We start from the raw sequence: 72,089 nt of genomic DNA on the forward strand, positions 1-72,089 counted from the left end.
ATGTTAACCAGGTCATTAAGTTTGCTCTGCATATCTGTAAATTTATGAGACAGTAGACATATGTCGTCCGCATAATCTAAGTCTTCTAGATGTTGGTTGAAGTTCCAGACAATTCCTCTTTTCTGCTTGCTCAGTTTTATCATTATCTCGTCAAGAACGATGGCAAAAAGTAGCGGTGATAGTGGGCATCCTTGTTTTACACCGGCGTTGGTACGAAAAGGTTCGCTGATCATCCCATTGTGCCTCACATGCAAAGAAGCATTTTGGTACATCGCTCGTATTAAATTAACAATTTTTTGTGGAACGCCCTTCGAGTGCAATGCATTCCATATTGCTGTCCGCTTTATCGAGTCAAAAGCTTTTTTGAAGTCAACAAAAACGAGATAAAGCGGAGATCTCCATTCTACAGACTGTTCCATAATTATTCGGAGTGTGTTCGTTTGATCCAAGCAGCTTCTATGGGGCCTAAAACCTGCTTGTTCTTCTCTCAATGCTTCTTCAACACATTTCAATCTATCGTTTATGATGGTAGCCATTATTTTATATATGGTATTTAAGAGTGTTATACCCCTCCAGTTGTTGCAATCTGTGAGATCGTTCTTTTTGGGGAGTTTGATAATGGCTCCTTTTGTCCATGCATCTGGAAGGTTTTCATGCGTCCATGCATGTTGTATATATGGTGCGAGTATTTTCGCTGCTGCCAAGGAGTTTGTTTGGAGCAGTTCGGTTGGGATTCCGTCTTCTCCCGGAGCTTTATTTTTCTTTAACTTTGTTATGACGCTTTTTATTTCGTCGACGTCGGGGGTGGCCTCAGTGATGTTGTTGTTAATTTCTGGGCGAATTATTGCTTCGTAACGAGTAGAATCGTCGTCGTAACTTATAGTTTCAAAGTGTTGTTTCCACCTTCTTGTTTGTTCTTCTGTTGTTGTAAGCAGTTTGCCGTTGGTGTCTTTTATCAGTTGGTTTTTGTGCTTATTGCTAATTGATATATGACCGATTATTTGATGTAGTTCTCTCATGTTGTTGGCTCCGGCAACGGTTTCCGCTTGACTGGCTAGGTTCCTTAGATACGCTCGTTTATCATTTCTGGCCGATTTTTTAACTTTCTTTGCTACCTCTTTATATTTGCTTATAAAGTCCATGTTGTCGTTCTTTTGTATTTTTAATTGGTTCCGTTTCTCTATTAAGTTCCAAGTTTCATTTGATATCCAGGGTTTTCTGTTTCCTTTCTGTATATAGCCTATGTTGCTCTCTCCAATTTCATTTAGTAGTATACAGGTTTCTTCCCATGTTCGATTTTCTGATGGTACACATCTTTCTAACTTTTCTCCGACTTCGTCATTTTTCATAGTGTTACGCAAGATTGCTACATTGAGGCGTTTTTTGTATCCTTCTTTGTTCCTTCGAATAATCTTTTGTAGTTTTATTTTTATTGTGGCTACCACTAGTTCATGGTCGCTGTCCATTTCTGCTCCTCTTTTGGAACGTACGTCCTCTAAGCTCCTTCTCCATTTGCCGCTGATACATATGTGATCTATTTGGTTTTTAATACTTTCATTAGGCGATGTCCATGTGTATTTGTGTATATTTTTGTGAGGAAATATTGAGCCTCCTATTACAAGATCAAACGTTTGACATAGCTCAACAAACCTTTCCCCATTAGAGTTTATCGCACCAATTGCATGTGTTCCCATAATCTCACTCAATCCCGTGTTGTTGCTGCCTATTTTTGCATTGAAGTCTCCAGTGAGCATTATTATATCTCTTTTTGGGGTCTGGTGTAGGGTGGTTGTGAGCTGGTTATAAAATTCATTTTTAATTGCGTCCTCAGCCTCTTCCGTCGGAGCGTAGCATTGGATTATAGTAATGCATTTCTTTGCTTTGGTATAAAATCGAGCTGTAATGATACGGTCTGAGACAGGGTCCCAAGATTTGAGAGATTGGCCATGTTGCTTTGCTATCAAGAAACCCACTCCGCTTTCATGCTTCGAGTCTTTACCACTATACAACACGACATTACCATTTTTTGTCGTGATTTTGTCGCTCTTGAGCCATCTCATCTCACTTATTCCCAGAATAGCTATGTTGTATTTACTCAATTGTTTTTCAAGTTGCGCTAATCTTGATGTCTCTCTTAGCGTTCTTACGTTCCATTGTCCTATTCGTATCCTTTTCCGTGTGCCAATAGTCGTCATCGAGTTGTGTGGTTCATTTACGTTTATTTCTGTAGAAGTTTCTGTAATCGTTGTGAATTTCGGATTAGTGGGTGATTGGCCTGCTGAATCCTATGATGGTACTGGGGCTGCCAGATTAGAGATGCCATCCCACCTCAATCATTCACATTTATAAAGCGAACCGCTTGCTTCAAGACCGACGTCCGCATTCCGCTGTACGAGTGCCGCTTGCACGGGTTCCGTTACGCCACCCGCTAACCAAAGATAGCCATACCGGTCGCTGCGACTTCTGCCCATCGTTTGTACTAAGGGACCAGCTGCCGTCCCCTAGGCTAGATTTTGGTCACCCTCGGGTATTTTATTTCCCCGATATCCATCTTGCATTATCTGCAAGTAGAACGTCCCCAATTCGCCAATGGGAGGGTCCCGATGGGGGATCTAGCAAACCCCACACGAGTCATATCCAGTTATAACACTCTATCTTCAGTCCCTTATTTCAAAAAGTTTTGAATTGAACAAATCTTCAACATTTCACCATTATTACCATCTTATAAACCGTTTAATGGTATATGGTACACAGTAATCCGACATTGTATTTTATTTACTCAGTATTTTTCTCTCTGTAAATGCGAGAAGAGAAAAACAACCTATCGATTCAGTTGAGGATTCAATTTTAATTTTATTAAAATAAAATGAAACTTAAGAGCTACTTAAACTAATCTATCTTAGCCTACACGCAGACATACAATCTTTTTTATTATTTAGCCAGCACACAAGGAGGGTTGTTTTGTCCCTACATTGTGTGCCTTCTACCTACTGAGCGTATCGTTATCTTCGTGTGTGGACTTTATGACATTCTTTCTTATCAGTGCTCACACACATAGATTTATGATGGTTCGGAATTCATCCTACATATTCAAAATAGATTAATAATTGCCGTCTGCGCCAGCGCATAAGAGCGCTGCATGGAAAACATATGGTATTTTATGGCACTGGGAAATTGATAATATGCAATATTTATTTTTAATGGTTTGATTTTCCCAGTGCCCTAACCTCACCCAAAGATATGTACAAAGTTATTTGTACATTCTCCCGGGCGACAAAAAATACGAATGTGAAGTGGACTGTATATTTCAATGTATGAATTAATTAGTAAAATTAATACTATAATCATAATATTGTAATATAAAGGATAATGAATGAATGATAATGAATACAAATAATCTCTGTAGGTATTTCTTCGACTTCATATAGTTTTTGTTCTATATGAAATGTACCTTCCATACTCCGCATTTGTTTCACCAGGTCAGGATGCTCCTGTTTGGACTCTTCCTCAGGTATCAGTGCTTTCCCCGCCTTGTCGATGTTATCTCCAATTGTTTCCTCAGATTGAGGACTTGCCGGCGGGGACGCTTCCTGAGAACAACCAGCAGCTCTATATCTTTTATATAATTGAGATAATTGCAGCAATAGTTCCATTTGCCCATGCCTTGGCTCCATCATTATTCTCTGTCCTTCAAAAAATGCCTCCGTGCTAAGCCGCATCATCTCCAACATTGTGTTAATTTGTGCCTCCATGGTTTAGTTCTCTTTCTATACTTTATATATTTGTATATGGCGCTTTGTTCTCTTTTCCACTTTTTTGTTTTTGTTTGGGAATCTTGCAGTCCTCTTTTCAATTCTTTTATGTGGGACTATATGTCATCTTTTCTATATTTTCTTAGGTTTATTTTTTAAGTTGGGACCACCATATGTCCTCTTTTCCAATTTATTTTTTGTTTTATATTTGTTTTATTTTATGCTTTTGTTTAATTTTGTTTTTCTCTTCGAAGGATCACTGTAGTCCTTCTTTAATTATACCCTACACCACTATGTGGTAAGGGGTATTATGTGTTAGTGCATTTGTATGTAACATACAAAAGGAAGCGAGATAGACCCATAGTTCCTTCTAGGGATATACATAGAATCACTTTCTGAGTCGATTTATGCATGTCCGTCCGTCCGTCCGTCCGTCCGTCCGTCCGTTCGCAACGTACAGGTCGCATTTGTTGACCGATTTCGCTGAAAATTGGGGAATACCATTTTTTTAGCCGTCGGAAGATCAAGTTCGAAGATGGGTTATATCGGTCCACGTTTTGGTATAGCCCCCATATAACGGTACCCCCCGATTTACGGTATTTTGACGTTTTCAGCTACATTTTCAGACCGATTTGGCTATAATTTGACATTTAGGGTTCTTATGTATAAATAAACTTATATAACAAAAGTTGTGGACATAGGTCCCAGTTTTGGTATAGCCCCCATATAACGGTACCCCCCGATTTGCGGTATTTTGACGTTTTTAGCTACATTTTCAGACCGATTTAGATATAACTTGACATTTAGGGTTCTTATGTATCAATAAACTTATATAACAAAAGTTGTGGACATAGATCCACGTCTTGGTATAGCCCCCATATAACGGTACCCCCCAATTTACGGTATTTTGACGTTTTTAGCTACATTTTCAGACCGATGTAGGTATAATTTAACATTTAGGGTTCTTAAGTGTCAATAAACATATATAACAAAACTTGTGGACATAGGTCCACGTTTTAGTATAGCCCCCATATAACGGTACCCCCCGATTTGCGGTATTTTGACGTTTTTAGCTACATTTTCAGACCGATTTAGATAAAACTTGACATTTAGGGTTCTTATGTATCAATAAACTTATATAACAAAAGTTGTGGACATAGATCCACGTCTTGGTATAGCCCCCATATAACGGTACCCCCCGATTTACGGTATTTTGACGTTTTTAGCTACATTTTCAGACCGATGTAGGTATAATTTAACATTTAGGGTTCTTAAGTGTCAATAAACATATCTAACAAAACTTGTGGACATAGGTCCACGTTTTGGTATAGCCCCCATATAACGGTACCCCCCGATTTGCGGTATTTTGACGTTTTTAGCTACATTTTCAGACCGATTTAGATATAACTTGACATTTAGGGTTCTTATGTATCAATAAACTTATATAACAAAAGTTGTGGACATAGGTCCCAGTTTTGGTATAGCCCCCATATAACGGTGCCCCCCGATTTACGGTGTTTTGATATTTTTAGCTACATTTTCAGACCGATTTAGCTATAATTTGACATTTAGGGTTCCTAAGTGTCAATAAACATATATAACAAAAGTTGTGGACATAGGTCCACGTTTTGGTATAGCCCCCATATAACGGTACCCTCCGATTTGCGGTATTTTGACGTTTTTAGCTACATTTTCAGACCGATGTAGCTATAATTTGACATTTAGGGTTCTTAAATGTCAATAAACTTATATAACAAAAGTTGTGGACATAGGTCCACGTTTCGGTATAGCCCCCATATAACGGTACCCCCCCATTTACGGTATTTTGACAGTTTTAGCTACATTTTCAGAGCGATGTAGCTATAATTTGACATTTAGGGTTCTTAAATGTCAATAAACTTATATGACAAAACTTGTGGACATAGGTCCAAGTTTTGGTATAGCCCCCATATAACGGTTCATTTAAGTTCATATTTTCGTATAGCCCAGATACCTCCGAACTAGCTGTTAATGACATTTGAAGTTCCCACGTTATGTACCGATTTTCGATATTTTGAAGATTCTAGCTAAATTTTTTAACCGAATTAGGAGTTATTTGACATTAAAGGCTCCCATCAAAAACTGTCAATATAGGCCCATGTTTTGTTATAACCCCTATATAACAGTACCTCCCAATTTCTACCCACCAAAAATTGTCAACATACATATTTAGATATAGGCACCATAAAAAGGGCCTCCCGAATGAAGCATAAATGTACATAAACATTATCTGACATTTTAACGTACCCACTTAAAGTTGGGGACAGGAATGAAAAGTAATTATTCCATTTTAGTTCAGAATATTTTATGGTGGAGGGTATGAAAAGTTCGGCCCGGCCGAACTTAATGCTTTTTTACTTGTTTTTTTTTTATATTCATATGCCCTGTGGGTCTTTTTTGCGCTTAGTTCTTCTCTTTCTTTTTAGAGAAGAACCGCTTCTATTTTCCTTTTTTAATTGTATTCTTTTTTCCAATATTTTATTCTTTTTAATTTTGTTGCCACTGATTCTAATTTTCTCGAAGGACCGTGTTTATATTTTTTATTTATAATCCGGCTAGAAGGACCAAATGTAAAAGCGAGAAGAGAAAAGACAACCTATCAATTCGGTTGAGGATTCAATTCTAATTTTATTAAAATAAAATGAAACTTAAGAGCTACTTAAACTAATCTATCTTAGCCTACACGCAGTCATACAATCTTTTTTATTATTTAGCCAGCACACAAGGAGGGTTGTTTTGTCCCTACATTGTGTGCCTTCTACCTACTGAGCGTATCGTTATCTTCGTGTGTGGACTTTATGACATTCTTTCTTATCAGTGCTCACACACATAGATTTATGATGGTTCGGAATTCATCCTACATATTCAAAATAGATTAATAATTGCCGCCAGCGCATAAGAGCGCTGCATGGAAAACATATGGTATTCTATGGCACTGGGAAATTGATAATATGCAATATTTATTTTTAATGGTTTGATTTTACCAGTGCCCTAACCTCACCCAAAGATATGTACAAAGTTATTTGTACACTCTCTATAAACTACTTTTATAATATTTATCTGAATAGACCCTGTATGGTTTTGTTAATTCATGAGTACAACCTAAACGGCTTCTTTGAATTAGGTACCTCCAAAAATATGTATAATTCGAATTCGCGAATGCAGATTGGACTTGTATCGAATATTTCCAATTCAGCTATTGTGTCGATAAAATAAGAAAATAATACTCTTTTACGTCATCAAAATTCCAAGGCATTGCTATTTTACCAGAATTGACAGAGTCCGTGCAAGCCAACTAAAAAATCAGAAATTCACATTATGAAAATAGGAAAGTGTTTATGCAAGAAGTCGGGAGATACAGATAACGGTTCATAGACTCTGTATCCAAAATTTGGACATAAGCGGCTGATTCGTTCGAGAGTTATCATGCGCTCCAGCCATGACACCAAATTGTCTGAAACGAATTTCTCCTACTGTTTAACACAAATGGAGTGTTCCAGAACCTGCAAGAATCTACAATTTTTTGCTATGATAACAATTTTTTCTTTATGTTATCGGAAAAGATAGTAAAAATTCGTAGATTCTTTGCAATTCGGGAACAGACCAAAAATTTGACTAAAATAAGATTACAACATTTTGAAACAAATTTCTAATTAGGTTTCGAGATAAACTTTAAGAAAACCCATATATAGTATACTTTGTCCAATATATATTTCATTCCATGAACGTCCATTCACAAAATACTGTACGAGTAACTTTTTTGGGATTAAAGATGATTATAAAGCCTCGAGACCTCTATAAAGATCGAATATAGCTTTTTAAATATGGAGTATACATATTTCTCACGGAATTCCGCGTTCTTTTATTATTTGAAAATGAAATAAAATTACATAAAAGTAATTCAAATTTTACTAAGAGTACCTCAAAAAAAGTATTGAAGGAAAAAATTTGAAAATATTTCTTACAAAACTTCATTAACATTTTCGGTACAGAAACTTCAAAACAATAAAAGATTCTATGTGAAATTTTTAAAAAAGTAAAAAAAATAATTGTCCGAAAATGAGAAAAAGATAATAATTATTTAAAGTAGCTCAACAAATTTTACTCAACCAAATAATTTCAGCGTACGTCCGTGTCCCACTGCACTTAACTTCAATGTGATTAGCAACAATCAATTTTCCACTATAATTCTAATTCACCTAACACAACGATCTTGGAAATCCAAATTAAATAATAAGCTCATAAGATGGTGGACGAGATAAGTAAGAGAATCGCTATGCTCGCAAAAACAGCAGCAGCTGTCAGGGGCACAACGACGTATGTTTAGGAAGAAAACCACTCCCTGTACTTCCATGGAAGTTAGGAAAATGATAAGATATCCCGAAGAGAAGAACACTGCAAAAACACGGAAGAAGAAAACGAACTTCCCGCTTTCAAATGCTCGTAGTAAACCTCATCAAGGCTCATACAAAGGAGGTAATCCTTTGACAAAGAGTGACACAGTAAGCGCGGACATGAAGAAGGTGAACAGAGCTCTGAGCATTCTGTTGAGACTCGAGACTCTCAAAAAATCTCTTACCTTTCAAAAAAGAAAATGAACGCGGATGCAGGAGATAAACCATCTTCAATGGTGAAGTCATAAAAAGTTAATATAGGGACAAACCATGTTATGCTAGGATTGACAACCTACATAAAGGCCATCAGCAAGCCATTGAGTAAATAGACTCATAAAACACACACAATTAACTTTTGAATCCCATTCTACAAGAGCGTGACTACTTGAAATCAGCAGCGGGGGGATAAAAATGGGTTAATGTTAAACTTGAACCCGCGATCAAACTTTGCCGATCTCGGGAAGATAATAAAAGCTGAATGAAGTACCTCGCCCGACCAAAGTGGTACAACTTTGACAACCAAAATGAGACTTTGGGCAAAATAGATAGGAGGTCTTCTACGGGAAAGAGAAGGTGGGACTCGTGGATCTCTCCTTGGACATTCTGACAAAGACTAAGGGCATGGTAGGCAGAACAATAATCTGCGAAGGCCATGCTGCCAAACTCGAAAAGGGAGCCGTAACCATCAGCGACTGCATGAAGCCCGTTTACTGGAAGATCAATGCTTGAAGTCTTCCAGATAAACCTCCATCAGAGTGAAATATGCGAATGCAAAGAGATAAAATTGGATGTCTCAGAGGATGGACCATATTACCACTGTTGTGGATTACTATCATTAATAGTCAATTAAGAACCTTTACCGAAGAAGGACTTGGACCAGTCTGCTATGCATGCGACTTTATAATACTTCTGAGGGGAAAGCTTTGAAAATGATCTTTGCTGAAGTGCCGAGACGGCTCTAAACGGCTCGCTTACAAGAGGTCCAAACGATAACCGGGAAAACCTGAATTGTTATATGGGTACCCGGACATATAGAGGCACCCTGAAGTCCTAATGGGAAACCCATTAGTAGACAGGAGACAGGTATCCTTACAGGATACCATGAGTTAGTAGGATTTCTGCGCAAAATAGTTCTCATTGCTCAGCTTTCGAAAACAATCATGCTCTGGGATACAACACAATTCAGGAATTTACCAAATTCAGTATAAACATTTGCAAAAGTTATTAAAATATCCCTATTTTTCAATAGTTTGAATATCTTTCTTGCGGAAGTCTCTAACTCACGAGATTATGTCTGCATACCTCCAAGATTGTTTAGATTCTTCAATTCATAATTGTTCTTACCACTACTTCCCAACAACTTCCCACGGCTTTCATTAAACTTTTTCCCCAGAAAAAAGAAGAAAGTAAAAGTTTTGTCAGGATTCTCCAAATGATTATTCAAACCTTGAGCCATCTGTGGTGGTGGTCCTTTCAAAAACAGACAAAAATGGTATTATTTACAAAATATTTTTTTTTCAAGTGAATTTTGTTTGTGTCGAATATTAAAACGAAGAAAACTGAAGTAGCCCACAGCACTGAGTCAGGGGAAGAACGAACCAAAATAAAAGGCTTATGATAATTGTTAATGTTGTTGTCGCGTAGTTTTCTACAACTGTCAGTTACAAAGTGCTCAGCTATCAGTAATTCAGGTTTCTTCTGTCCTCGTTTGAATTTTCGTTTCTATAATTGTTGGTTTATTTTGATAAAAAGAAAATAGCAGCATATTAAAAAAAAATCTTGAATGAATTTACTTATTTGGTACTGTCTCTGCAGTAATCTAACTGGTGGTTGTCAACCAGCAGGCGGAAGTACTGCATCTAGTATCCTGTATCCTTCTAATAGACCATAAAATATCAAAACATTAACTCCCAGCAAAATGTTCGATGCCAAAGATGCTATTCAAGCATGGGTGTAAGTGAAATGGAATGTAATTTTTTAACATCTTCACTCATTATTTTTACAAAAGCGTGATCCAAAAAAGATGCAACTCATTTTCGGATCCCAAGCATGTCATCTTCACTAACATGGTGGAATGGCATCTTCACCAACTATTTGGCATGACATCTCTACCAACCCTTTGGAACGACATCTTTATCAACCCATTGTAGTAACATCTTCCCTAGAATAGCATTTTCATTAACCCCTTTGGCATGTCATTTTCACGTCTTGTTTGGAAAAAGAAAAATACTGTATTGAAATTGTACCTCAGATCTCAATGAACATCTTTCTAGAACATACAAACTCTGTATAGATAGGTTATTAAAGGTCAAAATAGCAAAGCAAATGGGATTTTTATGCTATTTTCTCTGGTTCTGGTCCACAGATACTAAACCGTTCAATATTCAAGAAAACAACCAACTACAATAATGCAGCAAAGACATCAATAAACAACTTTCTGGAACATGCAAATGTCTATAAACGGTTCTTAAAGGAAAATAAAAAAAAAAAATTGAAATTCCTCGTGGCATTCTCTCACTGTAACACCCGATGAAGAACTGCAACGAAATCATGCCATTGTCTTGATGTACTGGAAGAATCATGTGGATGGTCCACTGAAGACATGAAGAGCCACCCTCTTGCAGTTCGTAGGGCGGCATTCTGAGAGAATTGAATATTTCCATCGCGTTGGACATATATTCGCGAACCAAACTGGCGCCACATAGCTTACCATAGACCGACCTATCACGTTATATGTGGTCAACAAAGTTTCTTTATCCGCTAACCAAGTGCTGTCGGCTAGGGACATGACGACCTTGTTCCTACACCTCAGCTTGTCGTAGATAGCTGTGGTAGCGCGAACGACAATGTTTTACAGTCCAATGTGAAGTTTGGGGTACCTGGTGGTCTGGCTTCTGCTACCATCGACCATGACATTCAACTCTGTTCTCAACTCAGCCGGCCATGTGGTGAACAGGGTGGCCTTAGATTTAGAGACGGATCAGATCAACCAAGTAGGAGTTCAGCCTTTCACAAATGTCATAAGGGAAGGTACCAGACGCCAGATCGTACATTACGATCCCAATGCCTTATGGAGGGGTTGGAAATCAGGAGAGGTAGAGGTTAAACAGTTCCTGAGATATCATCCTGGACACCTCCCTGTTTCACACTACGAGTCTTAGACTTGTTCTTCCTGAATTCCAAGTACGACTGGCGTCCACACATTTAATTGATTATCAAACGTTTCAAACTTGACCGGAGTGTCGATGTCCTCAAACAGCGTAGAGTGCTTAACAATATCAAAAGCTTTTGATAAATCGAGCGCCACCATCGTTCCAACGCCAACATTCCATCACACGGCTTGCTCTGATTGAGTCCTCGACTAATACATATGGATATGGCGTGCAGCGCTGTTGGTGTGCTGCTTTCGAAACCCATCCCAGCAAAATTTGAAGGAAGGGGTTCTATGCGATGACGTGATTTCATGGCATCTTTTGCATTGATTCAAATGAAGTCGTGAAAGATCCGATCTTTTCATCAGCATTCGAACTTATTCCATCGATCCAACAGAGATGAATTTTTGTTTTTATTTAGACAATTTTTATACCCTATACCACAATGTGGAAAAGGGTATTATAAGTTTGTTTTGGTAAAAATTCATGTAACACCGCGAAATATTCGTCGGAGACCCCCAATGTGGTATACCAATCTTCATATCTCGACGAGATAAAGCGATTTTGAGATGTGTGTCCGTCCGTCCGTCTGTCCATTATAAATTGTAAACACGCTCCAGGCCGCAGTTATGGACCGATCGTCACGAAATTTTGTATGGAGGTCGGGTTCAGATCAGAATAGATCCATATTCTTATTGGTGATGATCGTGAAATATTTAGCGGGTGAAATGGACCAAAAACATAATATTTATCCAATTTTCTAGAGGCTCTGTAGGTCTCAATAATAGTCCGATCAACGGAGTAAGAGGTAAGAGTATACCACAAAGGAGAAGCTTGCAATTTGAAATGGCGATCGGATAATATTTAGAGGGTTAAATGGACCAAAACTTTTGTGTGAAAATTGTGAAAATTTTTAATATACAGCTTATATCTTAATTCCTGGTAGTGACATTCTGGACAAGTGAGATATATTTGAAAGTGTAACGCTTGACCTTTCAATTGATGCCAATTATATTGGTGTGCATTATCAGATAACAGAGTTACAGCCTAATATAATCCGATATTAGTTTGTAGTGTAATAATAAACTCGCTAGAAGTCGCAATTACACATCAATAGTCACGAAATTTTGCACCGCGTAAGAGTATAGATCGAAAAAGACGCATACAATTTTGAATGATGATCTGATAGTCTTTAGCGGGTGTATGAAAAATATAAAAAAATTATTTTTGGTCGATATTTTAATTCCTTGAGGACATATATATTTCGCAAAGTAGCCTACATATGGGAAAAATACTACTGACCTTTCCTCTGATGTAAATTGCAATAAAGTGTTTCCTAGATAACGGTCCTACTGCCAATATATAATGGGTTCTACATCTTTGTGTTTATTTCAGCTTTAGTCCATATTTTGTTGTATTAAAGTATTTGAATAACAACAAAATGTTTTACAGTGGATATGAAATTGATTAGTTGCGGGCGGAGGGTAGGGAATACTATAGTTTCAGTTGTCACCAAACAACTTCATCAGTTCCCTTTTCCGCCGACTCTGTATCGATAAACAGGTCAATAAGCCCATCCAGCAAATTAAACAAAATGAGAAATTTGCTACATGGCCCTAAAACTGATTACCCTACAATTTGAGTCGAACTAAAGAATTTTATATCCACCACTGTTTTTATGTCGTCTTTGCTTTGCAAAGAATACGAACATAGGAGTGTTGCTTCAATAAGCGGGGGTAAAACAACGAGAAAGTTGTTGTTTTTGCATTACGCATTGATCAACAAGGCCGTGCTGATGCCTATTATTGTTGTTGGCGTTTTTTATTGTTGGACTGCAGAATTTTACATCTTTGTGTTTATTTCAGCTTGTTGTATTCAAGTATTTGAATAACAACAAAATGTTTTACAGTGGATATGAAATTGATTAGTTGCGGGCGGAGGGTAGGGAATACTATAGTTTCAGTTGTCACCAAACCCAAATAATGGGTTCTGTGTAGAGAACCAGATTTTTATCCCATGCTACATATTGTCTCTCCAAAAGTTTATGTAACACCACAAAATATTCGTCCCAGACCCCTTATTTTGTATGCCAAAATTCATATCTCGACGAGATAAAGCGATTTAGCGATGTGTGTCCGTCCATTAAAAATTGTAAACAAGCTTAAGGCCGCAATTATGGACCGATTGTAACGAATTTTTAAGGAGGTTGGGTTTGGGCCAGAATAGAAATGATTAGTTTTTGCTGATGATCGTGAAATGTTCAGGGAATGAAATGGACCAAAAACAAAATTTTAACCAATTTTGTAGCGGCTGTGTAGTCAAAATAATAACCCGGAAAATTTTAAACAAAGTTTGAGTTTATGATGAAGAAGAAGCGTTCAAACCAACGTGAAGATCAGATAATGCTTAGCAGGTTAAATGGACTGAAACTTTTGTGTGAAATTGGTAAAAATTTCAATAACGTAGCGGTTAAACAACGGAAGTAGTAGTACTACATAAGTGGGTTTCATTACATTTTAGTTTGTGTGAACTAAATTTTCCTTTCGTGCTACAAAAATTTCTTTGTCATGCTAGATAACCTTTTGGTTTTGGTCATAAGTATTATACATTACATCCCTGATATTTGATAATTAAATTTTCACAATCATTGAAAAGAAGTTCCGTGGAGAGCGATTGTCCAGGGATAGTGGTATAGGGTATCCCATGGTCGGCTCCGTCCGACTATAGACTTTTCTTACTTGTTTTTAACTATATATGATTAATAATTATTTACAATAGACTTGATGTTGTCGGAGACACAAAATCAGAACCAACGTTATTAAAACTCTCGTCGTAATGAGAATGCCATTGCAAAGGTTTGGTGAAAATAACAAGCCAAAGCATTGGTGAAAATGGAATGTCAAAGCATTGGTGCAAATGACATGCTTTGGATCCAAAAATGAATATCATCTTTTCGGGTCCACGCTCATATAAAATTCATCGATGAAGATGCTAAAAATACAATTTGCAGATCGCTTGCACCCATGATTGAATGGCATCTTTGGCATCGAACACTTTGCTGGGATGCTAATGATCGGCAACTGGATAGGTACTTCTGACGCTGGGGAGGACTAAAGCCTCATGGGTCTTACTAAGGCAACACAAGTCAAATCGGTCTGTAAGACTCACCTTTGCTGGGATCCGTATCGGGACCACCCTTCCCATTTTTGCAGACTTCGGAACTGATGTATTTGGCAAGCGACAGATTAAGAATCTTGGTTATATACTCGACTACCGGCAACTTCCAGCTGTTGCCGTTTAATCAGCGCAACAGTGCTTACTTCCTCCGCAAATGATTTTGTTTCGTCTTACAACAGGTTTTTTTATATTATCTTCCCATCGCCAGTTCAGATTTCGACATGGATTCCAACTGCGCTCCATTAACAATTTATATTTCGTGAATTGCTTTCAGCTTGTAATTTTGTTATTTTATAAAAAAAAATGTTGGAAATGTATACTTTTTTTGGGAGGAAATGATTTAGGGATCTACGAACCGACTTATTTTTAGTGATCTCCAGAGAAAATATATGTATGTACATGCATCTAACATCCTAGAATAGTCAAGATAAAATTTATAATATCAAAGAGTATAGTCCGATTCTGTTTTTGGTTCGATGATTAGGGACTTCATATCCTATTGTAAATAATAAACCAATGCATCACCAGTGACATCGACATATTTGAATATGTTTTTTAAAAAATTTCATTATGTTGTTGGGGAAATTACAACAATAAAATTTTATTTCCAATATATTATTTCATATTCAATCAGATGGTAATAATCCTTACACACATAAATAAAAGAAAAAACAAACTTAATCTTTATTGGATCGATGATGAAAAGATGTTATCTTTCACGACTTCCTTTGAATGGGATTAAATGATGTTGAAAACATCGGATCCTTCACGACTTCATTTGAACCAATGAAATCATGACATCTCATGGAAACACTTTCATAAGATTTTGCTGGGATAAAATACCGTTGTTCTGATGACCTATTTCTATTCCTTTAAGACTTCCGTTTTGCCTGATAATATGCCCCTAGTCTGGCTGTATTACTTGTGTCTGGCAATTTTTGTGTTGTTTATCTGTTGTTCTGTGGTTTGCCTGCCCCTAGTCTGTTTTGGTTTCATATATTTTTTGTCTGTTTGTGAAATTTATTGTTTTTTTACTTTAGCAACTACTGCCACTTCAATGGCCTGTTGACCACTTGTTCAAAGGCCGAACAACAACAGCAACACTGCCTTTTTGTTTATGTTGAGAAACAGCCACTGACTTTAAGCTCAAAAGAGATACATAAAGTTTGGTTATGTTATTTAACAAGTAATTCATTTAGTTACAACTTGAAGAATTCTCTTTTATTTGTTGGGTAACACCACCTGACCAAAATTTTGAAAGTTCATGTTATGAACTTTACTTAGCGAAAATTTCTTATTTAGCAAAGATGTAAACCTTATTTTAGACTTATATTACTGATGAAATAATGTTCATTACTATATTTTAATTAAAATGACGTAAGACCTCTAGGCCAATGTCCCTTGTTTTTTTGACAATATATCAGAGTTAATATATGTTCAGAACAATGGATATATTAATAATCACATATATTTTAGGGTGCATCATTTATCAAATAACTCACAACTACAGTGAATGTTATGTAATTGAGTGATATCACTTTTTCTTTTTTGTCTTTTATCACGCTGCCGTGTCAGAATATGGTCAATTTTGGAAATCCAATCGTTATTATTGTCATAAAGAAACTAATTGTACTTATTTCCCTAAGTATTTTTTGGTGTCCAATCGTAGATCTTATCGCAAAGAATTTCTGAAGGCTGATAGTGGTTTTCTTGATAGAGAACTAATGCTGAGCAATAGTGAGTCTATCCAATGATGAAATTCTAGCACCCAATCGCGGAACAATGGTCGGACTTCTCTTATACAAATTCTGGTTTCCTATCGTGGATCTTCTCATAAGTTGATCAGGAACTAGAAAAACTCTGGCAACCAGTCCTTAATTCTTTTAAAATGAAATTCTAGCACCAATCCAGGTCTATACATGTATACATTCTTTTAGCAAAAATCCATAAAAATATAAAATTAATAAATTAATAAACAAAAAGACCTCTCGGGAAACGCTTTGCTTTTTTGCACCAAGCGTTCTCGGGTCCCCTATTACTACAGTACAAGTTCAGGTGCAAGTACATACTTCCAGAGAAAATGGACCGAGAGCTGTAAAAAACACTTACGGCAATCATGTGTAGTGGTTGGTGCGCACGACAACTTTCTAACCGGATACTGCGTTGGTCCAAACTTTTTTTATCGCGATATTTCTGCGAGCCATATATAATGTTCGAAGATGGTGATTTTCGGTCTGGTACTTTCCCTCAAATTTTAAGAATTTTAGCTAAACATGTATTTTTTGTTTGGCTTTAGGTCAGAATAATTAAAAAATAATGGGTTTTGTTTTTTACATAATTTTTATTTTCCAATATTTCGACTTTCTTTGAAAGTCCACATCAGGGATTTTTCATTTATTTTTCTTCTGCTAAACAACTATCGGACACATCCTCCTTGTCACTCGAGTATTTCCCAAGAGTGAGAAGGATTTAGTAATATTTTGTCCACACTTAGTTTTAGCTCGCAAATGAGCCACATTGGTGAAGAACTGAAATGCCTGGTGGGCGCAATAACTTTTAAAAGGAATGACCCCCAAAATAATATCTACTTCCAAAATAAACTATGTTGGTCCGGTCCATTTCTTCAGGTACCTTCTCCGCAACACTTGTGATCAATGAAAAAATCCATATTTTGTTGGCAAGTTCATCACGGTGCTCTTGAATCAAATTTAAATGGAAGGTGCTTACACCTGGAAAGTTTTTGCGGATTCTGAAACTACAATGCTAAAAATCAAAAATCAAAACAACAAAGGAGTTGAAATTGGGACAATTCAAATTCAATTCAATTCTGTATCGTCTCCTTATAAAACAATGTCATGACTGCAATTTCCCAACTTAAACTTATATATCTAAAAAATGGTACAAACTAGGAAAAATTACATAAGCCAGTCTTGTAGAGATTTTTCACAGCTATAAGATTTTTTCAGGTCCCATGCCGATAAGACTTGCCGTATTCAAGCAAAACCCTAACAAAAAACCCTACAAATGTAAACTGAGCTTCTTTATCTCAAAAATGGTACAGCCTGAGAATAAATCATTAACGTCAGCCTTGTAGAGAATTTTCACAGCTACAACATTTTCTTTAATTCTATTTCGATTGGACTTGCGGTTTCCAAGCAAAATCGTGAAACCCTAAAAACACCTAAAAATGTGAATTTTTACGGAGATTTATTTAAAAATCCCAACAACGATTTTTTCTTGTTTTTGGATTTTTCTCATCTATGAACATTGCTGTTTCAGAATTCATAAGAACTTCCTCTGTGCAAGCTCTTTTCTTTAAAAGTTAGTTAAGGCGCACCCTTCATGACATTGTTTTATAAGGGGGCGATACAGTCTGTGCATTGTCCCATTTTGAACTTTAATATCTCAAAAATGGTAAAACTTACGAAAATACCGTAAAGGTTAATCTTGTAGAGAATTTTCAAAGCTTCAACATTTTTTTCAGTCCCATTTTCATAGAACTTGCTGTTTCTAAGCAAAATCGTGCAAACCTAAACAACCCCTAAAAATGTCAACTTGAATAGCGATTTATTTAAAAAGCGCTCCGGCGATTTTTTTGTTTTTTAACTTTTAGCATCTATGAACATTGTAGTTTCAGACTCCGCAAAAACTTCCCAGGTGTAAGCACCTTCCATTTAAATTTGATTCAAGAGCACCGTGTCATACGTCCCCAAATGGCTACACAATTCTGAAAATCTCCTAATACATAGCTTTGGGTTAAGGGATTTTGGTTGTGTAGCCGTTGTTCGATCTGTCCATAGATAAACGTTTCAGTTCACACAGGCTCAGGTTATATTCCTGCCCGCAAAGCCGGCTGATACTTTTTGAGATTTTGACGAAGACCAGTTTTTTTTATATCGTTTGTCGTCACAAAGTCCTTTGTCGAAAAAGAAAAAAGGAACATTTCTAGAGATGTGTATCCATTGAAAGTACTTCCCAAAATGCAATTCAATGAGTAATCGTCAGAAAAATCCCTGAAGATAAAATTCAATGTAATTTCGAAATATTGGAAAAAATATGCAATAAATAAAATATAAACTTTAACCTCAATAATCTTTATTTTACTATCATTCGAAAGGTCGAAACATACATACAACAAAAAATACGACAGAAAAATCCTTTTTTTTTGTACAATAGACATTTACTAATTTGTAGCAAGAAACCAGTTTCAAATAATCTCAATGGGCGACACTGCGGTGGAACACAATTATATCATAATAAATGGTTTATATAGTTTTTTTTTGCAAATTTAAAACATAATAAAGAATTTGTAATTGTTATGATGTTCAAAATAGTTCATTACAAAACCTGTTAGAAACTATATACAAAAATTTAAAACCACAAGCATTTAGCAACGATTTTATCTTTTATTCTTAAATTGCTTTTATCAAAAATTTCAAATACAAAATATTGCAAGAATGTTTTTTCTAGATGTTGTTTATAAGCCAAAGTATTGTTCTGAACTAAGTAACACTTGCAGTCAACATCTTCAAATTTAACAACAACTATGCGGAAAATTGCTCAAAAAGTCTAACGTTTTCATTAGTTTTTATACTTTCAAATATGTTGGATAATAAATATACCAATGTAGTTAAATAATTCTCTGTAATACTTCCCCCAAATACTTTACATATTTCTTGAAAAATTTAAAACATTTTAAAATTTTATTCAAAAATTAAAAAAATGTGTAGCATAAGCTAATATCCTATGGGATCGAAAATCATGTCGGGGGGGGGGGCCCGGGCCCCCCGGCCCCCCCGGCCCCCCCTCCCCTGGCTACGTCGGTGGTACATAGTAACAAATGAAAATGAACCATATCGGACCACAATATAGTCCCCATACAAGAAAGTCCGACGGCTTTTCGATATACTATTGTAATTTTAACCATATATTTTCTCGGTTTGGTACATACATCCCAAAAATTGTTATCCACATTCGCTCTTAAAAAGCACTTTATTCCCACTTCCCACAGAACTGCAATTTTTTCGCTATCACAAGATTTTGAGTATTTCGAAGATCTTAGCCTGTATTAAAAGAACATAGTCTATGATATGGATTTTCGGGATTCATTTAGGTTTGCATAATATCAATGCAATCCCTATATAATTCCATTTTCGAATATGTGGAATAGAGTTACAAACGAGTTAAATGTAGTGGAGGTTATAACAAATTCCGACCGAACATAACGTTTTTATACACTATAGTATAGTTTGTTTTTCTGTTTGTAACGCATTGAAATATACATTTCCGACCAAATATATATGATCATAAAATTCTGAGTCGATATAGGTATGTCCGTCTGTTGTAATCACTCTAGCGTCCACGAGAATCGAGGTAGAGCGCTGTATTTTTGCACCCGAGGCATGTATATTTTCTCCATAGTCAGGTCAATATAGAATATGGGCTATATCGGCCAACGTTTTGGTATAGCCTCATATAAAGGTAACTTCACGATTTTCGGCATTTTGTTGATTTTAGCTATATTTTTTAACCGAACTACCTGTAATTTGACGTTTGGGGTCCCCACTGGTCAAAAACTACTTCACTAAATATGTCAAAGAAAGTTCCAGGTTTTAGAATAGCCCCCATATAACGATACCTCCCGATTTTCGGTATTTTGAGGATTTTAGGTACATTTTTTACCAAACCAGCTGTAATTTAATATTTAAGGTTCACAGTGGTCAAAAAACATATCCACAAAAAACCGTCAATATATGTAGGTTCATGTTTTGGTATAGTACCTCGCGATTTTCCGTATTTTGAGGATTTTAGGGGTTCCCAATTGTCACAAAACATCTCCTCCAAAAATTGTCACCATTGATTCACGTAGCCCCAATATAACGGTACGTATCGACTTTCAGTATTTTGAGAATTTCCTTTGGTCCCATTTCAATAGGAATTGCCGTATTCAAACAAAAAAGTGAAACCGTAAAAAAAACTAAAAAAAACCCTAAAAAACCCTAAAAATGTGAATTTTGACCGCGATTTATTTAAAAGTCCCTCCGGCGATTTTTCCATGTTTTGGATTTTTCTCAACTTTGAACATTGCGGTTTCACCGTACATGACACTGTTTTATGAGGAGGCGATACAGTCAGTGCATCGTCCCAATTTGAACTTCTATATCTCAAAAATTGTGAAACCTAGGAAAATATCATTAAGTATCAATAAGACTGACCTTATATGGAATTTTCACTGCTACAACATTTTCTTTAGTCCCATTTCGACAGAACTTGCGGTTTCCAAGCAAAATTGTGAAAACCATCAATTCTCTTCCGTTTTTTAAACAGAAATAAGTGCATATTTTTGTATTATTTAAATTTATAATTGTTTAATCAGGGGAATCGTCTTTGAGGACACTGAAGTACAAAAATGAATGAATCGTCGAAAGAAACTTCAAAAAATCGTTCTTTCCTAATTTCTCTTAACTCGTGTTTTTCACGTTCCTGTGAAAAAATCGTTTTGAGCAGCCATACTTTAGACCAATGCTGAGCAAAATCGCGAGGGATGGAAAGTTTATATTAAATTTTTCCTCATGTTTCTTTACTTATTTCTTCATATTTTAAACATAAATGTCGTCTTATGTCGGTTATAATCCAAATTAATAAATTTAATTAATAAAAAATGCATAAACGTTGCTTTTTTGTTGGTTCAAAAAACAAAGAGAAACTGACAACAACTTTTATGTCGTCTAATGCTTATGACTCCTTTACACCATAGGTGACCAAAAAGAGAACGACTAAAATGAGAATGTATTGTAGAAAACGCAATTATTGCAAATGTATTAGTAAAATGGTAAGTCAAACACGCTGTTGAATAACAACAAATCAAAACATTTGTGCTCTTTCCCAGCAAACCAAAATGTGAAGAAACGTACGAGTTCGGATGCGAGTTCGGTCCGAACTCTGACCGAAAGTCATATGGCGTGGTTGACGTGTTCTCTGACCGAAATTTGGATGAAAATCGGACCGATGATGAACGTATGAATTTCCGATTTATTAACCGATGTTCGGACAGATATCGGTCCGAATACGGGAGTAACATCTTATGAAATTCGGAAGTTTTGGACTACTTTCGAACCGAATTCTGATGAGCTGTCGTATGAATTTCTGATTTATTTAGCAGCATTCGACCAGAATCTTACGCCGACATAGCACATACTGACCCAGTAGCACCCTAAACCACTTGAAATTCAGTTACGTAACTTTTTACACTTGCAATAATGGGTCACCATCCCAGAATTCAACCCGCCATAACACAAAGGTTCGACTCACGGCGGATCTGCCCTTCAGGGTTCTGTATGTCCACATCAAGGGCTTTCACCTCCAAAAAGAATTTTCCACCCCCCAGGTCATGATCATAATTTTTTTCACGCACAAAAATGTATCCTCACAAACGTTAAGAAACGGTTCAAAAACACGTTTCTTTTTGTTCCAGCACCATAACCGCTTAAAACGTCTAATGCATATTAGTCATATCAGTTTGACAATTTTAATAGCTTTTTAATGATATACATATACGGTTATTCGGTTCATAAAAACCGGATAAAAATTCGGTTTTAATATCAGAATAACCGGTTCCATAATTCGGATATCCGGATATTTACTCCAAAAAATAATGAAATTAACGTGCTTAGCCAAACAAGATACAACTGTTTTAATGACTCCGAGAATTCTAGGCCATCAATAGGTTAACAATAACATATTGAAATAAATAGATATAGGGCTGTCTGAGCAAGATTCGGGTAAAAGTGAAAAACGGCCGCTTAAACATGATTTTATCGATTTTATGTCTTTGTGAACCGTAACTAAAATCTTCCGAGCGACATTTTTCTAGAATATTCCGAAGCTGAAAAATGTCATCTTGTGCCACTTTTATTGCGGTTCTTGAAATTAAGGACGAAAAGGACATTGAAGGAAGCGAGTTAGAAGGTCGAAATGTTCTACGAAAAAAATCCTCATTTGATTTGACTGAAGACATGTCTTCTTAAATATAAGCTTAAACAACAGCGAACAAAGATATAACGCTGATTCCAGATGGCTTTTAGGGTCTCCAGCAAAATATTCATCACGCCATATCGCGAAAGTTCGACTCACGGCGAATCTGTCCTTCGGGGTTCTGTGTATACTCACCAAGGGCTTTCATCTCCAATAGGAATTTTCCACCCCCCAAAATTTCGGTTCACAGTGTAATGAATATTGCCAAAGCAGCACAAGAGAAAATAGAAAAAATCCCGTCAGAGAGAGAGAGAAAAAAGTTCGTCAGACTGACTGGACAGAGTTCGGACCGAAGTCGGTCAGACGCGTCGGAAAAACCTTCCGACTTTGAGCAGACGCATGGGACATCCCACGTTGTGTTTGCTGGGTTGTCACGCTCTTTCTTGGCAATCATGTCGTATGTGTTCAAATTGCCGAAAAACATCGACAACGCCGTGCCAGCGTGAACATATTGGCTTTACACCCATCACAGTGCAATTAACTGTCGTTTTTTGTGTTGGGTCCCGTGTTATTGAAAGATCGAAGGAAATGAAATAGCGGGTGAAGTGGTGCGTTGTGGATTGGAGTCAACAGATATTGAAGTCGTCAACTCGGTCAAGTCACTTTTGTGTCATTTCTTGCGCCAGTTAAAAACGAACGAACTTTTATTTAAGGTATCCAAGGCAAACTGGCCAATCCTCTTCAAGCGAAGAACTGGCGTACAGAAATAAGGCACCATGAAGTAACACCGCAAATTGAAAATAAAAAAATAGGCCCAAACAGGTATATGGAAAACAACAAAATAAAGTCTTGGGACATATTTTCTTCTTTTCTTTTCTTTTCTTTTCTTTTCTTTTCTTTTCTTTTCTTTTCTTTTCTTTTCTTTTCTTTCCTTTTCTTTTCTTTTCTTTTATTTTCTTTTCTTTTCTTTCATTTTCTTTTTGGTAAAATTTTTCATTCAGCTTTTGGGGCCAATTTGTCTTCACAACAAGTAAATCGAAAATTTTAAAATTAAATTGGGGTCTAATTTCATTATACCCTACACCACTATGTGGGGAGGGTATTATAAGTTGGTTTTGCCCAAAAAGTTTGTAACGCATCGAAATAATGGTCGTAGACCCATACTTATATATACCAAAATGAATGTCTCGACGAGCTGAGTCGATCTGGCTATGTGTGTCCGTCCGTCAGTCCGTCCGTCCGTCCGTCTGTCCGTCTGTCCATCTAAACATTGTAATCACGCTACAGGTCGCAATTTTAATCGGATCGTCACGAAATTTTGGGTGTTGATGAGGGTCCCGGAGGGGAAGAAGCCTATTGATTTGTCGGTGATGCTCGGATAATGTTCAGGGGTCAGAATGGGCAAAAAACTTATGTGGATAAAATGACAACGTTTTTTTCCAAAGCGAATAGCTCAGCTTCTATATGGGGTATACCAAAAGCAAGACCTGACAATAAAAGTAGAAAATATCACCTTTCAAATTATGTAAAGTAAGTTCTCGTAGGTGATCACACAACGGAGATATTACAATAGTGGCAAATAAAACCCAAATTTTCATTCTTGCGATTTTAATTATAATGACGAATAGCACAGCTTTGGTTAGGGACTTTTCAAAAGCAAAGCATGATTATGAAAGTAGAAGATGCCATCTTTACAATGATGCAAACTAGGTCGGCGTAGGTGACCAAATAACGGAGATATTGCAATAGTCGGTAATACATCCCATATTTCCACTTTTTTGGAAATCACGCTACAGGTCGCAATTTTGATCGTATCGTCACGAAACTTTGTGTGTTGATTGGGGTCCCGGAGGGGAAGAAGCCTATTGATTTTGGTGATGGTCGGATAATAATTAGGGGTCGGAATGAGCAAAAAAGTTATTTGGAGAAAAAGTCTACATTTTATTCCAAAGCAAATATCTCAGCGTCTATAAGGGGTATATAAAAAGCAAAACTTGGCGATGAAAGTAGAAAATATCGCCTTTGTAACGATGTAATGTAGGTTGTCGTAGGCGGTCACACAACGATGATATCGCAATAGTCGCTAATAGAACCCAACTTTTCATTTTTGCGATTTTAGTTATAATGACGCATATCACACCTTTGGTTGGGGACAATCTAAAAGCAAAGCCCGACTAAGAAAGTAGAAAAACCCATCTTTAAAATTATGCAAAGTAGGTTGGCGTAGGTGGTCAAATAATAGAGATATCGCAATAGTCGGTAATACATCCCTTTTTCCACTTTTTCTGCAATCACACTACAGGTCGGAATTTTGATCGGATCATCACGAAATTTTCTCACAGAGATAGAAGAATATTGATGTTGGTGATGTCCATAGTAGTCCAATATAAAACTAAAAATTAACAAGTGAGCCAAGGCTATAGTCGTGTCGGGGCCGACTATGTGATGCCCTACAAAAGCTTTTGACTAATAAAATTCAAAATATTAAAATTGGGATAGCATAGCGCCTTTGCTCTGAATGTCTTCATTAACACAGGTCAATTTTTTTGAATCGCATTTAAGTGCATCGACAGTACAACCCAAATAAAAAATGGAAAAGTGGGATGTATGCCAACCATCAATAGGCTTCTTTCTCTGTTAGACCTCCATCAACCCCCAAAATTTCGTGAGGATCCGATCAAAATTTCGTAGTGTGATTTCACAAAAATGGAAAAAGGGATGTATTACCGACTATTGCGATATCTCTGTTGTTTGACCACCTATGACAACCTACTTCACATCGTTGTAAAGGTGATATTTTCTACTTTCCTTGCCAGGTTTTGCTTGCGATATACCTCCTACAGAAGGGAGATATTAACTTTGAAATAAAACGTTGGTCTTTTTCCAAATATTTTTTGTCACATTCCGACCCCTGAATAATATCCGACCATTATCAAAAATCAAAAGGTTTTTTTCCTCTGTGCGACCCCCAATAACAACCAAAATTTCGTGACGATCCAATTAAAATTGCGACCTGTAGCGTGATTTCCAAAAAAGTGGAAAAATGGGATGTATTACCGACTATTGCGATATCTCCGTTATTTGGATACCTAGAATGGAATGGAATCTTCTACTTTTATAGCTAGGCTTTGCTTTTGGAAGGTCTCCAACCCAAGCTGTGATATTCGTCATTATTATTAAAATCGCAAAAATAAAAAGTTGGGTTCTATTAGCGGCTATTGCGATATATTCGTTGTTTGATCACCTACGAGAACCTACTTTACATCATTAGAAAGGCGATATTTTCTACTTTTATGGCCAGGTTCTGCTTTTGGTATACCCCATATTGAAGCTGAGATATTCGCTTAGGAAAAAAATGTTGTCTGTTTCTCCAAATAAGTTTTTTGCCCATTCCGACCCCTAACTATTATCCGACCATCACCAAAATCAATAAGCTTCTTCCCCTCCGGGACCCCCATCAACATCCAAAATTTCGTGACGATCCGATCAAAATTGCGACCTGTAGCGTGATTACAAGGTTTAGATGGACAGACGGACAGACTGACGGACGGACACACATTGCTAGATCGACTCAGCTCGTCGAGACATTCATTTTGATATACATAAGTATGGGTCTACGACCATTATTTCGATGCGTTACAAACTTTTTGGCCAAAACCAACTTATAATACCCTCCCCACATAGTGGTGTAGGGTATAATTATTTTGGTTCAGTTCGCCTTAAGTCATTTGGTATAAAAGCCAGATAAGTGAAAACTTTCATATCTCCCTAAAAGAAATGTTTTCGAGTGAAAAGATTATGCACAGAGGTAGTGGTGTAGGGTATCACAAAGTCGGCCCAGTACCGACTATAGCCTTTTCTCACTTGTTTTTCATTGGGGTATTTTTGCACATGTTAAGGGTCAAAATGCAATTCAGTGTTAAAAAAAACAAACAAGGGTGAATTTTCGAATGTCATTATTAAGAAAACGATTCAAAATTAAGGTGTAATTAGGGTGTAATTTCATAAATTTTATTAAGAACAAACACAAAAAAATCGATGCGCTCAAAATAATAATAATTTCCAATAATAATTAGCGAAAAATAACACTTATTTCATAGTATTCAAAAATTTACATGATAAGAAATCAAACAATACTTATGTTTATCCGATTTTAATATAAATTGCATTTATCAATTATTTATGTTATCGCGCGAATTTTAAAAACATATTTTTCTACTGCTACTTTCCACATAAATTTAAATAGAATTAGAAACAAGTAAGAACGGCGATAAATTCGGCCGGGCCGAACTTGTTATACCCTCCACCACGAGTTGTATTGAAGTAAAATGGAACAATTAGTTTCCTTTCGTTTAAAACAATGTGGCTAACCTTCAAAATACCGAAATTCGGGAGGTATTGTTCTAGGGGGCTATATCAAAACGTCGATCTATACCGACAAAATTTTGGCGGAAAGTTTTTAGACTTAAAGAAGACAAAATACCAAATTCCCGATATATCGGTAAGATAATGTGGCTAAAACAAACAAAAAAAAAATACCGAAAATCAAGAGGTACGCTTTTATGGGGAAGGCGTGGACATATACTGATAATTCCTTTCTGAAATATTTCATAACCCCATGAAAGACTAAGTCACAAATCCGTTATTTCGGTGGGATATTGACGTCACACTCTTCAGAATTACGAACGGAAAAAATTCTGGGGAAAGTTTTATACCACCAACGACGAATAAATTCAGCCAGTTTGGTGGAATATTGAAGCCACAACCTTCAAAATACAAGAATCGGGAGGTACCATTCCATGGGGGCTATATGCAGGCTTGGGCCTATACATGCAAAATTCAGGTGGAAGGTTTTATACCCCCAACGAAGACTTAATACCAAATTTCAGTCATTTTTGTGCGATAATGAGGCTAAAACCTTCAAAGTACCGAAAATTGGGAGGTACCGTTCTATGGGGGCTATATGCAGACGTGGACATATACCGACTAATTTCAGGTGGAAAGTTGTATACCCCCAACGAAGATTAAATGCCAAACTTCAGCTATTTTTGTGTGATAATGAGGCTAAAACTTTTAAAATACCGAAAATCGGGAAGTACCGTTCTTTGGGACCTATATGAAGGCGTGGACCTATACCGACAAATTTCTGGGCAAACGTTTTACACCCCCACGAAGACTAAGTACCAAATTTCAGCCATTTCGGTGTGATAATGAAGCTAAAACCTTAAAAATACCGAAAATCGTGTGGTACCGTTTTATGGGGCTATATCAAACCGTGAATCGATATAGCCATTTGCAATACCAAACATCCTAGGAGTAATAAAAACATCTATACCAAATTACAAAGCTCTATCTTACAAATTGCGAGCTGTATCTTGATTTCAAAAGACGGACGGACAGATGGACATGGTTATATCGACTTAGAATTTAGAATATATATACTTTATAGGGTCTCCCATAGATATTTCTATGTGTTACAAACAGAAAGACAAATTTAATTATACCCTACATATTATGGTGGAGGGATATTTAAGAAATCGCGTGATTTTGTGCCCCAATAAAATTTTGGGGCAATATTTTTTTGGGACTTTATTTCCTAGTTTGGGACCTCTTTGTATTGGGGCCAGTTTTCAAATTGAAAAAACACCCCAACTATTGGGGTGTTATTTCATGGGGCCTTATTTCTCTACGCCGAAGAACTACATCTCTGCTTTAAACGAAGAAGTCCGACCTGAAAATAACTGTGAGAATAATCATGGGTCGCTGCAGAATAATATCAGTGTAATGCAAATGGAAAGGAACGATACTATCTCTACTGCTGGTTATACGAAGATGAAGAAGCAGAGATAATCGAGCAATTATCGTGTTCAAATCTCTGACTGTCTTCTGCCAAACCGAACCAGCAATGGTCTGAAGTGGCATCAGCGGACACTTTGAATATTTTTATACCCTCCACCATAGTATGGAGGGTATATTAAGTTTGTTTTTCCGTTTGTAACGCATTGAAATACTCATTTGCGGCCCTATAAAGTATTTATATTCTTGATCAGGGTAAAATTCTAAGTCAATCTGAGCACGTCCGTCCGTCCGTCCGTCTGTGGTAATCACTCTAGCATCCACAAAAATGGAGATAGGACGCTGAAATTTTGGGAAAATGCGTCTTTTGTTTGTTCGATGATGGGCTATATCGGTCCACGTTTTGGTATAGCCCCCATATAACGGTACCCCCCGATTTACGGTATTTTGACGTTTTTAGCTACATTTTCAGACCGATTTGGCTATAATTTGACATTTAGGGTTCTTAAGTGTCAATAAACATATATAACAAAACTTGTAAACATAGGTCCACGTTTTGGTATAGCCCCCATATAACGGTACCCCCCGATTTGCGGTATTTTGACATTTTTAGCTACATTTTTAGACCGATTTAGCTATAATTTGACATTTAGGGTTCCTAAGTATCAGTAAACTTATATAACAAAAGTTGTGGACATAGGTCCACGTTTTGGTATAGCCCCCATATAACGGTACCCCCCGATATACGATATTTTGACGTTTTTATCTACATTATCAGACCGATGTAGCTATAATTTGACATTTAGGGTTCTTAAGTGTTAATAAACTTATATATTAGAAGTTGTGGACATAGGTCCACGTTTTGGTATAGCCCCCATATAACGGTACCCCCGATTTACGGTATTTTGACGTTTGTAGCTACATTTTCAGACCGATTTAGCTATAATTTGACATTTAGGGTTCTTAAGTGTCAGTAAACTTATATAATAAAATTTGTGGACATAGGTCCACGTTTTGGTATAGCCCCCATATAACGGTACCCCCCGATTTACGGTATTTTGACGTTTTTAGCTACATTTTCAGACCGAGTTAGCTATAATTTGACATTTAGGGTTCTTAAATGTCAATAAACTTATATAACAAAAGTTGTGGACATAGGTCCACGTTTTGGTATAGCCCCCATATAACGGTACCCCCCGATTTACGGTATTTTGACGGTTTTAGCTACATTTTCAGACCGATTTAGCTATAATTTGAAATTTAGGGTTCCTAAGTGTCAGTAAACTTATATAACAAAAGTTGTGGACATAGGTCCACGTTTTGGTATAGCCCCCATATAACGGTACCCCCGATTTACGGTATTTTGACGTTTTTAGCTACATTTTCAGACCGAGTTAGCTATAATTTGACATTTAGGGTTCTTAAATGTCAATAAACTTATATAACAAAAGTTGTGGACATAGGTCCACGTTTTGGTATAGCCCCCATATAACGGTACCCCCCGATTTACGGTATTTTGACGGTTTTAGCTACATTTTCAGACCGATTTAGCTATAATTTGAAATTTAGGGTTCCTAAGTGTCAGTAAACTTATATAACAAAAGTTGTGGACATAGGTCCACGTTTTGGTATAGCCCCCATATAACGGTACCCCCCGATTTACGGTATTTTGACGGTTTTAGCTACATTTTCAGACCGATGAAGATATAATTTGACATTTGACGTTCTTAAATGTCAATAAACTTATGTGACAAAACTTGTGGACATAGGTCCACGTTTTGGTATAACCCCCATATAACGGTACCCCCCGATTTACGGTATTTTGACGTTTTTAGCTACATTTTCAGACCGATATAGCTATAATTTGACATTTAGGGTTCTTAAGTGTAACTAAACTTATATAACAAAAGTTGTGGACCTAGGTCCACGTTTTGGTATAGCCCCCATATAACGGTACCCCCGATTTACGGCATTTTGACGCTTTTATCTACATTTTCAGACCGATTTAGCTATCAATTGACATTTAGGGTTCTTAAATGTCAATAAACTTATATAACTAGTGGACATAGGTCCATGTTTTTGGAATAGCCCCCATATAACGTTACCGCCCGATTTCAGGTATTTTGAGAATTTTACAAACAAGTTTTAACCGAATTATCTGTAATTTGAACATTAGACATTTGAAATTCTTAGTGGTCACCACACCTCTCCACCAAAAATTGTCAAGAAAGCCCCATATAACGGTACCCCCCGATTTTCAGTAATTTGATGATTTTAGCTACAATATTAAACCGAACTAGCAGTAATTTGACATTTGAAGTTCTTAGTGGTCACAACACCTCTCCATCAAAAATTGTCAGCATAGGTCCATGTTCGGATATAGCTCCCATGTAACGGTACCTCCCAATTTTCAGTAATTTGCAACTTTAGCTACAATTTTTAACAGAACTAACTGTAATTTGACATTTGAAGGTTGTAGTGGTCACCACATATCTACATCAACAATATTGCTACGTAGCCCCAATATAACGATACTTCCCGATTTTCGGTACTTTGAGGATTTTACTTAAATGTTTAACCGAACGTAGGTCCATGTTTTGGTATAACCCCAAAACAAACCTCCCGATTTTCCGTACCTTAGCTTTATTTTTGGATGAGCTTTCTGTAATTTGAATATTAAAAGCCAACAAAAATTCTGCAACAAAAGTTTTTCATTTAAGTTAATATTTTCGTATAGCCTACATACCTCCGAACTAGCTGTTAATGACATTTAAAGTTCCCACATTATGTACCGATTTTCGGTATTTTGAGGATTCTAGCTGCAATTTTTAACCGAATTAGGAGTTATTTGACATTAAAGGCTCCCATCAAAAACTGTCAACAAAGGTCCATGTTTTATTATAACCCCTATATAACGGTACCTCCCAATTTCTAGCCCACCAAAAATTGTCAACATACATAGTTATATATATACACCATAAAAAAGGGCCTCCCGAATGAAGCATTTGATGTACATTATCTGACATTTTAACGTACCCACTTAAAGTTGGGTACAGGAATGAAAACTAATTATTCCATTTTAGTTCAGAATATTTTATGGTGGAGAGTATGAAAAGTTCGGCCCGGCCGAACTTAACGCTTTTTTACTTGTTCACTTTTAAATTACTTTGCTATTAGACGCGGTGGTTCTATCTCTGCAATGGCTACACTTCAATCTTCTTCTCCGAGGGAAGAAGTTGTCTATTATAACTGATGAGACGACTCCTAGTCTCATCACAAATGCACCCAAGAAACTAAAGGAAAAATAACCTAAGAGAATGAAAACACCCGCGTTAGCGATGTTGTTCGTTTCGTTGCTTTAAAGAGACTCATTTTATTTAGTATTCATTCTTAACTCTAGACCTTACAATCTACACATAGACAATACATACATATCACTTATGTACGCAGTACATAACATTCTGATGCACCTCACGCACACAATGTGTTGCAGGCGATCGACCTTTTGTGCATTACCACACAGCACGTATAAGTGCTGTGGGTAATAAAAATACATAATTTATGGCCGACAGTTTTCTTATCTTTAAATACAGATTCTAATCTACCTGAGCCCATAACAGAGAGAACAATTCTACAAAATTGTCCATACTCCCCGCCGTGAAAAGATCCTAATCTTTTAACAATTATATGTTTGTATGTTACTTTTTACAAGATAGGGATATTATCATTAACATAATATAATATTTTTCATTTTCAAATTGCTGAAAGCATTACTTAGGTTCTACATTAATCCTAGGAATAGAAAGAATTGTGATACTTTAAATCTAGGTGATGGCACCCAACACCTTCAGCAACCAGCTAGGATGAGGACTTCTTTTCCGTTGGTTAAATGCGTGGTAAATCCATTTTCTTCTTAGGGGATAACCTGAAACATTGCTAGCATCAGCTCTGGTTGTGCGATAACCGGTAACTTCTTCGCCAACGGCATTACACGGCGACCTCGTTTCCCTTTCACCACTCTGCTCTTGTAGGGACTTCATAACAATTTTGGTTGATGATTTATAAGCTGCGTTCGCAACGTTGCGAGGACAATAGAACGGATTGTCCTTACGTTCAATTCGCCAATCATCATTTTCCATCTCATTGGTACCTTTGTTTTGTACCGTTACCATCGGCTCATATTTAGAAACTTCGATGTCATCACTACTGCTGTTGATTTGGCAGAAATCTTCATCGCCACACAGTAGTTTGTCTTTGGCAGTAACATCGAAATCCAATGACTCCTTGATAGCCATTAAACCTTGATATTCTAGCTGCTGTTGTGCCATTTCATCACGGCACCGTTGTAATTCAGCTTCCAGATTTATTACCTCAGCAGCATGGCGTGTCCGTTCATTTTGGATCACTTCCTCCAAATCACGATTACGGGTCTTCAATGTAGCATTTGTAGCTTCCAATTCTCGGATGTAACTTTTCAAATCATCAATACGTGAACGTGAGGCACGTAATTCTTCGTATTGTTCACGTATCACTTCCGAAGACTGTTGCAATCTGGCTTCGTATTGTTCAGAGATGCGACCGTCCATCTCCTCTATTTCAACTTGACAACGAGAGCGTATTTCATTTATATCTCGAAAATGATTTTGCTCCTTGCACGCAAGTTCTTCACGCAAACTCTGAATGTTGTTTTCCAACTCAACACGTCTCCTTTTTTCATCTTGAGCCTTTCCTTCAGCAATTGAGTAAGCATTCGTTTTTTGCTCTAAATCGGACTTCAACTTCTCATTCTCTTTCCGTAATAGACTTATTACACTTTCGTACTTTCGCGAAACATCAACGCGAACGTTTTCATTTTCAGTTTCCGTATGTTTCAAGATCTCAACAACTTCCTGCTGAATCCCTAGACCACCTAAAAACTGTACTTTATTTTTTATTATCATCTTCTTAGGTGATACTCTGGAAATGTTCCCATATTTCAACATGCGGTAACAAATTGTTAAAAAATTGAAATTCTCAACGAGATCATCCTCTTTTGAAAATTCCCTCAAATATTCCATCAATACTGACGATGCAATATCGTATCTTTCTGTCATATATTCCACACTTGGAAAGTCCGTCCTGATTTCAGTTTCCAAGTCATTCAACATATATTCAAACTTTCTAACTAAACTACCTTTTAATGTTTTAGAATGGCGCAGTATGTGTCTATTTTCATACTGTTCCAATGGACTTAAGCTGTCCATCTCAGCTATATATTTATATCTAGAAAGAATTCGTGTATCTAACGAATCCTTCTTTGATTCGATCCCAAAATCTATCCTTACTTGACGATTTAAGAAGTCGAACTTTTTTATTGCATACCGCACACCTGAGGCGAATATGCTATGCATTTCATATGGAAATTTTCCCATATCGCGGAGCTCCCTATCATTGTCTAAAAAATCCCTTCTTGCTTCCGTGAAGGAACTATCAACTTTAAACAACTTTTCCCTTGTTTCCCTGGTTACACTTTTCTGAGTAATTTTGCTCAGTTCGAAATAAAGCGAAACAATGTATTCGCCCAACACCCTTTGATGTTGGATGAAATCTTGAAAATTCATTTTCACGTAATACACTTTTTGTCACTTTATTTATTTTATTATTAGTAGCTATAAAAATTGGCCTAACACAATCTTTGCTTCGACTGTGCGCCTTTCTATAACCTTACGAATAAACCTAACGTAGTCACTTTTAACTACGCGCCTATTACGTTATAACACTACGCGCAAACTAACACACTTTTCTTTCTTGAAAATGTGAGCCTACCACGTCACTACACTTAACACGAATAAACTACACAAATTTCTTTTTTGAAACCGCGAGCCTATCACGTCGGGGTCACCAAATGATGAGACGACTCCTAGTCTCATCACAAATGCACCCAAGAAACTAAAGGAAAAATAACCTAAGAGAATGAAAACACCCGCGTTAGCGATGTTGTTCGTTTCGTTGCTTTAAAGAGACTCATTTTATTTAGTATTCATTCTTAACTCTAGACCTTACAATCTACACATAGACAATACATACATATCACTTATGTACGCAGTACATAACATTCTGATGCACCTCACGCACACAATGTGTTGCAGGCGATCGACCTTTTGTGCATTACCACACAGCACGTATAAGTGCTGTGGGTAATAAAAATACATAATTTATGGCCGACAGTTTTCTTATCTTTAAATACAGATTCTAATCTACCTGAGCCCATAACAGAGAGAACAATTCTACAAAATTGTCCAATAACAGGTACCCGTTCTATAACCTAACCTTACCTACAACATGGTTAACAATTTGCACTTATGGTTAGTAGACTGAAATATACGCCTTTTGACTAGTAAAATGTCCCGTTTGTCATATAGTGCGTTTGTCATATAGTCCGTTATATAGATGGGAATATAGTTTTGTTGTCTTGCATTTTGACCAATATCTTTATCTCAAAACTGTAAATTCGAGTTCTACGGACGCATTGTTCGTTTTTGCCATTTACAATTTGCTTCACTTTTAAGGATTCATTTTCAACTTTCTGAAATATTCTGTGCCCGCCAGTAAAGTTGAACCCATCGCGACAGTGTCGAAGTTAGATCTTCCGAAATAGAAGTAGCCTAAAAACAAGGACTCGTCTACTAATAAGGTTGGATTTGTTAAATAATATTTTTCAAAAACTCACCGACAATAGGCGAGGATTTTTTCAAAAATATTTTTTCAAGGATTCTGTGCCCAATAAGCTTGGAATTTTTAAGAATATTTTACAAGGAATCTGTGTCCAATAGGCGTGGAATTTTTAAGAACATTTTTTCAAGGACTGATTTTCAAGGATTCACCGCCCAATAAGTCCGATTTTTTTTTCAAAAATGCTATTCGTATTTACTAAGCTACTTCTTGTGTGAACATTTCTACTACATCCTTACATTCTTTACTGGGTTATAATACCATAGTAGGAAGGAGCATTGGAAACTATTTGTATACGACGAGGAAACAAATCTGTGGTAAATCTCATAACTCTATTGTTATGTTTTGTTAGATTTGTGGATTAATGCCTTTGGGTAATGGAAAGTAATTGAGTTTCTTTCTCTGTCGTACTCTTTCCAGATATGTTTACGCTTTATTACAATTAGACACACATTTACACGCCCATTTGAAGGGAATAGCAGTTATAGGGCAACAAAAGTATAAGAGTAAAAGAATACGTAAACGTGAGCTTTAAAGGTAGAAAGTACAAAAAAGTACAAAGTACAATAACGAAGTAGAAGATGCATTATTTTGAAATTGTTTTAATTACTTTTAACTCTTTAATCTTTGACTTGTAGAAAGTGAAAAAGAACGGCTGAAGGGATCACATTTGTAAGGAGATTAGAAACTTGTCTTATTTAACTTTATAATTTGTTGGGAGTTTTGTGGCGGCGGAAAAAGGGAAAATAGTCAAATGTCGATTAAAGTTTATGTTTAATTAAATATGTGTATGACAAATTCGTGTATGGATCGACCGGTTCTGCGCCTCAACTCAGATGATTATAAGTTTGAAGGATAGATAGATATACTCCTGACGATCAGTTATCAGGTATACAGTTGTGAGCTCCCTAATTATTAGTTCAATCCCATATTCACGCGTTAATATTTTACAATGTTTCTGACACCAAATTCTCTAGACCTTATTTTCCACTATAAACTCTTTCATTTGAAGTGACAAAATTATTCAATTTTCCTTGTCACCACCTGTCAAACATTTGTGTCCGCAAGCTCCAGCTAAATTAATTGTTAATTAATTGATAACAACATTAGGCATCCAAAGGGAAGTGAGGCGTGAAAATGCAAAGCATGTCAACTACAGCAGAGTAGCGTGAAAAAAGCGACTGTTTCTGGCAACACTGGAATTCGGCTGCAGGGTAAAAAATGCGTTTTTTTTCTTCTTACTCGTTTAAAATTATATTCTTTACCATTAATTAGGTTATTTGAAGTCAAATCGACAGCAGTCTGGAGTTGACTGCAAATGTTGCTGGTTGTTGGTTTTGATGGTAACCTGGCATCTAGTGGTCTGGTAAGGGTATGGCATTCGCGTGTAATAAGTAAAGCAAATTGAACAGTCATTAGCACATTTTGTAACAACGGAACAATACCAGCAGTATGCTCTATGCATAGCGTTGCGAAAGGAAACAGCAAAACGAAAAACTTTTATTGAACACAAAAATTTCTTAAGGGTAAAATATCCGCTCTGTTTGGCAAAATTTGTTAACAATGGAAATAGATGGGTTTTGTGCTCGTTAAGGCAAATGATGAAGGAGACCTATAGCTAATTCCAATACTTCAAAAGAGATGAATAAAATACAGTAACAGCATTTATTAACTCCAGAACGGGGTTAATTTGAGTTAACCAATTTGGAGTTTATTAATGAAGCAGATGATGGAATAGGTTATATGAATGGTTTTTCAATGTTTGCAATATAAAGTTAGTTTGAAAGGAGCATTGGCATAATCGGCAACATAGTCAACATGGAACTAATTCTTAGATGTGGTAGAACTTTAAAGAATTTAAGCCAAATAAATGGTTTTGTCGTTTTCATTTGTTTTAAATTGATACCGAAGGTTTATTTATATATTTTTTTAAGTTCACGCTGTAAAATTGATCAAAGCTCAAAGCGTTACTCAAAACAATAACCAACCTTTTATTCTTCCTTTGGATTTTGTCATTGTGCAACTACTCTGGCACAAAGGCTGTATGAATAATGACCACACTTATACGCCGAGTTGTGCCATTATCTTTCGGCACAAAGACCGTATGAGTAATGCCAACGCTTATACGCGTTATCTTTAAATTGTCAGTCACTACAATTCTTAATGTTAAAACTAAGTTGTAAAAGCTTTTAGTTGTTCCCGGCCTGTAAGAATCACAATTATTGTTCCAATCGATATACCCATGGAAGCTCAGGTAATCTAGTATTAAAACTAGCAACTCATAATACCGTTGATTAGTGAGGGACTACGACAGGGGCCGTGTTGCTGCATGCTGCGTGAACACAGCCCCCATGGAGTAGTCGCCGTCATAAGAGTATGAGACTCCGCGCAGTCTCCGCAACAGCAGCCACTGACGCAACACTACACAGCAGCCGTTCCAATCGCTGAAATGCATTTTTTTGTTTGCAATTTAATTACAATGGACTACGATAGAATAGTATACTTTATGAGTCGGAAAATATCACTGTCGCGGTGGTTCAGGATATCAATCTCAACTGCTTACTGCTTTGTTATGGCTGGAAAGTACTGGAAGGTCATACGGTCATCATTAGTTGTGACATTCGGTTCTCAGAAATGAGGGTTACAGTGTTGGCTGAGCATACTGATAACTCTATGTTTTGCACGGTCAATGATCAAGGACGCCCCTACCAAAATAAGAGGCGAGTGCCACAGTTCGCCTAGGATAACCATCGGTAACACGATGGTCTGACAAATGATGTCACGTGTACACTAGGGCTATAACCAAAAAAATACCACGCCAGTACCATATGCGGAATATTGTCCTGATAACGAAAACGCGCGATTTAGTTCGATTCTTAAAAAAGTTTCCGCACCGACTGCGATTACTAAAGCCGCTTTGATATTTTTTTCTCTTTAAAATTTTAAATTTGCCTTGTACGAACAAATGTTTATAGAAAACAAATACGATTCTCACAGGGAAAGTCATTAAAACAGTCTGTAAATTTCGCTAATCCGTTACAAATGACCACATATTCTTTTGTCCGATAGGTACAATAAATATAAACATAAAATTTGCGAGTTTATGAAGAACAAAAAAAATTGCAATGTTGTCAAAGGTGCATTAAATGCTCTGAAATATCGCGATTTGATAACAAATTGGTCCAGAATGGTTTGATATTGTCTTTAAATTAGATTAAAACGATTAAAGTTATTACGAAAAGCGTATATGTCATTACAACAAATAAAATTAAATAATGCATTACTGAACTTCAACGCAATTGGTGCGGAAACTTTTTTCACGATAGAGAAAAAATGACACCGTATTTCAGAGTAGTTTTTCATGCTCTATACGGCTATGCGGTGGTATTTTTGATATTTGTAAAAATTAAAAAAAAAGTTATAACCCTGGTGTACACCTGTCGTTTATATTGGCTCAGACAGTCTACCCATAATTGTCTCCATAATCCAACAGGCAGATTTCATCACCTCTGAACGCCGCACTTTCATCAATCATTTAGAGAGTACACTAATCACCGCTTCAGAGATATACCAAACCCTTTAGCAAATTTTCTAACAGATGCGATGAGCTCTGTCGTACCAACCCCATTGACCCCAGAGCCAGGGAACTGATAGGTTGACCGGTGGGCATAAGCGTCTGAAAACAGTGAATTGTAGACAACGGTTATGCCACTCTCGAACCTTGGAAAGAAGATAGGACCTATGTATGTCACGTTTGGCGACGAAGAGGTGCGTAAGTTTGTTTATACCCTCCACCATTGTATGGAGGGTATATTAAGTTTATTTTTCTGTTTGTAACACATCGAACTAATCATTTGCGACCATCTATACATATAAAATTGAAATTTGTACATTGCTACATGGCCTGGAATGAAAATAAGCTATATCATTTTTTGAAATTTCACGTTGATCTGGAGATATAGCATCAAAACCGGAGGTACCGCCAAAAAATTTAGAATTTGTATGCAAATATCTTTAGAACTATTACAGATATAATCTCCAAAATTTGTATGTGTGACGGAATTTGATGTAGAAATAAATTTACCGAATTATATTCAAATCGGTTCATATTTGAATATAGCTCCCACATTAGGGTGGGGCGATTTGTGTGGAAGCAAAAAAACCTTAATGAGCCCTTCGCGTTTCTGATTCCTGGGATTGAACTGAGCAAAAAAGTCCACTGGACCATATATCTACCGTGAAAATCGAGCCTCCCGATTTTGACTTTAAGTTTTTTATTGACGTTTTTTTGATATTTTGGCATATAACAGCCAAACCATTGAGATTTTCGATCCAACACAAAGACAAAAATTGTAGCCAAGACAGTAATTGAAAACTCTTTAATACATCGCAAAAGCATTGGAACGCTCCTTCAGGCAGTTTTGGCCTTAAGAATGTGCAAACTTTTTGGAAAATGTTGATAAATGACATTGTGCTACAAAATTTGACCCGAAAAATATTCAAGTGTTCTGATGCAAAATTATATCGTGTTGGGATCCAAGGACAACGACAATGCCTTTATTTCGTTTGGGTCACTTCGTTTTATTTTTTTATAACGGTAAAAGTAGTGAAAATCTGGGTTTCTTACATTTTCAAATTTAAACGTGCATATTTCATTTTTTCCAATACGGATTTCTTTTGATCCTTCTTCCTTTTAAAGGGGTGAATAATGTCTTTTGAATAAGCTATTATTGTTTTAAATCGGTTAACAAACGGCTAAGTTATAGTGGTTTATGTCTGAAAAACCCCACAAAAAAACCTATAAAGGTATTTTTCATAATTTTCAAACTAAATATTGAACTTAACAAAAAAACATTATATTTTTGAAAATTATGAGAAATTCAGTTATAGTTTTTTTTCAGGGGGTTTTCAGGCTTAAACCACTATAACTTAGCCATTTGTTAACCGATTTAAACAAATAATAACTTGTTGTAAAGATATTATTCATCCCTTTAAAAGGAAGAAGGATCACTAGAAATCCGTTATAAAAAAAGAAGATATGTCCGTTTAAATTTGAAAATGTAAGAAACCCAGATTTTCACTTTTTTTACCGTAATAAAAAAGTAAAACGAAGTGACCTAAACGAACTAAAGGCATTGTCGTTGTCCATGGATCCCAACACGATATAATTTTGCATCAGAACACTTAAATATTTTTCATGTCAAATTTTATAGCACAATGTCATTTATCGACATTTTCCGAAAAGTTTGCACATTCTTAAGGTCAAAACTGCCTGAAGGAGCGTTCCAATGCTTTTGCGATGTATTAGAGAGTTTTCAATTACTGTCTTGGCTACAATGTTTGTCTTTGTGTTGGATCGAAAATCTCAATGGTTTGGCTGTTATATGCCAAAATATCCAAAAAACGTCAATAAAAAACTTAAAGTCAAAATCGGGAGGCTCGATTTTCACGGTAGATATATGGTCTAGTGGACTTTTTTGCTCAGTTCAATCCCAGGAATAAGAAACGCGAAGGGCCCATGAAGGTTTTCAAATCGCCCCTACCTATCCCACATGCATATATTTTCGGCCGATTTCCTTATTTTATGTACCAAACACGCTATATATATCCAACTTCACTGAAATTTTGAATTTCTGACGGAGTTTGTTCTGGAAATAAATGTGCCAAATTATATTGAGATTGGTTCAGATTTGGATATAGCTCCCATATACATATATTTTCGGCCGATTTCTTTATTTTATGCACCAAACACACTATATTTGTCCAATTTCGCTGAAATTTGGAGGGTCTGACGGAATTTGTTCTAGAAATAAATGTGTTGAATTATATCGAGATCGGTTTAGATTTGAATATAGGTCCTATATTTTCGGGCAATTTACTGTATTTTATGCATCAACACATTCCAAATTTCAGAAAATTGGAATGTGTTACAAAACTTGGTCTAGAAATAAATGTGCCAAATTATATCGAAATCGGTTCAGATTTGTTATAGCTTCCATTTATATTTTCGGCCGATTTTCCGCATTTGATGCACCATACACGCTATATATGTCCAATTTCGGTGAAAATTGGAATGCGTAACGGGATTTGGTCTAGACATAAATGTGCCATATCATATCGAAATCGGTTAAGATTTGGATATACTTCCCATATATATTTTCGGCCGATTTTCCGCATTTGATGCACCAAACACGCTATATATGTCCAATTTCGCTGAAATTTGGAATGTGTAACAGAATTTGGTCTAGGCATAACTCTACCGAAGTATATCGAAATGGGTTCAGATTTGGATATAGCTCCAATATATATTTTTGGCCGATTTTCCACATTTGATGCACCAAACACGCTATATATGTTCAATTTCGCTGAAATTTGGAGGGTCTGACGGAATTTGTTCTAGAAATAAATGCGCTAAATTATATAGTGATCGGTTCAGATTTGAAATATTTTCGGCCGATTTTTCGCATTTGATGCACCCAACACGCTATATATTTCCACATTCGCTGAAATTTAGAATTTGTTACAGAACTTGGTCAAGAAATAAATGAACCAAATTATATCGAAATCGGTTCAGATTTGGGTATAGCTCTCATATATATTTTCGGCCGATTTTCCGCACTTGATGCACCAAACACGCTATATATTTCCAATTTCGCTGAAATTTGGAATGTGTAACGGAATTTGGTCTAGACATAAAATTGCCGAGTTATATCGAAATCGGTTCAGATTTGGATATAGCTCCAATATATTTTAGTGCAATGTAGACTAGTTTTTTAACGGCATGTTTTTATGCAGTTCAAACGGAGTCGTGAAAAAGGCACTCCATTCCTCACATTTTAACCGCATTTGGATGCAATCCAAAGAATCACATCCATTTGTCACAATTTAATAACATCCGGAGGCAGTTCAATGAAGTCGTGAAAAAGGCACTCCAATTCCTCACAATTTAACAGCATCCGCATGCAGTGCAAACGGAGTCGTGAAAAAGGCACCCCGTTCACTACATTTTATTAGCAGTTGTTAGAGATCCCTACATGTACATAAATCAGTTTGTACATCTCTACAGGCAGCGGAATACATTTCCAAAAAGAGATAATCGTGTTAACATTTCCAAACATTTGTTAATACAAACTAAATAATTTTTAATTTGTGAACATTTTTCGAGAAAATTTCCCAATGGATTGCTGTTGGAGTACATGTCGAAATCTTAACTGGTGATGGGAAGACAATATCAAACCCATTTAGCAGATGAAGCAAAAGCACTTAAGTTTGGATTAAATGAAGAGCGGAGGAAACACACATGTTTGCGATTGCATTCAATAAAAAATTTTCATAATTTGTGTTAATTTAATAAAGTTATTAATATTTTTGTTTTACACAAATAATAAATGCATTTTATTTTGTTATTCAAAACACGTGCTCTGGACTGCCTCCTATTCTACCCCAAAGGGTCAGTTAAAATGCAATGCCAAAGGGTCAGTTAAAATGCAGTGCCATTCATTCTTAACTCTAGACCTTACAATCTACACATAGACAATACATACATATCACTTATGTACGCAGTACATAACATTCTGATGCACCTCACGCACACAATGTGTTGCAGGCGATCGACCTTTTGTGCATTACCACACAGCACGTATAAGTGCTGTGGGTAATAAAAATACATAATTTATGGCCGACAGTTTTCTTATCTTTAAATACAGATTCTAATCTACCTGAGCCCATAACAGAGAGAACAATTCTACAAAATTGTCCAATAACAGGTACCCGTTCTATAACCTAACCTTACCTACAACATGGTTAACAATTTGCACTTATGGTTAGTAGACTGAAATATACGCCTTTTGACTAGTAAAATGTCCCGTTTGTCATATAGTGCGTTTGTCATATAGTCCGTTATATAGATGGGAATATAGTATTGTTGTCTTGCATTTTGACCAATATCTTTATCTCAAAACTGTAAATTCGAGTTCTACGGACGCATTGTTCGTTTTTGCCATTTACAATTTGCTTCACTTTTAAGGATTCATTTTCAACTTTCTGAAATATTCTGTGCCCGCCAGTAAAGTTGAACCCATCGCGACAGTGTCGAAGTTAGATCTTCCGAAATAGAAGTAGCCTAAAAACAAGGACTCGTCTACTAATAAGGTTGGATTTGTTAAATAATATTTTTCAAAAACTCACCGACAATAGGCGAGGATTTTTTCAAAAATATTTTTTCAAGGATTCTGTGCCCAATAAGCTTGGAATTTTTAAGAATATTTTACAAGGAATCTGTGTCCAATAGGCGTGGAATTTTTAAGAACATTTTTTCAAGGACTGATTTTCAAGGATTCACCGCCCAATAAGTCCGATTTTTTTTTCAAAAATGCTATTCGTATTTACTAAGCTACTTCTTGTGTGAACATTTCTACTACATCCTTACATTCTTTACTGGGTTATAATACCATAGTAGGAAGGAGCATTGGAAACTATTTGTATACGACGAGGAAACAAATCTGTGGTAAATCTCATAACTCTATTGTTATGTTTTGTTAGATTTGTGGATTAATGCCTTTGGGTAATGGAAAGTAATTGAGTTTCTTTCTCTGTCGTACTCTTTCCAGATATGTTTACGCTTTATTACAATTAGACACACATTTACACGCCCATTTGAAGGGAATAGCAGTTATAGGGCAACAAAAGTATAAGAGTAAAAGAATACGTAAACGTGAGCTTTAAAGGTAGAAAGTACAAAAAAGTACAAAGTACAATAACGAAGTAGAAGATGCATTATTTTGAAATTGTTTTAATTACTTTTAACTCTTTAATCTTTGACTTGTAGAAAGTGAAAAAGAACGGCTGAAGGGATCACATTTGTAAGGAGATTAGAAACTTGTCTTATTTAACTTTATAATTTGTTGGGAGTTTTGTGGCGGCGGAAAAAGGGAAAATAGTCAAATGTCGATTAAAGTTTATGTTTAATTAAATATGTGTATGACAAATTCGTGTATGGATCGACCGGTTCTGCGCCTCAACTCAGATGATTATAAGTTTGAAGGATAGATAGATATACTCCTGACGATCAGTTATCAGGTATACAGTTGTGAGCTCCCTAATTATTAGTTCAATCCCATATTCACGCGTTAATATTTTACAATGTTTCTGACACCAAATTCTCTAGACCTTATTTTCCACTATAAACTCTTTCATTTGAAGTGACAAAATTATTCAATTTTCCTTGTCACCACCTGTCAAACATTTGTGTCCGCAAGCTCCAGCTAAATTAATTGTTAATTAATTGATAACAACATTAGGCATCCAAAGGGAAGTGAGGCGTGAAAATGCAAAGCATGTCAACTACAGCAGAGTAGCGTGAAAAAAGCGACTGTTTCTGGCAACACTGGAATTCGGCTGCAGGGTAAAAAATGCGTTTTTTTTCTTCTTACTCGTTTAAAATTATATTCTTTACCATTAATTAGGTTATTTGAAGTCAAATCGACAGCAGTCTGGAGTTGACTGCAAATGTTGCTGGTTGTTGGTTTTGATGGTAACCTGGCATCTAGTGGTCTGGTAAGGGTATGGCATTCGCGTGTAATAAGTAAAGCAAATTGAACAGTCATTAGCACATTTTGTAACAACGGAACAATACCAGCAGTATGCTCTATGCATAGCGTTGCGAAAGGAAACAGCAAAACGAAAAACTTTTATTGAACACAAAAATTTCTTAAGGGTAAAATATCCGCTCTGTTTGGCAAAATTTGTTAACAATGGAAATAGATGGGTTTTGTGCTCGTTAAGGCAAATGATGAAGGAGACCTATAGCTAATTCCAATACTTCAAAAGAGATGAATAAAATACAGTAACAGCATTTATTAACTCCAGAACGGGGTTAATTTGAGTTAACCAATTTGGAGTTTATTAATGAAGAAGCTGATGGAATAGGTTATATGAATGGTTTTTCAATGTTTGCAATATAAAGTTAGTTTGAAAGGAGCATTGGCATAATCGGCAACATAGTCAACATGGAACTAATTCTTAGATGTGGTAGAACTTTAAAGAATTTAAGCCAAATAAATGGTTTTGTCGTTTTCATTTGTTTTAAATTGATACCGAAGGTTTATTTATATATTTTTTTAAGTTCACGCTGTAAAATTGATCAAAGCTCAAAGCGTTACTCAAAACAATAACCAACCTTTTATTCTTCCTTTGGATTTTGTCATTGTGCAACTACTCTGGCACAAAGGCTGTATGAATAATGACCACACTTATACGCCGAGTTGTGCCATTATCTTTCGGCACAAAGACCGTATGAGTAATGCCAACGCTTATACGCGTTATCTTTAAATTGTCAGTCACTACAATTCTTAATGTTAAAACTAAGTTGTAAAAGCTTTTAGTTGTTCCCGGCCTGTAAGAATCACAATTATTGTTCCAATCGATATACCCATGGAAGCTCAGGTAATCTAGTATTAAAACTAGCAACTCATAATACCGTTGATTAGTGAGGGACTACGACAGGGGCCGTGTTGCTGCATGCTGCGTGAACACAGCCCCCATGGAGTAGTCGCCGTCATAAGAGTATGAGACTCCGCGCAGTCTCCGCAACAGCAGCCACTGACGCAACACTACACAGCAGCCGTTCCAATCGCTGAAATGCATTTTTTTGTTTGCAATTTAATTACAATGGACTACGATAGAATAGTATACTTTATGAGTCGGAAAATATCACTGTCGCGGTGGTTCAGGATATCAATCTCAACTGCTTACTGCTTTGTTATGGCTGGAAAGTACTGGAAGGTCATACGGTCATCATTAGTTGTGACATTCGGTTCTCAGAAATGAGGGTTACAGTGTTGGCTGAGCATACTGATAACTCTATGTTTTGCACGGTCAATGATCAAGGACGCCCCTACCAAAATAAGAGGCGAGTGCCACAGTTCGCCTAGGATAACCATCGGTAACACGATGGTCTGACAAATGATGTCACGTGTACACTAGGGCTATAACCAAAAAAATACCACGCCAGTACCATATGCGGAATATTGTCCTGATAACGAAAACGCGCGATTTAGTTCGATTCTTAAAAAAGTTTCCGCACCGACTGCGATTACTAAAGCCGCTTTGATATTTTTTTCTCTTTAAAATTTTAAATTTGCCTTGTACGAACAAATGTTTATAGAAAACAAATACGATTCTCACAGGGAAAGTCATTAAAACAGTCTGTAAATTTCGCTAATCCGTTACAAATGACCACATATTCTTTTGTCCGATAGGTACAATAAATATAAACATAAAATTTGCGAGTTTATGAAGAACAAAAAAAATTGCAATGTTGTCAAAGGTGCATTAAATGCTCTGAAATATCGCGATTTGATAACAAATTGGTCCAGAATGGTTTGATATTGTCTTTAAATTAGATTAAAACGATTAAAGTTATTACGAAAAGCGTATATGTCATTACAACAAATAAAATTAAATAATGCATTACTGAACTTCAACGCAATTGGTGCGGAAACTTTTTTCACGATAGAGAAAAAATGACACCGTATTTCAGAGTAGTTTTTCATGCTCTATACGGCTATGCGGTGGTATTTTTGATATTTGTAAAAATTAAAAAAAAAGTTATAACCCTGGTGTACACCTGTCGTTTATATTGGCTCAGACAGTCTACCCATAATTGTCTCCATAATCCAACAGGCAGATTTCATCACCTCTGAACGCCGCACTTTCATCAATCATTTAGAGAGTACACTAATCACCGCTTCAGAGATATACCAAACCCTTTAGCAAATTTTCTAACAGATGCGATGAGCTCTGTCGTACCAACCCCATTGACCCCAGAGCCAGGGAACTGATAGGTTGACCGGTGGGCATAAGCGTCTGAAAACAGTGAATTGTAGACAACGGTTATGCCACTCTCGAACCTTGGAAAGAAGATAGGACCTATGTATGTCACGTTTGGCGACGAAGAGGTGCGTAAGTTTGTTTATACCCTCCACCATTGTATGGAGGGTATATTAAGTTTATTTTTCTGTTTGTAACACATCGAACTAATCATTTGCGACCATCTATACATATAAAATTGAAATTTGTACATTGCTACATGGCCTGGAATGAAAATAAGCTATATCATTTTTTGAAATTTCACGTTGATCTGGAGATATAGCATCAAAACCGGAGGTACCGCCAAAAAATTTAGAATTTGTATGCAAATATCTTTAGAACTATTACAGATATAATCTCCAAAATTTGTATGTGTGACGGAATTTGATGTAGAAATAAATTTACCGAATTATATTCAAATCGGTTCATATTTGAATATAGCTCCCACATTAGGGTGGGGCGATTTGTGTGGAAGCAAAAAAACCTTAATGAGCCCTTCGCGTTTCTGATTCCTGGGATTGAACTGAGCAAAAAAGTCCACTGGACCATATATCTACCGTGAAAATCGAGCCTCCCGATTTTGACTTTAAGTTTTTTATTGACGTTTTTTTGATATTTTGGCATATAACAGCCAAACCATTGAGATTTTCGATCCAACACAAAGACAAAAATTGTAGCCAAGACAGTAATTGAAAACTCTTTAATACATCGCAAAAGCATTGGAACGCTCCTTCAGGCAGTTTTGGCCTTAAGAATGTGCAAACTTTTTGGAAAATGTTGATAAATGACATTGTGCTACAAAATTTGACCCGAAAAATATTCAAGTGTTCTGATGCAAAATTATATCGTGTTGGGATCCAAGGACAACGACAATGCCTTTATTTCGTTTGGGTCACTTCGTTTTATTTTTTTATAACGGTAAAAGTAGTGAAAATCTGGGTTTCTTACATTTTCAAATTTAAACGTGCATATTTCATTTTTTCCAATACGGATTTCTTTTGATCCTTCTTCCTTTTAAAGGGGTGAATAATGTCTTTTGAATAAGCTATTATTGTTTTAAATCGGTTAACAAACGGCTAAGTTATAGTGGTTTATGTCTGAAAAACCCCACAAAAAAACCTATAAAGGTATTTTTCATAATTTTCAAACTAAATATTGAACTTAACAAAAAAACATTATATTTTTGAAAATTATGAGAAATTCAGTTATAGTTTTTTTTCAGGGGGTTTTCAGGCTTAAACCACTATAACTTAGCCATTTGTTAACCGATTTAAACAAATAATAACTTGTTGTAAAGATATTATTCATCCCTTTAAAAGGAAGAAGGATCACTAGAAATCCGTTATAAAAAAAGAAGATATGTCCGTTTAAAATTGAAAATGTAAGAAACCCAGATTTTCACTTTTTTTACCGTAATAAAAAAGTAAAACGAAGTGACCTAAACGAACTAAAGGCATTGTCGTTGTCCATGGATCCCAACACGATATAATTTTGCATCAGAACACTTAAATATTTTTCATGTCAAATTTTATAGCACAATGTCATTTATCGACATTTTCCGAAAAGTTTGCACATTCTTAAGGTCAAAACTGCCTGAAGGAGCGTTCCAATGCTTTTGCGATGTATTAGAGAGTTTTCAATTACTGTCTTGGCTACAATGTTTGTCTTTGTGTTGGATCGAAAATCTCAATGGTTTGGCTGTTATATGCCAAAATATCCAAAAAACGTCAATAAAAAACTTAAAGTCAAAATCGGGAGGCTCGATTTTCACGGTAGATATATGGTCTAGTGGACTTTTTTGCTCAGTTCAATCCCAGGAATAAGAAACGCGAAGGGCCCATGAAGGTTTTCAAATCGCCCCTACCTATCCCACATGCATATATTTTCGGCCGATTTCCTTATTTTATGTACCAAACACGCTATATATATCCAACTTCACTGAAATTTTGAATTTCTGACGGAGTTTGTTCTGGAAATAAATGTGCCAAATTATATTGAGATTGGTTCAGATTTGGATATAGCTCCCATATACATATATTTTCGGCCGATTTCTTTATTTTATGCACCAAACACACTATATTTGTCCAATTTCGCTGAAATTTGGAGGGTCTGACGGAATTTGTTCTAGAAATAAATGTGTTGAATTATATCGAGATCGGTTTAGATTTGAATATAGGTCCTATATTTTCGGGCAATTTACTGTATTTTATGCATCAACACATTCCAAATTTCAGAAAATTGGAATGTGTTACAAAACTTGGTCTAGAAATAAATGTGCCAAATTATATCGAAATCGGTTCAGATTTGTTATAGCTTCCATTTATATTTTCGGCCGATTTTCCGCATTTGATGCACCATACACGCTATATATGTCCAATTTCGGTGAAAATTGGAATGCGTAACGGGATTTGGTCTAGACATAAATGTGCCATATCATATCGAAATCGGTTAAGATTTGGATATACTTCCCATATATATTTTCGGCCGATTTTCCGCATTTGATGCACCAAACACGCTATATATGTCCAATTTCGCTGAAATTTGGAATGTGTAACAGAATTTGGTCTAGGCATAACTCTACCGAAGTATATCGAAATGGGTTCAGATTTGGATATAGCTCCAATATATATTTTTGGCCGATTTTCCACATTTGATGCACCAAACACGCTATATATGTTCAATTTCGCTGAAATTTGGAGGGTCTGACGGAATTTGTTCTAGAAATAAATGCGCTAAATTATATAGTGATCGGTTCAGATTTGAAATATTTTCGGCCGATTTTTCGCATTTGATGCACCCAACACGCTATATATTTCCACATTCGCTGAAATTTAGAATTTGTTACAGAACTTGGTCAAGAAATAAATGAACCAAATTATATCGAAATCGGTTCAGATTTGGGTATAGCTCTCATATATATTTTCGGCCGATTTTCCGCACTTGATGCACCAAACACGCTATATATTTCCAATTTCGCTGAAATTTGGAATGTGTAACGGAATTTGGTCTAGACATAAAATTGCCGAGTTATATCGAAATCGGTTCAGATTTGGATATAGCTCCAATATATTTTAGTGCAATGTAGACTAGTTTTTTAACGGCATGTTTTTATGCAGTTCAAACGGAGTCGTGAAAAAGGCACTCCATTCCTCACATTTTAACCGCATTTGGATGCAATCCAAAGAATCACATCCATTTGTCACAATTTAATAACATCCGGAGGCAGTTCAATGAAGTCGTGAAAAAGGCACTCCAATTCCTCACAATTTAACAGCATCCGCATGCAGTGCAAACGGAGTCGTGAAAAAGGCACCCCGTTCACTACATTTTATTAGCAGTTGTTAGAGATCCCTACATGTACATAAATCAGTTTGTACATCTCTACAGGCAGCGGAATACATTTCCAAAAAGAGATAATCGTGTTAACATTTCCAAACATTTGTTAATACAAACTAAATAATTTTTAATTTGTGAACATTTTTCGAGAAAATTTCCCAATGGATTGCTGTTGGAGTACATGTCGAAATCTTAACTGGTGATGGGAAGACAATATCAAACCCATTTAGCAGATGAAGCAAAAGCACTTAAGTTTGGATTAAATGAAGAGCGGAGGAAACACACATGTTTGCGATTGCATTCAATAAAAAATTTTCATAATTTGTGTTAATTTAATAAAGTTATTAATATTTTTGTTTTACACAAATAATAAATGCATTTTATTTTGTTATTCAAAACACGTGCTCTGGACTGCCTCCTATTCTACCCCAAAGGGTCAGTTAAAATGCAATGCCAAAGGGTCAGTTAAAATGCAGTGCCAAAGTTCAGTTAAAATGCAATGCCAAAGGGTCAGTTAAAATGCGGTGCAATGGAGTGCCGCTTTCCGGAGTCACACCCTTGTAAAAATCATGAGTGGAAATGTATAATTTGATGCACTTCCAAATCACTTGTGCATATCATTTAACTGCCTCTTTGGAGGTAAACTTTTCGCTGGGTATAGATATTTGAGATATACCATTATTTTTATAGTCATTATATTTCAATTTCATAAGACGACCCATATTCAAATTTCAATACTACCGAACTACTGTTTTTTGGAAAATACACACGGGTTTGGTAGTAATTTAAATGGATTTGAATTTTTAGAGAAACAGTCCATAAATATAAAGTAAATGTTATCACAACTCTTTCAAATATTTTTTCCAAATGTTCCATAGATCGAACTAAGAAAATATCTCCATTCCTCTCTGTTTTTCCCTTGACTTTTTGGAATACCGCGCCTTTTCATTTCTTCATCCACTTGTACGCTCCATCGAAGCTTAGGCCTGCCGATTCTGCGTGCACCGCCATGTGGCATGTATTCATACGCCTTTTTAGCGGGTTCATCATCGCTCATTCTCATGATATGGCCTAGCTAACGCAATCGTTGCATCTCGATACGTTTAACTATATGCATGTCTTTGTATAGCTTATATAGCTCGTGGTTCATCCGACGTCGATATTCACCGTCAACGCAAATCGGCCATAGATCTTTCGAAGAATTTTCCTCTCAAACACACCAAGCACTGCCTTATCTGCTTGCGCAAGTACCCATGCTTCGGAGCCATACATTAGCACGGGTTGTATCAGCGTTTTGTATAGTGTTATTTTTGTTTGACGAGATGTGGCTTTGTTTTTTAAATTGCTTACTTAGACCATAGTAGCATCTGTTGGCCAATACAATTCTTCTTCTTATTTCACAACTGATGTTGTTTGTTGTGTTTATGGCAGTGCCGAGGTAGACGAAGTCTTTAACTACCTCAAAATTTTAGGTACCAACTTCCACGGTTGGTCCGAGCTCTATGGACGCTTTTCGCGTCGACACCATCAATTTGGTCTTTTCGCCGTTTACCGCCAGACCCACTTTCGCAGATTCTGCTTCGACCTTCCTAAAGGTATCAGTTACTTCCTTTACTGATCGTCCCATGATGTCTATGTCATCAGCATATGCATGTAACATGTGGCTATTGGTGTAAATTGTGCCATTTCTTTTGACATTTGCATCTCGTATTACCTTTTCCAGCAAAATGTTGAATAGGTCAAACGAAAGGCTGTCTCCTTGTCTGAAACCTCTTTTGGTACAAAGGTTCTTTCCAATTTTAACTGAGGACCTAGTATCAGTTAAAGCCATCTTACAAAGCCGGATGAGCTTTGCGGGGATACCAAATTCAGACATTGCGTGGAATACCATTGATCGGAGGGGACTGTCGAATGCTGCTTTATAATCGACAAAAAGGTGAAATGTGTCGATCTGCATCTCTTGGGTCTTCTCTAGGATTTGTCGCATGGTAAATATCTGGTCAATGGTGGACTTTCCAGGTCTAAAGCCACATTGGTATGGTCCAATTATTTCGTTGACCATTGGCTTTAGTCGTTCGCACAATATCCCTGACACTATCTTATAGGCAATAGGGAGAATACTTATGCCCCTATAGTTGGAGCATACAGTCTTATCTCCTTTCTTGTGACGGGACATAGGATGCTCAGGTTCCAATCGTCGGGTACGCGTTCTTCCTACCAGATGGTGCTAACTAGCTGATGAATACACCTTATCAGCGCGTCGCCTCCGGTTTTAAACAGCTCGGCTGGTAAGCCATCGGCTCCTGCTGCTTTATTATTCTTCAGCCGGTTGATTTCTGTTTTTACCTCATCTTGGCCGGGCGGTATACATTCTAAACCATCTTCTGGGATTGGATCTGTGGTATCATCGTCTTTGCTACTATTGGATACCAGCAGATTGGAGAAATGTTCCTTCCATATCCTGAGCACGCTGTCTGTATCTGTTACCAGATTACCTTGCTGGTCTCTACAGGAGGATGTGCCTGTACCAAAGCCATCTGTTTGATGTTTCACTCTTTGGTAGAATTTTCGGACTTCATTCTGGCTCCTGTACATCTCGATTTTTTCACACTCCCGCTTTTCCATTTCTCTCTTTTTCTTGCGGAAAAGACGTTTCTCTTCTCTCCATTTCTCCCGATATCTCTCTCGTGCGCCACGCGTTGCTACTGATTGTAAAGTAGCTCTATATGCCGCATTTTTCTCTTCGGTAGCAGCACGACACTCCTGGTCATACCATGAATTCCTTTGTGGAGGTCTCTGGAATCCAAGTATGGATTTTGCGGTTGTTTGCATGGAGTGGGCAATGCTTTGCCATTGCGCTGAAATGTTATCGGGATGAGGAGTGCATTGATAAAGCAATTGGGCTAGTTGAGTGGAATCTGCTGTGGCTATCTGTTGTGTTTGCAGCCTATCGATGTCCAACTTCCGCGTTGTGTCTGTTCGTGCTTTATTTGCAACGTTTAGACGGGTACGTACCTTTGCTGCAACAAGGTAGTGGTCTGAATCAATGTTTGCGCCTCGGAACGATCGTACATCCAACACGCTGGATGAATGTCTTCCATCTATTACAACATGATCAATTTGATTACTTGTTCTTTGATCTGGAGACAGCCAGGTGCCCTTATGAATATCGAGATGATTAAATCTGGTACTGCTAACTACCATGTTTTTTGCAGCTGCAAAGTCTATAAGCCTCATACCATTGTCAGATGTTTCACTGTGGAGACTGAATTTCCCGACTGTTGGGCCAAAGATATTCTCCTTTCCAATTTTGGCATTAAAATCGCATAGGATAATTTTAACGTCATGGGCAGGACAGCGGTCATATGTTTCTTCTAAGCGCTCGTAGAATATATCTTTGGTCTGTTCGTCCTTTTCTTCAGTGGGAGGATGAGCGCAAATAAAGCTGATGTTGAAGAATTTTACTTTTAATCGAATTGCAGCGAGTCGTTCATTCACTGGGATGAAGCTGGAGACCAGATGTGTTAACCTCCGACCAACTACAAATCCGCAGCCAAATTCATGCTTTGTGTCATGGTAGCTGTAATACAGTGCGTCACCTTTAGCTGTTGTTGTGACGCTTTACCCATTCCATCTTTTTTCCTGTATGTATTTTTATTTAAATCGACCTCCTACAAGACGAGCGTTTGCGCCTCTCATGCTTCTTATATTTATATGGACTGTACATGTATTAATAATAGAATTTGGTCTTATCAAAACACCTCTTCCTCTACGCCATGAAAATAATATTATGAAAACTTTTCACTTATCCGTGAAAAATCTGAATTCCATATTTCCCACAAAATATGTTTTAGCTCACATAATGTGACTTATAATGTTAACCTCAAAAAGTCAATAATCGTCAGTCTGTGGTGAATCAAAGCATAAAATTATCATTCGGAGGAAACACAAGAAAGGGCAAATGAAAAATAACATAATGTCCGTTTTTTCATTGATGATGGGCGAAATAGGGACGGTAGAAAAAAAACTCTAGTAAACCCAAACCAAAAGTATGTGCTTTTTTGTTGTAAAATATAGAAATAATAACATTGTTGTTATGTTGTTTTATGGTTGAGCTAATATTTTATGACCGATTAGGTTTATGAAAACAATATTCCGTTAATCAATAGGGTAGAATTGAGATTGGAGTGATGGAATATGTTAAAATGTACAAAGTGGTGAATGCTTGAGGAACTGAATAAAAAAATGTTATTTGATTTTTTTTTTAAAGGAATCAGTAAAGATTTTATTGGGCTGATGAATGAGCAGCTGCTAAAACAGAGCTATTTCAATTGGATATTATTACGCCTATCATGATCTAATAGGTAGAAGAAAAGTTCGAAATATAAAGGAATATATTTGTGCGTTACTTCACTTGTTCGTACACGACTTCACCTTGCTTACTTTACACTTTGCTTAACATAGCTGACGGTTTTTAATTTGCGTTCCAATTTAAAACTCACTCACCGACCTGTTATTCTCCCTTTCTTATACTCGTTCGTTGAAGCATGTACTGTTCTAGAATCCTCAATCTATTATATTCTACAATGTTGAACGTAATGCATCCATTTACAGATTAACATACAGACATATGAATGTAAACAACGAATGGGGTAGAGGTAATGAATATGTGGGAGTAAAAGTGGTAATAATGAATTGCGTCACAATTTAGAAGTATAATTAATCTGAAACTGAATGATCATATTAAATATGTGAGAGAGAACATCAAAAATAATAGCAAAATAAACAGGGGGAATTAAGACTAAGCGAAAACTTGATATATAATTGAAATTGTTCCACAAACATCCCAGAAAGGACAAAGGAGACTTCTCTCATATTAATGAGTGCACCCCGATTCATATTAGCTCAATGACGGCGTGACTTAAGACACCAATTTTTAGAGAAGTTTTACATGACTGAAATACACTGAGGGGTATTTTGCCACCGTTGAAAATTGTATGTTGCCTGAACGAGGAAACGAACCCACGACCTGTGCATACAATTGCACCACGGTGGTACCCAAGCGAAAACTTAATGATTGTAGAAAATTCAATACAGTAGTTGTTTTTGTAAAACTGATTCGTATAAAGTAAGTGCTTAATAAAAATTCTGAATTAACGGATATTCATCTAAATCAACTCAAATCTACCAGTAACATTCATAACGGTGCTACTTTGGGAATTATGTCCACAAACCAAGACTTGACCAAAAATCGTGAAAGTTAAAAATTTTGTGTAGCGTTTCGTAGAGCTATTTTAAAGGTTTTTTAGTTTATGTTATATGCAACTAGCAAAATGCCCTCTACTTCGTATGCGGAAAGGATGTAAAAAAGCAAATAAACAATATATAATATGGAAAAGGCAAATACTGAAAATGTTGTTGCACTAATACCAATTTTAATCAATATTTATTTTTATGTTAGTACTGTACCTACCCCTTTAGTTCGATTTTCAAAAAGATCAGATGTATCTCACCCTTACACATTAACAGCGAAATCAACGTTGCACAGCAATACTCAGCCTAACTCCAAAAAAATACAGATTCCAGGACTGTCCCTACACCCAAAACCAAATTGAGTACCATTAAGTACTTTTCGTATACTTATGGTACGTATTTCGACGACATATCTCAACCATACACTGACATTAATACAAATTACAGTAATCGTAATTCCAAATTTAAGGATTCTAGATTCCAATTCTAAATTGTAAAAAACGTTATATCATTTAGTAATTTTTGGACCCATATGTACGAATTTCCAAAACTACCTCAATTCTACACTCCTACAGTAATCTTAATTCAAAAATTCAGGATTCCAGTACATTTCCTTATTTCAACGCCACTTCTCAAAAACAAATTGTAGAATTTCAGCTCTACACCCGTTACCAAATTTACAAGGATTTAGTACTTTACACGTATTTTTTAAACCACCTCCAAATACCAACGCTACACACCAACACTCACCCTGACTCCAATAACAAACTGAGTGTCATTTCGTAATTTTCGTATACATATGGTATGTATTTAGACAACCACGTATATCAACCCTACACTGACATTAAAACTTTTAGGATTCCAACTCTATTCGTTCGTCCAATAACAAAGTTTACCAAACTTAGTACCAATAAGTACTCTTCGTACCTCAATCCTTCACTTCAACAGTAACCGTAATTCCAAAACTACCCTAGTCCTATACTCCAACTGTAATCTCAATTCCAAATTTCAGGATTCCACCTCTGTCCGTTCACCCAAGTCCCTATTGTACCAAATTTAGTACCATCAAGGTCGAATTTCCAAAAACCCAGCCTTATCTCACCCCTACACACCAACAGCAACCCACATTCAAAATTTCAGCTTTCTAGCTTCAGCGGTTTGGTTTGGGCGATGATATGCCAGTCAGTCAGTCACTCACTCACTCACTCAGTCATCACTAAGCTCTTTTATATGTATAGACATTGCCACAATGAAGAGAGATCACAATATTTTAGATACAAGTTTGAAATTTGGAATTGATTATAACATATTATTCCTTTGATGTTTAGAAAATGAACAAGTTTTTAACAAAATTCTTCAATAGAATTGAAGGAATAACCAAAAGATCTTTCAAATGAACATTACCCATATAGGTTTACGTTTCGGTGTATCCTAGAATGTTCAATCATATTAGCTCTTATTTGGCATTTCATAAGCAGAGAATTTCTTATATAATTCCACGTTTTCGCTTTCTAAAGATTTTCTGTAATTCGTTTGTAATATGGATTTTGGAAATCTTTTTACAATCCATAGACCTCAAATCAAACACGCAGTACTGTTTGAGACTATGCAAAAACATGACCGAAAAGATACATATCTCTAAAAAAACTCGGCAAGATTTTAGCCAAGTCCTGAAAAAATAGGTTGAGTCGGAAAAACTACATCTGATGTTTGTGGACTCGATGACATTTACGTTCCAAGGACTAATCACATATGTTGGCAGAACGGAGGCAAACTTATGAAAATTCATAATTTTGTTTTCTTGAAAACAAGTACAAAAGTATCTGTCGAGTTTGCCGACAGAAATATACCCTCAGCCTGTGTGAGTTGAGATTTTTATCTGTAGACAGATCGAGTATGGGCTACATAACCAAAATCTTTTTCCTATAAATGGTGTAGTCAGAGAATTTCAGAATTTTGGTATCTTATTTGGACGTATACATTTTCCGAAAAAATATCGAAACATTTAGGGTATATAAATAACTTCACGATTCTGGGCGTTGCGAATAAATGTTTATGTGCTCATAATTTTGACTTCGATAAAATAGCAAAAGTTTTGCACTTTTATACAGGAAATACCTGAAAGAATCGATCGATATAGTCCATTTTGGAAGTCATTCCTTTTTGATAATTACGATGTCAAGCCGTCATTTTAGTTGATCATGGCAAAATTTAAAGCTTTTGGGCCATTACTGACGTACTATTGGTCAAAATGAGCAATTGCTCCTCGTACAGCCCTTTTGGTACTTGATATATGTATGTACGTCTGGAAGTAATTTAAGATGTTCAATGTTTCGGTAAAATCGGATAATTGAAATTTTGTGTTGGTGGTACCTGAAGAAGTGAATCAATATCTATATTCGAACCTAATCTATTTTCGAAAAAAACGATTTGGTCTTTCGAGAGTTCGAACGTTGTGCGCACCATTTTAGGGAGAGAATTGGAAGTCTTGTGAGGGAAGTGCCCGAAGGAGCAGACGGACTTAAAGTTTAGACAAAATATTGCGAGATCAAAAATGTGGACCAAATCCGTTGATCTGTCCGAGAGGTAGCAAAACATATGATTAGTATATGACCATTACTTTGATGAGGTAAATTTTTATTGTTAGCCTAAAGACTGAGGGAACAATATACAACACAAATAACAGCAGATTTTAATCTATATATATAAAAGAGTAAAGTGATGATGTGATCTACAACGCCCAGACGAAACGGCTGAAGCTAGAATCCCCAAATTTTGTGTGAGGATTAGTCTTGGGGCAAAGGTGCTCGATAAGGCTGGGTTTTTGGAAATTCGTCCTAGAAGGGTACGAAAAGTACTAAAATATACTAAAAATGGTACCATTTGTGTGGGGGGCCGACTAAGAATCAACGCCCAGACGAAACGGCTAAAGCTAGAATTCTCAAATTTTAGGTGAGGAATAGTCTTGGGGCGAAGGTGCTCGATAAGGCTGGGTTTTTGGAAATTCGTCCTACAAGGGTGCGAAAAGCACTAAAATGTACTAAAAATGGTCAAATTTGTGTGGGGGGCCGACTAGGAATCAACGCCCAGACGAAACGGCTGAAGCTAGAATTCCCAAATTTTGGGTGAGGATTAGTCTTGGGGCGAAGGTGCTCGATAAGGCTGGGTTTTTGGAAATTCGTCCTACAAGGGTGCGAAAAGCACTAAAATGTACTAAAAATGGTCAAATTTGTGTGGGGGGCCGACTAAGAATCAACGCCCAGGCGAAACGGCTGAAGCTAGAATTCCCAAATTTTGGGTGAGGATTAGTCTTGGGGCGAAGGTGCTCGATAAGGCTGGGTTTTTGGAAATTCGTCTTACAAGGGTGCGAAAAGCACTAAAATGTACTAAAAATGGTCAAATTTGTGTGGCTGACCGCCTAATAATCAACGCCCAGACGAAACTGCTTAAGCTAGAATCCCCAAATTTTGGGTGAGGATTAGTCTTGGGGCGAAGGTGCTCGATAAGGCTGGGTTTTTGGAAATTCGTCCTTCAAGGGTGCGAAAAGCACTAAAATGTACTAAAAATTTTCAAATTTGTGTGGCTGACCGCCTAATAATCAACGCCCAGACGAAACGGCTGAAGCTGGAAACCTGGAAATTCGTCCTACAAGGGTGCGAAAAGCACTAAAATGTACTAAAAATGGTCAAATTTGTGTGGGGGCCGACTAGGAATCAACGCCCAGACGAAACGGCTGAAGCTAGAATTCCCAAATTTTGGGTGAGGATTAGTCTTGGGGCGAAGGTGCTCGATAAGGCTGGGTTTTTGGAAATTCGTCCTACAAGGGTGCGAAAAGCACTAAAATGTACTAAAAATGGTCAAATTTGTGTGGGGGGCCGACTAAGAATCAACGCCCAGGCGAAAAGGCTGAAGCTAGAATTCCCAAATTTTGGGTGAGGATTAGTCTTGGGGCGAAGGTGCTCGATAAGGCTGGGTTTTTGGAAATTCGTCCTACAAGGGTGCGAAAAGCACTAAAATGTACTAAAAATGGTCAAATTTGTGTGGGGGCCGACTAAGAATCAACGACCAGACGAAACGGCTGAAGCTAGAATTCCCAAATTTTGGGTGAGGATTAGTCTTGGGGCGAAGGTGCTCGATAAGGCTGGGTTTTTGGAAATTCGTCCTACAAGGGTGCGAAAAGCACTAAAATGTACTAAAAATGGTCAAATTTGTGTCGGGGGCCGACTAAGAATCAACGCCCAGACGAAACGGCTGATGCTAGAATTCTCAAATTTTGGGTGAGGATTAGTCTTGGGGCGAAGGTGCTCGATAAGGCTGGGTTTTTGGAAATTCGTCCCTGCAAGGGTGTGGCTGACCGCCTAATAATCAACGCCCAGACGAAACGGCTGAAGCTAGAAACCTGAAATTTTGTGTGAGTGTTAGTCTTGGGGCGAAGGTGCTCGATAAGGCTGGATTTTTGGGAAATTTGTCCTACAAGGGTGCGAAAAGCACTAAAATGTACTAAAAATGGCCAAATTTGTGTCGGGGGCCAACTAAGAATCAACGCCCAGACGAAACGGCTGATGCTAGAATTCCCAAATTTTGGGTGAGGATTAGTCTTGGGGCGAAGGTGCTCGATAAGGCTGGGTTTTTGGAAATTCGTCCTACAAGGGTGCGAAAAGCACTAAAATTTACTAAAATGGTTAAATTTGTGTGGGGGGCTGAGTAAGAATCAACGCCCAGACGAAACGGCTAAAGCTAGAATTCCCAAATTTTGGGTGAGGATTAGTCTTGGGGCGAAGGTGCTCGATAAGGCTGGGTTTTTGGAAATTCGTCCTACAAGGGTGCGAAAAGCACTAAAATGTACTAAAAGTTTCAAATTTGTGTGGCTGACCGCCTAATAATCAAAGCCCAGACGAAGCGGCTGAAGCTGGAAACCTGAAATTTTGTGTGAGGGTTAGTTTTGGGGCGAAGGTGCTCGATAAGGCTGGGTTTTTGGAAATTCGTCCTGCAAGGGTGAGAAAAGCACTAAAATGTACTAAAAATTGTCAAATTTGTGTGGCTGACCGCCTAATAATCAACGCCCAGACGAAACGGCTGAAGCTAGAAACCTGAAATTTTGTGTGAGTGTTAGTCTTGGGGCGAAGGTGCTCGATAAGGCTGGATTTTTGGAAATTTGTCCCACAAGGGTGCGAAAAGCACTAAAATGTACTAAAATGGTAACATTTGTGTGGCTGACTGATTAATAATCAACGCTCAGACGAAACGGCTGAAGCCAGAATCTTGAAATTTTGTATGAGGGTTAATCTTGGGGCGAAGGTGCTCGTAAGCTGGGTTTTTGGAAATTCGTCCTAGAAGGATGCGAACGAAGCACTAAAATGTACTAAAAATTGTCTCATTTGTGTCGCTGACCGCCTTATAATCAATGCCCAGACGAAACGGATGAAGCTAGAAGCTTGAAATTTTGAGTGTAGGTTGGTGTTGGTATGTAGGCGTGAGATAAGGCTCGGTTTTTGGAAATTCGAACTGGAAGGGTACGAAAAGTACTAAATCTGGTACACTTTGTATTAGGCTGTCAGCCTAATACAAGGGTGCGAAAAGCACTAAAATGTACTAAAAATGGTCAAATTTGTGTGGCTGACCGCCTAATAATCAACGCCCAGACGAAACTGCTTAAGCTAGAATCCCCAAATTTTGGGTGAGGATTAGTCTTGGGGCGAAGGTGCTCGATAAGGCTGGGTTTTTGGAAATTCGTCCTTCAAGGGTGCGAAAAGCACTAAAATGTACTAAAAATTTTCAAATTTGTGTGGCTGACCGCCTAATAATCAACGCCCAGACGAAACGGCTGAAGCTGGAAACCTGGAAATTCGTCCTACAAGGGTGCGAAAAGCACTAAAATGTACTAAAAATGGTCAAATTTGTGTGGGGGCCGACTAGGAATCAACGCCCAGACGAAACGGCTGAAGCTAGAATTCCCAAATTTTGGGTGAGGATTAGTCTTGGGGCGAAGGTGCTCGATAAGGCTGGGTTTTTGGAAATTCGTCCTACAAGGGTGCGAAAAGCACTAAAATGTACTAAAAATGGTCAAATTTGTGTGGGGGGCCGACTAAGAATCAACGCCCAGGCGAAAAGGCTGAAGCTAGAATTCCCAAATTTTGGGTGAGGATTAGTCTTGGGGCGAAGGTGCTCGATAAGGCTGGGTTTTTGGAAATTCGTCCTACAAGGGTGCGAAAAGCACTAAAATGTACTAAAAATGGTCAAATTTGTGTGGGGGCCGACTAAGAATCAACGACCAGACGAAACGGCTGAAGCTAGAATTCCCAAATTTTGGGTGAGGATTAGTCTTGGGGCGAAGGTGCTCGATAAGGCTGGGTTTTTGGAAATTCGTCCTACAAGGGTGCGAAAAGCACTAAAATGTACTAAAAATGGTCAAATTTGTGTCGGGGGCCGACTAAGAATCAACGCCCAGACGAAACGGCTGATGCTAGAATTCTCAAATTTTGGGTGAGGATTAGTCTTGGGGCGAAGGTGCTCGATAAGGCTGGGTTTTTGGAAATTCGTCCTGCAAGGGTGTGGCTGACCGCCTAATAATCAACGCCCAGACGAAACGGCTGAAGCTAGAAACCTGAAATTTTGTGTGAGTGTTAGTCTTGGGGCGAAGGTGCTCGATAAGGCTGGATTTTTGGAAATTTGTCCTACAAGGGTGCGAAAAGCACTAAAATGTACTAAAAATGGCCAAATTTGTGTCGGGGGCCAACTAAGAATCAACGCCCAGACGAAACGGCTGATGCTAGAATTCCCAAATTTTGGGTGAGGATTAGTCTTGGGGCGAAGGTGCTCGATAAGGCTGGGTTTTTGGAAATTCGTCCTACAAGGGTGCGAAAAGCACTAAAATTTACTAAAATGGTTAAATTTGTGTGGGGGGCTGAGTAAGAATCAACGCCCAGACGAAACGGCTAAAGCTAGAATTCCCAAATTTTGGGTGAGGATTAGTCTTGGGGCGAAGGTGCTCGATAAGGCTGGGTTTTTGGAAATTCGTCCTACAAGGGTGCGAAAAGCACTAAAATGTACTAAAAATTTTCAAATTTGTGTGGCTGACCGCCTAATAATCAAAGCCCAGACGAAGCGGCTGAAGCTGGAAACCTGAAATTTTGTGTGAGGGTTAGTTTTGGGGCGAAGGTGCTCGATAAGGCTGGGTTTTTGGAAATTCGTCCTGCAAGGGTGAGAAAAGCACTAAAATGTACTAAAAATTGTCAAATTTGTGTGGCTGACCGCCTAATAATCAACGCCCAGACGAAACGGCTGAAGCTAGAAACCTGAAATTTTGTGTGAGTGTTAGTCTTGGGGCGAAGGTGCTCGATAAGGCTGGATTTTTGGAAATTTGTCCCACAAGGGTGCGAAAAGCACTAAAATGTACTAAAATGGTAACATTTGTGTGGCTGACTGATTAATAATCAACGCTCAGACGAAACGGCTGAAGCTAGAATCTTGAAATTTTGTATGAGGGTTAATCTTGGGGCGAAGGTGCTCGTAAGGCTGGGTTTTTGGAAATTCGTCCTAGAGGGATGCGAACGAAGCACTAAAATGTACTAAAAATTGTCTCATTTGTGTCGCTGACCGCCTTATAATCAATGCCCAGACGAAACGGATGAAGCTAGAAGCTTGAAATTTTGAGTGTAGGTTGGTGTTGGTATGTAGGCGTGAGATAAGGCTCGGTTTTTGGAAATTCGAACTGGAAGGGTACGAAAAGTACTAAATCTGGTACACTTTGTATTAGGCAAACGGGAAAAGCTAGAATTCTGAAATTTGAGATGAGGGTCACTGGTGGAGAGTTAGAAAGATGTACCAAAGGGTTTTTGGAATTTCGACCTAGAAGTGTACGAAAAGTACTAAAAGTTATAAAATTTAGTACCAGTTGTATATTTTGAACGGCTATAGCTAGAATCTTGAAATTTGATATGGAAATAAAGGATGGGAGGAGGAAATTCGTTCTCATGTGTACGAAAAGTACTAAAGTGTACTAAATTTAGTACAATTTGGATTTGAGTGAGGTAGTTTTGGAAATTCAGACTTATGTGTACGGAAGGTACTAAATGTACTAAATTTGGTACAATTTGGATTTGGGTGAACAGATGGAGCTAGAATCCTGACATTTATAATTAAAGTTACTTATGGGGTGTAAGATTGAGGTAGTTTTGGAAATTCGTACTTATGGCTACGGAAAGTACTAAATGGTACTAACTTTGGTATACTTTAGATTTGGGTGAACGAATAGAGCTGGAATCCTGAAATTTGGAATTAAGATTACTGTTGGACTGTAGGATTGAGTTAGTTTTGGAAATTCGTACTTATGTGTACGGAAAGTACTAAATTTGGTACAATTGAAATTTACGTGGACCGATAGAGCTGGAATCCTGAAATTTGGAATTATGATTACTTATGAAGTGTAGGATTGAGGTAGTTTTGAAATTCGTACTTATGGGTATGGAATGTACCGAATGGCACTTAATTTAATACAATCTTTATTTGGGTGAACGGATAGAGCAGGAATCCTGGAATTTCGAGTTAAGGTTATTGTTGGAGTGTAGGGTTAAGGAAGTTTTGGAAATTCGTACTTATGGGCACGGAATGTACTATGTGGTACTAAATTGGAACAATTTATATTTGGGTGAACGGAGCGAGCTGGAATCCTGAATTTTAGATTACTGTTGTAGTGTAGGACTGAGGTAGTTTTGGAAGTTCGTACTTATGGTTACGAAAAGTACTAAATGGTACTTAATTTCGTACAATTTAGTTTTAGGTGGACGGATAGGGTAGTATCTTGAAATTTGGAATTAATGTTGGAGATAGTTATTAAAATTCGTACTTTCATACGAAAAGTATTAATGGTATTATGAATAGAGATGGAATTCGGAAATTTGGTATTATAGACCCTCTTGATGTGTAGGGTTGAGATATGGATGTGGTTGTGGATATACTTACAAAATTACAAAATGGCACAGAATTTGGTTAAGAATTGTTATTGTGTAAATTAGTAGAGTTGAAATTGTGAAATTCGATATTATGTGTACGTACTTATGTATACGAAAAATACTAAATTGCGGTTGGGATTATGGTTTGGATAAAAGGCAGTAGTTTTTTAACTTATACATATTATAGGTACTGAATTTGGTACCAGTTTGGCGTTGAAGGGATAAAGTGGAATTTCGAATTGTTGTTGAGGGATGGTGTTGGTGTTTAGATAAGATTTTTTTTTTTTAAATGCATACAAATTCTGAAATTAGGCTTAGGGCTGGCTGACTTATTGAGAAATACACAATGGTATTAAATTTTACGTTGGTGTAGCAATGAAGCTGGAATAATATAATTAGTGTGTGAAAAGTACAAAATTGCAATCAATTTGGTATTGGGTTCATTTTTAGAAGTGGTCGTACAATAAATGTACTAGGAGTATTAAGTGTGTAATACTAAATATTGAAGCACTGGTATTGGGTGAATCGATAATTGAAATTTGTTGTGAGGATCACTGTTGAGATTGGATCAGAATGTTTATTAAAATCCACCTTTAAATGTATGAACGGTTTCCACATGTAATACTATTGACATTGGGTGAACAAGTAGAGCTAAAACTGTAACAAGCTAATGAGCTAAGGTTCTGGATTCTAAAAATTGTACTGAATAATGTTCTATTGTTTCTATGTTAACACGAATTCGGTTTCTAAATAATGTAATAATTGTTTCACAAACATCCCAGACGGGACAAGGGTGACTTCTCTCATATCAATGAGTGCACCCCGATTCATATTAGATCAATGATATGGGACGTACTGATTATCGCCGAGTCCGAACGGCGTGCCTTACGACACCATTTGTAGAGAAGTTTTACATGACTGAAATACTCAGTAAATGTCGCCAACATTACTGAGGGGTATTTTGCAACCATCGAAAATTTGATGTTGCCTGACCGGGGAATCGATCGGTTTTCTACATTTTGATATCACAAATTCCAAAATTCGGACTGAAATTTAAAATGTAGGTCGCTGTTGAAGTGTAGAGGTCTTTTTTTGAGATTCGAACAAAACATGCACGAACAGTACTTGAAAGAAATTAAATATCAATTTAAATAGCTATAAGTAGTACATAAAAATGTTCAGTGTTCACCATATTAAATGTTTATTTGAATATTATTTCTTTTCCGCATACGAAGTAGCGGGCATTTTGCTAGTTCCATATAACCAATGTTTGAGCATTAATTTCGTTTACGGTTGTTTTTTAGCTATACATTTTTTACTGATAGGAAAAAAATTCAGATTCAGAATTTATAGCAGATTTTAGCACTTTATGATCACAACAATAAATTTTTCTTCATTATTTTCTATTACTATTTAGCTATAAGTTGATATAAAATAGGAATACAAAATTTTGATTAAGGCAGTAAAACAATTTTGTAATTGGTTTCGAGATATACTCCACTCCAATGATATGTCGTACATTTTGCCCAATAGACATTTTATTTCATGCACTCCTAATTCGCACAATACTGAACTTGTATTTTTTTAATACAGAATGAGTTTAAAGCCTCAAGACCGTTATATTTTTTACAGAATTCCAAAACACTTTATTATTTAATAATGAAATGACATGTCATAAAGAAGTAATTCAGTTTTACTGTAAGTTTCTCTCGAAAAGAGTATTCAAACAAAAAAAAAAAATTCTTAGACAACTTGTTAATACAGAACATTTCTAGAACAGAACCTTCAGAACAATATAAGATTTCATTTGAAATTTACAAAAAAAATTATTTTAGAGAAAGGACTTAATAATTTGTTTAAGTAGCTCAAAAAAGTTGTCGGACCAAACCATTCCGGAGAGGCCCCTGCGTACGTCTCTGTCACCAACGCTTTGACATGTCATTTTCACCAACCTTATGGCATGTAATTTTCACCAACCCTTTGGCATGACATTTTCATGTCTTGTTTGGAAAATGCTGTATTGAAATATGATTTCATGACAAACAAAACTATTAATTCAAACGAATTCATGAAATAACTACAATTAATTTATCAGCAAAAAGTTTTTATACAAAATTGTAGTTTAATCATCGCCGCTGCACCGTAACAGAGTTTACTTCACCCGCTCTCCGCAACTGATTTTGCTTCCTAATCTAAAACGTATTTTATGGTACCTTCAGTTTACGACATGGACTCCAACTACAATCCATTAAGAATTTCCGTCTCGTGAATTATTTTTGAAATGATACGAGTTTTTTTTTTTTGCTTGAGGTCTATATTGTTGTTTTTGTTTTATTTTCCCAATATTTCGCAATTTTTAAATTGCACCTTCGGGGGTATCTGCAAAATATATACATAAACTAGCTGAACCCGGCGCGCTTTGCTGCCCCGACTACGATAAAATATAATGGAATGCCATAATTATATTAACGTTTTTAATATTTTAACGAATAAATATAGGAGATATGAAGGAGTTATATACCTATTCAGCGTTGTTATGGAGCTACTATGGTATTTTTTTAAGTTTCAGGAGGTAACACTCCTTCGAAAGCCTTTCCGCCTATAAGTATTCCTAATGATTTAGATATATCATAATAAAACATAAATCTTAAGAAGTCTCTCAAAGATATGATACTTAACAGCCTTGGTCAATTCCTTCCCAACTATAAGTACTTCTGTAAGTAATGATGACTTTTACTGACTGCTAAGTCTTCAAAATTTCATTGAAATTGAACATACGTAACAAAAACATTAAATCGACCGAAAATATATATGGGTAGCTATATTCCTATATGAACCGCTCTCGATATAATTTGTCATTTTTATTTTTAGACCAAATCCCGTCTTACATTCACATTTTGTGCATAAAATACGGAAAATCAGCCGAAAATATATATGGGAGCTATATTCTAATCTGATGATATGAATTGGCACATTTATGTCTAGACCAAATCCCGTTACGCATTCCAAATTTAACAGAAATTGGACATAAATAGGGAGTTTGGTTCATAAAATACAGGAAATCGGCCGAAAATATATACAGGAGCTATATCCAAACCTGAACCGATTTCGATATAATTTGGCACATTTATTCCTAGACCAAGTTCTGTAACACATTCCAAATTTCAGCGAAATTGGACATATATAGCATAAACTACAGAAAATCGGCCGAAAAAAAAAATATATATATATATATATATATATATATATATATATATATATATATTTTCTGCCGATTTTCCACATTTTATGCACCAAACACGCTGTATATGTTCAATTTCGCTGAAATTTGAAGGGTCTGACGGAATTTGTTCCAGAAATAAATGTGCTAACTTATATAGAGATCGGTTCAGATTTGATATATATATATATATTCAGATATATATATATATATATATATATATATATATATAGTTTGGTACATAAAATAAGGAAATCGGCCAAAAATATATGTATGTGGGAGCTATATCCAAATCTGAACCGATTTGAATATAATTTGGTAGATTTATTTCTACATCAAATTCCGTTACGCATACAAAATTTGGAGATTGTATCTGTAACAGTTCTAAAGATATTTCCATACAAAATCTAAATTTTTGGAGGTACCTCCGGTTTTGATGCTATATCTCCAGATCAACGCGAAATTTCAAAAAATGATATAGCCTATTTTCATTCCAGGCCATGTAGCAATGTACCCTAAAAATTTCAATAAGATATGTTCAGCGGTTTTCGAGTCTATAAGGCACAAACAAACAAACAAACAAACGTACAAACAAATTTCAATTTTATATATATAGATACTAGCTGACCCGGTCCGCGTTGCTGGCCCGTTGTTTGGGTTCTCCGTGTAAACTTTAGTTATCTATCCAGCATTGATACAGCCATAATTAGGCATCCCTCTAGAAGCTTCATAATATAAATCAATGTTTTGACATAAATTCCATGTAATGGTATCCCCCAAATTTAAGATATAAAATCTCTTTTATTATACCCTTCACCATAAATTGACAGTTTAAAGCACTTTGTGACCCACATATAATGATCGGTGCACGTCAATTAACATTGCTATATATTGGATTGTTGGTCTCGGTTGGGGTCGTAATTATTACTGCAGAGAATTGTCAGTATAGGTCCACGTTTTGATATAGCTCCCATAGAACGGTACCGGCTGATTTTCGCTATTTTTGAGGATTTAACATCATTATCACACCGAAATGGCTAAAATTTGGTTTTAATGTAATTTAAAGAGGAGAGCATAAATATTCGTATCGACCGAAAGACACGCCTTTTTATTTGCGCTCGGTATGCAACCGTTATAGGTTCACGTTTTGATATAGCTCCCACAAAGCAGTACCTCCCGATTTTCGATAGTTTGGAGATATAGTCACTTTTGGGGGTCGTAAATCGTCTTGCAGAGAAATTTCAGTATACGTCCTCGTTTTGATATAGCTCCCATAGAAGGGTGGCGCCTGATTTTCGCTATTTTTGGTGGATTTAACCTCTGGATAGTGACATCTCAAGTTATCGGGATTTTACTGTATTCCAAAATGTGGAGTTGATCGCGCTATCCCACTTATTGTTTAGTGTTCAGCGTTTATAGCATTTTTTAGGCACGCAAAATTATGTATATTATCTGAAATAATAAATGTTTGAACATTTTGTGATGACCGCGATATTTCACTTCCGCGAAGACCATTCAGGGTCAAGACGGTAATTACATTAGTATTGCAAACAATCTGTAAACAATACGTTCAAAAATATCATGGACTTAAACAAAATTGAAGGAGAACCTCCGTCACTAAACTTAGCCATATTAAAATAGCTCACGACCGCGCTATCCCACTGGTTCATATCATTTTTGTGTCACGCTTTCTAAAATTATTTATATTAATTGAAATAATACATTTTTGAAAACTTTGTGATGACCGCGATCATTCAGGGAAAACAATCTGTAAACAATACGTTCAAAAATATCAAAGATTTCTGATTTTCTTAAAAACATTGTGGGGAGGACCACCGGTCACTATTCTTAGCAGTAAAAAACAGCTTACGACCGTTCTAATTAACTGAAATAATACATTTTTGACAATTTTGGGATGAACGCGATATTTCACTTCCGCAACGACCATTCAGGGTCAAGACAGTAATTACCATAGCAATGCAAACAATTTGTAAACAATATATTAAAAAGTATCTTGAATTTCGCGGTTTTCTCAAACAATTTGTGGGGAGGACCACCGGTCACTACACTTAGCGGCATAAAAAAATAGATTACGACCTATTCTCAAACCTAAAAACTCCACATACAAAATTTCATAAGATTTCCCAATCGATGCGTTGACCGCGTTATCCCACATATTGAAGCCAGTGTTATAGCGGTTTTGTAGTCACGCTTACTAAAATTAGGTATATTATCTGAAATAATACATTTTTGAATAATTTGGGATGACCGCGATATTTCACTTCCGCGACGACCATTCAAAAAAATATATAGCCTATTTTCACCACCGGTGTTCCCAGTACATTATCTGAAATTTTCAAGAAAATCTATTCAGCCGGTTTTGAGTCTATTCGGAACATACAAACATACAAACAAACAAACATACTAACATACACACATTGCCTTTTATATATTAGAAGATATCACAGCAATAGTTATTTTATAAAACAAACATTTTTACAAAAATGATTTGCAATGTTGTGCTTACATTAAATACGTAAAAATTAATGTTAAGTAATTCTAGTAAACTAGCGTAGATTCACTACCCTAGTCCGTTGTTGATATTGCACTGACGCTTTTCACGCATTGCCTACTCTTTTTTGTGTCAAATGTTTGTAACAGTATGCTGCATTATCGGTGTCGCTTTTGTAGTTAATTGTCTTAGTTGTTGGTAGTTTATTTATATGCAAAATCTCCAGTTAATTTGAAATTGAAATGTTGAATTACCGTGTGTTCACAACGTTAGTTTGTATTTATTTATTATACCCTACACCACAATGTGGAAAGGGTATTATAAGTTTGTTTTAGTAAAAATGCATGTAACACCGCGAAATATTCGTCGGAGACCCCCAATGTGGTATACCAATCTTCATATCTCGACGAGATAAAGCGATTTTGAGATGTGTGTCCGTCCGTCCGTAATATTTGTTCAAATTGTAAACATGCTCCAGGCCGCAATTATGGACCGATCGTCATGTATAGAGGTCGGGTTCAGGCCAGAATAGATCCAAATTCTTATTGGTGATGATCGAGATATTTTTAGCGGGTGAAATGGACCAAAAACATAATATTTATTCAATATTCTAGCGGCTCTGTAGGTTGCAATAATAGTCCGATCAACGCGAAATTTTATATAAGGTAAGAGTATATGAGAGAGAAAAAGCTTTCAATTTGAAATGGCGATCAGGGGCCTAATTACAGTTTCCGATTCGATCGAATATTTGCTCGTGAATGAAAAAATCGAACTATGAAAACCTATTTGCACCACCAACCGTACATTTACTAAGGTAGATGCATTGGCATCTGTTACAACAAGATCAAAAGTAGCCTACATATGGAAAAAACGACTGACATTTCCCCTGATGCAATTTGCAATAAAGTGTTTGCTAGATAACGGTCCTACTGCTTAATATAGAATAGATCGCTATTTTAATTGGTGATGATCGTGAAATATTTAGCGGGTGAAATGGACCAAAAACATAATTTTTATCCGATGTTGTATATGATCTGTAGGTCGCAATAATAGTCAGATCGCCTCGAAATTTTAAATAAGGTAAGAGTATATGACAAAGAAGTAGTTTGCAATTTGAGATGGCGATCAGATAATATTTAGAGGGTTAAATGGACCAAAACTTTTGTGTGAAAACTGTGAAAAATTTTAGAATACAGCTTATATCTTTATTCCTGGAAGAGACATTCCGGGCAAGTAAGCTATACTTGGAAGAGGAACGCTTGACCTTTCTATTGGTGTCAATTGTGTTGTTGTACATGATAAGATAACAGAGTTACAGCCTTATATACCCTGTTATTTGTTTGTAGTGTAATGATAAACACGCTAGAGGTCGCAATTATAGTTCAATAATGACGAAATTTTGCATGAGGTGAGAGTTTAGGTCGAAGAAGAGGCCTACAATTTTGAATGATGATCTGATATTATTTTGCGGTGTGAAATGGACCATTACATTTGTATGAAAAATACAAAAAAATATTTTTGGTCTATATTTTTTCCTGGAGGTCATATACCGGCAAAGTAGACTACATATGAAAATAGAACTACTGATCTTCCCCCCGATGAAAATTGCAATAAAGTGTCTGCTAGATAACGGGCCTACTGCTTAATATATAATGGGTTATGTGCAGAGAACCACATTTTCCCATTCCCAGTTGTTGCATATTACATGGTGCCCTAACATTTTAACTGTCAAATTGGATTTTTATACTTACATTGCAGCATGATTCCCTTTGCCACCTTCTTTCAAAACGATTCCCCAGCCAGGAAAAATCAAATTTTAAAACGGTTTTAATACGCGATGAGTTAATACATATATGTAGTGGTGTAGGGTATCATATAGTCGGTCCGTCCGACTATAGCCCTCTCTTACTTGTTTTATAACAAATTCTTCGAAAATTATACACTCTTCTTTTGC

The sequence above is a fragment of the Musca autumnalis genome, unplaced genomic scaffold (assembly GCF_047663935.1).
Source record: "Musca autumnalis isolate F117 unplaced genomic scaffold, ASM4766393v1 scaffold_2, whole genome shotgun sequence".
NCBI lineage: Eukaryota > Metazoa > Arthropoda > Insecta > Diptera > Muscidae > Musca > Musca autumnalis.